At 38.9% G+C, this 55,194-nt stretch overlaps 2 protein-coding genes across 5 annotated transcripts in view; both read left to right on the plus strand.

Annotated features, from left to right (window-relative positions):
* The first annotated feature begins 523 nt into the window (after positions 1–523).
* Positions 524–40,190, plus strand: mfge8 (milk fat globule-EGF factor 8 protein). 4 transcript variants are annotated; one of them, XM_015386525.1, is made up of 11 exons: positions 524–686; positions 17,448–17,570; positions 17,710–17,841; positions 19,672–19,704; positions 28,796–28,909; positions 30,583–30,764; positions 30,919–31,074; positions 31,510–31,654; positions 33,677–33,879; positions 33,958–34,113; positions 37,970–40,190. In XM_015386525.1, exons 1-11 carry the CDS (start codon positions 626–628, stop codon positions 38,111–38,113), a joined length of 1,449 nt encoding a protein of 482 aa, XP_015242011.1. In that variant the 5' UTR covers positions 524–625; the 3' UTR covers positions 38,114–40,190. The 4 variants fall into 4 exon arrangements, with proteins under 4 accessions (XP_015242011.1, XP_015242012.1, XP_015242013.1 ...); XM_015386526.1 differs by having other exon boundaries at positions 33,695–33,879; XM_015386527.1 differs by lacking the exon at positions 19,672–19,704.
* Positions 40,191–53,374: 13,184 nt separating this feature from the next.
* Positions 53,375–55,194, plus strand: part of hapln3 (hyaluronan and proteoglycan link protein 3) — an 11,977-nt gene continuing 10,157 nt past the window's right edge. Inside the window, exons 1-2 of the mRNA XM_015386511.1 lie at positions 53,375–53,494; positions 54,116–54,263. Of these exons, the coding sequence (XP_015241997.1) occupies positions 54,131–54,263 (133 nt within the window). The 5' untranslated portion in view covers positions 53,375–53,494; positions 54,116–54,130. The remainder of the gene's footprint in view (positions 53,495–54,115; positions 54,264–55,194) is intronic.

Genomic DNA, 55,194 nt, shown 5'->3' on the forward strand with positions numbered 1-55,194 from the left:
GTGCCCTATTTGTCGGTACTGGCTGATACCGATACCACCATTTTAGAACCAATTTTGAAAGGCTACTACTTTAACAAAAATATTAAATGAAATATACTTTATAGGAGTTTTCCATTAAACTAAACAATTTTTGTTTTTTAATAAACCTAAATGGTTTAAGGTAATAGTTTCCACCCCATGTAATTGTACAGTTTATGAAGTGACCAAAGATTTAAAAGTCTATACTGTGATTAAATTACACACAGAAGAACCTTATGTACTGAATTGGGTGACTTTCAAATGTAAAAGCAAATCGCTAAAGCCACCATTATTATTATTGTCATTAAATGGTAAAACTGAAACAGCTCATTTCGCCTGAAAGCCTTGGCTTCAAGGTTAATTCAGTTTGTATTGATTTTTGTTTATCCCTACTGAAGAAATGGGCGGGGCTATGATGAACAAGGGATCGCTATTGGCTGAGCACTGATGCGCACGTGCTCCTTCCCTCCGCCTGTTACTGGGAGCTTAGTAGCGCTCAAGCCCCTCAGTAGCAGCAGCTTTCAAACCGCCGCGGAGCTTCAGCAGAGCTGTGGTTTCTGCTCACCGACACACAACAGCCTCTCTACGAGCGACAGAACCAGCGGCCATGGCGCCTCTCTTCCTCTGGGTGCTTCTTCTCTCAGGCGGTCTGCTGTTTGGAGCGAAAGGTGAGCAGCTTCTCCTGTTTGTTCTCAGCGGAGTGATGGACGCCGCTCTGCCTCTAAACTTCTTCCAGCTGTTCGTCCTGTCGGTAAAGTTTACTCCAAACTCTATTCAACACCGGATGAGATCCTTTTTTTAATAATAAAAAAAGTATGTTCGGTTTTTTTATTTATTTATTTTTTGTTAAGCAAACAATTCGTTAATTTAGGGAACAAAAATCAAGGAATGGCGAGCAAATAAAGTTTTTACCACACTTTTACAGAACATAAACAATTTATTTCTAATACAATCCGCTTAAGTTCTCCACATGCTTTAGAAACAATTTTAAAACATGCATAAGCCTTACAAAAAAACAAAATAAAAAAACCCAAAACATATATCACTCATTTCTGGGTTAAAAACAAATGCCTTCAGGTGATTTTTCTGCATGACCCCCTTTTTTTTATTTTTATTCAGGCTAATCTGCGGGTCCTTCTCTAACCTCTGGGCTTGGTTTGAGTTTCTGTGCATTGAAGTGATTTAGGCCAGAGAACAGAAAGGCCTGACCCCCCCTGCCTCCATTTCTGCTCACCAACATACCAGAGAACAGGAAGTGGTCCCCCATGATGATGGATGAATGTTATGCTGTCAAAACAGAAATTAAATGATGCTTCTGTGTTTCCTGCCAGATGTCATTTTATAAAATCTTCTTGTTTAACAGTAGGGATGGTAAAACATCAGTAAATCCCATCTTTGATAAAGTTTAGAGTAAAGGAAGTGTCTGTGGAGGCTAGTGGGGTTTTCTCAGAGGGGGGCTAGAAATTCAAAATAGATGTGATCAAGTACTGAGTTATCACGCCAGTATGTTTATATGAATGCCAATAACAAAACACTTTATAAAATCAAAACATAATTTCATGTACAGGTTTACTTTTTGTCCATAAATGTTGCCCTTCTGAGGCTTTGTGAAGGTAAATCTGTGTTTTGCATGGTACAATATTAAGTCACAAGCCTAAGAAAATAATGTACCAGTTTAATAATGCAGAAGCTATTAGTCAGCTTTAGATTTTTTTAATATATAAGAGCTATTTATTTTTTGAGAAAGTGTTTATTTAAGAGCAACTATGCAAATTAACAAACATCAAAATAACAAACGGGGGCGGCCAGTGGCGTTGGATGTAGGAGTTTGCCCTGAAATCAAAGGATTGATGGTTCAAGCCCCGGCTCTGACTTTCAGTGTCGGTGTGTCCTTGGGCAAGACACTTCACCTGCATTGTCTACTGATGGTGGTCAGAGGGCCCGGTGGTGCCTGTGTACGGCAGCCCTGCTTCTGTCAGTAAACCCCAGGGCAGCTGTGGCTACAATGTAGCTTGCCACCATCAGTGTGTGAGTGTGTGCGTGAATGACTGAATGTAGAGTAAAGCGCTTTTTCAACTCAGGAGACTTGACCAAAGTCGGCAAAGTCTTAAGTACAGGCCATTTACCATCTAGAAAAAGTAGACTATATTCTATTATTTTCCATGTGATTCCTAGATTGTTTATTCCTCTTTGCCTTTTCTAAAAAGTGCTTTAAATCGGTCCTAGCTGTCTTTATCCATGCTGGCGCAGATCCTGACGTCTGAAAAAGGAGGCAGGGAAACAGAATACAGCGTTAGCCTCGCTGCATGCAGCTATCCTAGTCTTGTAGCTAAACCAGTTCCTGGAAAAGGACGTTTCTTCTGCCATTTCTTTCTTTCTCTTTCATGGGTCTCCAACTCCTGCAATTCACCCTGTCAATCACCCGCCAAACGTCTGCGATGTGGCGGGAGGTGGTGAGCAAATACGCTTCCTGTCACCTCAGGTCGCAGCTCAGCTGCGCCCAGAGCTCTCCTGTCCTTCTCTATTGCAGAAAAGCTACTGCACATGTACAACTTGTAACGAGAATATATGGGCTAAGGGTTTTGTGCTCTAGGGCGGAAATACGTCACCAATCTGACAAAAATGAAAACAGCTTTACTTGTCATTAAAGATTAAGTATTTATCTTGCACATCTAGAAATATATATGAATATATTTTGAAATATTTTAAAATTAGAATTAAATTATATATATATAAAAAAAGTTTGTCTTAATCATGGTCATTGGGTCAGTGGGTGGGAGCCCTAGCGCCATCTATTGGCCTGCCGCCTCTGCGTCTGGTTGTTTTTTTCCAAGACTTAATACTTATCCTGATCTGCTTCGGGAATCCTTTCCTGACGTGATGATGCCTTCTGTGTCTCCTGAGGTGTCTTTAAAAAAAAAAAAATTGACAAAAACAGAAAACTTATAATAAGGAAAATGTCTCAGCATCTTTTGTTTTTCACTTTTTCAAATTTAGGGATTAGGTGTGGTGATGATTAATCATGTTTCGTTAATGCAGAAGGAAGCTTCCAACCCTAAAAGTTTGCTGAATTGCCAGGAAGGGCGAGAAATCTCAGAGATGTGTTCCTTTTTTGTCGAAAAACAAACAACCTGACAGCAGGGTTTACAGGATTCAATCCATTCAGCAGGTTGTGGGTTGCTGGTGTAGCTGCTGAATGGGGATAAGTGGTTTTGTGCTTAGGCGTTTTTCCCCTCAAATGAAGCACTTATGTTGGCTAAGAGAACCAGGGCTAAAAATAGCCCCACATTGAACCAATAAGGATGCTGGAAAATGTGTTTGTTTTTTAATTCTTTGTCTGAAAACTAATCTGTGCTAAATCTGGCTCAAATTCACTGGGAGATTAAAGATACATGTTATCAGCCAGATAATGGCTCTCTCTGTGTCTCTGGGGTTGAATGTAATTTCCTGCTAATATGATAAAGTCTTTGCTACACAGATAAACATGCATTGGTGTGGATATATGTTAAATTTTAGGTTCTTTAATGGCTCATTCCAGGAAGGAGATGTTGCTTGGTGCAAGTTTAGTTTCTTTAACGCTGTAACGCTCTTTATCTTGCCATGGATGTTGATGTTTTTGAAAACAAATGATATGAAGGTCTAAAAGATAAGAACATTTATAAGCTTTATTAGAACCCTAAATCCCTGCCATGGTTATCAAGGGTATTTATTTTTGCTGCCCTTGTGTTTGGCTGTGCATGTTTCCCTGGGTTGGGATGAAGTGTTTATAACATTTCCAGCGTGTTTCTGTGTTTAGCCATATTATCATCCCCCATCGATGCTCAACGATTAAACAGAAAATTCTGTGCTAAATTCAGAGTCTTGGATGAGTTTTTCCTTTTCTTTAAAGTGAGCTGCCACATTTTTACACTTCTTTTTTCTATTTTATTTCAAAAAAGCTTTAAATGTTCAGATTGCCTTTTATATAAAGCAGATAACAATTGTTCTACATGCTGCTAAAGTGATGTAATGAAGTCCGCTCATATTCAGAATTCAAACATCTGAAGATACTTTAAATATGAAATTATTACATACTGTTCAATAAATGATAAGTGTTTTCAGTTAAGAGTAATTGCCACTTAGTCAGATATCCCTTTTAATTTAAACCTGACTGGCTTTAGGTATCTCGGTATCAACATTACTAGAACATTAAATTCTCCCTTTTCTGCTAATTTCTCACCTTTATCGTCTAAAGTTAAAATAGACCTACAAAGATGGAGAAGTTTACCACTCTCTTTAGTAGGAAGAATTAACGCAGTTAAAATGAATGTTTCGCACAAATTTCCTTGCTTTTCCTACCAAAAAAGTTTTTTTATAAACAATTGATCAGACTGTCTCTAAATTCCTATGATGTGGAAAGGCTCCCAGGATCCGCAAATCTATTATTGGTCAGCTCACATTCATAAGATCTCATTCTGTTTTAATCCAACCTCTCTGGTTTTACAGACAATCAAGTGGTCCTTTCCACACTAAAAATTTGGTATCAATTTAGGAGGCACTTCAAATTTAAGTCAGTATCTGCTTTAACCCCTACACTAAAAAATCATTTATTTCAGCCTTCATTTACAGATCCAACCTTCCTAACATGGCACAATAAAGGTCTAAAGTGTTTTAAAGACTTTTACAAAGATGATATTTTTTGCAGCTTTGCAGATACATGTATCTCAGAAGAGTTTGATCTCCCACCTTCTCATCTTTTCCGATACTTTCAAGTTAGACATTGTGCTAAAAGTTTTTTTTTTTTTTTTCTGTTCCCCCTCTTACGGCCAACTCAACAGCGGGATGAGCTATTAAATCATGACCCACTTAGAAAGTCACTCATTTCTAACATGTATAATGAAGTTCTGTCTTTTGACTGCTCGCCAACTACTAAAGTTAGGGATTCCTGGGTCAAGGAATTGGACGTAAACTTAGAGGATGATTGGTGGGACGCTGCTTTTAAGACAATTAATTCTGCGCCTGTCTTACACTTGTTCAGTTTAAAGTACTGTTTAGTCAAATTTTCTAAAACTCAAATGTATCCCAGCATCACTGACAAATGCAACAAATGTCATGCCTCACCCTGCAACTTATCCCATATGTTCTATTCTTGTCAACTACTTTCTTGCTTTTGGTTGAATTACTTGATGAAAAATACTTTCTGTGGTTATAAAAGTCTCCCCCCAACATTGCCATATTTGGGCTTCCAGAGGAGCATAAGCGGTTTACTTCTAACCAATTAGATATCTTAGCATTTACTTCATTACTGGCAAGACGCTGCATTTTTTTTTTTTTTACACTGGAAGTCGACTAAATCCCTCCCAAAACCCAGTGGCTCAATGACACCATGTCTTTTCTGAAGATGGAAAAGATCCGATATTCATTGAAAGGTAATCCTGATCAATTTTATGACAAATGGCTTCCCTTTCTTACATTCTACCGCTCTCTTCAGTCCCTTCCCTCTGATTGACCCCTCCCTTCCCCTGTTTTTTCTTCTCTTATTTATTTTTTTTATTGATTTCTTTGGTGGCTTTATTTATACTAATTATAGCTTAATTAGATCCTCAGCTATTTAGCTCTAACTATTACGATTTTTATTATTTTGCTCTATAATTGTTTTTTATTTAAGTTTTCAATTTTTTTTCCAGTTGTTTGGTGTACAGTTCGTACCATTTAATTAAAACACCCTAGGAGGTTGATTGTATGCCTTGTTCTCAACTCTTCAAGTTGCATAATATTTTTAAGATGCCAATTTGTACATATTGTTAATTACCATTACCCAATGTGCAAAGGATGTGCACATGGACACATCTCTACTGTAAGGTGCATTGCTTCCTAATAAAAAAAAAAAATGATTTGAGTAATTGCCACTACCCAATCCGTTGTGAACAGATATACATCCCGGTGTCCATAAATAATGCAGTTATGGTACTAAAATTACTTATTTATAATTTCTATCCTTAACTCACTAAAGAACGTAATACACATCTTTAAAAAATATTTTAGGACTTTTCTGAGACAATTTTGATGCTTTTTACATTTTCCTCAATAAACTGCTTCTCTGACTTCATCATGGGACATGCTCAGAGCAGTGTGGCAAAATAGGATTAAACCACGTTTATCTGCATTTTAGTTGTTATTTAGCATTAAATAAACAAACATTATGATATAAAGTGTGGTGTTACGCCCTATATAGCATAATGTTAACATGAAAGGAAAACATGAAACTCAAAAAGACTACATTTAGGTTGGTGATGGTGGTCAGGACGACAGCTGTGGCTACAATGTAGCTCGCCACCATCGGTGTGTGCGTGAATGAATGTAGTGTAAAGCACTTCAAAAAAAGGCGCTATAGAAGTACAGGCCATTTACCATCCTTTCTGACCGGCAATCTATCCCTATAGCTCCTCTCTGCCCTTTTGGATATGGTGATAATGGATGGAAGATGGTGTTCTACATACTCATCCCAATAGCGTGGACACAATCTGCACCATAACTAGTCATATCTTTCACCTGTTAGCAATACCTCAATTAATGGATTAATAAATAAATTGATTAATAAATGGAATAATATCAATTAATCGATTTTGATAAGAATGCAGTCAATTCTTAACTGGTTATCCAGACTCTAAACCTGCTATTTGCTGAAACATCCCACTTAGAGAATTATTTAAGCTAAAATTTGTAAAAAAAAAAAGAAATAGATTTTGGTTTTAAAGAATTACTAAGTAGTAGCCTAATAAAGATTGCGTTAGTAAGAGGATTGAGGGGTCTCTCATTGCTACCTGACGATGCCTACACCTTCAACTTTCAGTGCCACCAGTCCGGTGTCAGTCTGAGACCTCTTTCCTACTGCAAACATTGGGCTAAAATGGGTCGACCTGCTGGCAATCGGCATTTGGCTCCCTTCCTACAGGCAAAACAAGCTGGGTCTAACCCCTCGCTGGCAGCTGAGTGGCCTCTGTTCCCCTGTGGCTGCGTGTCTGACACCATCCGGCTGTGTTAGTGTTGATGATGTCACCAGTGCGACAGAAATCAAGGAAGTAAACAATGGAGAGCAACATGTAAGGAAGCCAGAGTATAGTCGGTGTGCTTTATTGTTTCTCTCTATCATCTGTCTTAATCCCTCTCACCAGAGCTGCTCCATGTTTATTGAATGTAAACAGGTGTTTCTGCTTGTTAGGTCAGAAGTGACTGACGCGGTGTGATGATGTCTGTATGTTGTGCTAAATGGTGTCACATAATTTATCAGGTCAACCTGGCTCTGGTGTTCCCACAGCATGCCGATCAGAGCCAAGGTTATTTTAACGCGGGTTGCTTGCCGCACCGTTTAATCAGAGTAGACGCGTGTCAGTGAGCTTTTCCCGCTGCCACTAACAGCCGGTTGTGGGTTTTATCGGGACAGGGCTCAAACATGAGAGAATTTGGGCAAGGCACTTACTCTGGGGTAAGACATCAAACAAGGATCAAAAACCTATGCAGACATGGAAATGTTATTGGACTTGTACCGTATGTGCTAACCTCTGTTAGTGCTACTACTTTGGCATTAAAATTATCTTTTTTTTTTTTACTGTGCTGCTATAAAACATGCAGACGCTGATTGATTTTATGAGAGGAATAAAACTGTTTACTGGGTATAAAGACTGGCACATATCTCAAAAGCGCAAGCTGCAGCAAAAAATGCTGATGTGCACTAGTTTACATTATTTATAAATTTGATATTGTGCATTACTACCCAGATATTTCACCACAATCTGCATTTTTCTAGCTGCTTTGAGAGCAATGGTGCCGTAGCCTTATGTGGGTGAATGGGGGCAGTGTTTACAACAGTGCTGTTTTCACAATGCCCTGTAGGGGGAGCACTATTTCAAAATGTTTCAGAAGATTGAGAAAAAATGAAATCGCTCTGAAACTCCTAAAGGGTCATTTCTAATTATTTTTAATTAGTCCTACATGTTTATTATTTAAAAACATGTTTATTAACCTCTCAATCCACCTGTTCGCCAGCGACTGTTTTTATAGCGTTTACAACTAACGACTCAGAACGCATAAAAAATTAAAATGGTAAATTTTTTACCAATAAAGACATGTTAGACATCGATAGAAAACTCCACAATTCAACCACCAAGTTGATTTTATGGACACAGCGAGCACCAAAGCACATTAAACAGCAGCAACGACAACATAGCTTTGAAGGCGTCCAGAAGCCATTTCATAAATCCAATCTTCAATTGTTTGTGCTCCATTCATCCATAAGGGTCTTCAGAATAAAAGCAATCCAGCGTATTAGTAATAAAATATTCCATGATGAGAAAATTGCCACATAAAGCCATTTTTTTGGCATATTTAGCATATTAGCAGACTGTAGAGACTGTAGAGTTAGCATATTTCTAAGAAGACATGCTTCCTCAAATGTTTAAGTCTGAACTGATGCAGCTTAGGCTGTCTTTTAGTTAGACTATTTTCAGCACCTAGAAGGTGTTAGCTTACAATTAATGTATCAAGTATGTAATTAGGGCTTACAGTTCCTCAGTTATTTGCTTTTCCATTTGGGTATGCAAAATAAGCGAGGATTACTTAAAGAGGTTAATGTTTGCTTTTAGATTAATTAGGACAGAAACATATTGCTAGATAACTCTGTCTATAAAATAATCAGACGCCCCCTCTTTACTGTCAAGTTTAACCGTGTGTTTACGATCAGTGTGGTCCTCTCTCAGTGCCTGTAATGAATGCATCCTGATGTACGATGGCTTGGATCTTTAAAGCGCATGGAGAACGGTGGGTGTCAGTGAATGGTGCATAGGCTCCCGGCTTTGGGAATCAAATATGAATGTTCCAGTAACAAAGCTGACTCATCCCATCTGCTTGTGTTGGGATTTCCCTCCAGGCTTCTACCCTCCTCACCACCAATGTTTGTATGTTTCCTAACTTCTGGGGATAATATATATTTTAGCTTTAAGCTCCCCGGATCAACATTTGATCTCATTATGGAATATGGTCTAATTTTAGATGATTATTAGTATCCGTCGCCCCACTTTCCAATCTGCCGTCTTGAATATTTTACATGCTGCTGTGTGAATGTCATCACTGAGCCGGAAAGGAGCTTGAATCAAAGATCACAAACTGTTCCTTCAAACCAACTTTATTTATTCAGAAAGCCGTGAAAAAATGACGAATCCAACATTGGCTTTTTTATTTGAATAAATCTTTTTGTTGTGAGCGCTATGATCCCAGATCTGATTCAGCTCTGGTTCTATGGAGGAAAGTGTGTTGTTGTTTTGCCAGTGCGTGACTCTGGTGTGTATTTATAGACTTTTAGAGCAGGAGCAGATGGCTGTGCTCTGGAGTCGCAATCACAGATTATAGAAAGCTCACCTGCAGCTGGAGCCCTGCTGATCTCAATATTTAGAAATGTATATAAAACAACACTTAACTCTTCAATGCTCAATAAACTCATATCCTGTTGCACTTCCTTTTTCAACCCTCCTGCTGTTCTCCAGCTCATTTTAAGACTAACCAACAACCACAGGCTGCTTTAATGCCCGTCAACACAGCCCCTGACTCGTGACAGGGCATCAGAAACGGGGGGTGTATCTTGGTGACACCACCCTCACTCCTTGGCTTCCTGGAACACAGAGTCCTGTTAGTTTACACGCCCCAGGATACTAGTGTGTGCATGGCGATGCAGGGAGCAGAGTGTGTTTGGTCTTTTATTTTTTTTATTTTTGTTTTATATAATACGAACACTGACCTACTAATGCATGGTAAATGGTTTTACATTAATTCCGCTGCCTTAACGCAGCCTCTGTTCTTGCTCCTCCAGCTGAAATCTCAGCCTGCGAGCATCACATGTTTTACCGGCTGGGTCACATGTTGGGTAACTTGTTCAGGTTAGGATGCAGGTGCTGCTTCAGAGGACGGCTTACTTTCATGGGACCTGCGGTCTACCCAAATAAATGAACTTGATAAAATTATTTATTTTAATGATTATGTTTCATATTTGAACTATTATGCATTTCATCTTAAAGGTCTTTTTATTTTACAAATGTTTAACACCGGGCAAAAGTAACAGTTTCTGTTTTGCAGTGGTATGATCTTGTAATTTTACAACATATTGCTAATCAGTTGTTTCTAAGAAAAACAACTGATCATGCAGTGGCATGTGAACTTGGGTCTTGTTCCAGCAGGTCCAGATCTTAACTGGAAATAGTTGCTATATTACGTCAGCTGAGCATACCCCGAGTCAATACTTGTTTATCCCTTTCATTTTGTATGAAAAATAAACTTAAACTACCTCAACAGGCGTGTATCCCTTTAGTCATGTGCAAAAAACTAATTACTTATTGATGTTTTTTGAAGCATATGGCGATCTGTCCTTAAATTGTATTTTTTGTTTGTACATGAATAAAGTGAGACACGTCTGTTGAGGTAGTTTAAAGTATATTTTTGTACAAAATTAAAGGGATAAATGCAAATCTGATGTCATGTGTATTGAATAAATTTATGCTAGTCTGACTCCAGAAGCAGCTTTGCACCTCATTATCCATCCATTTTCTGTCACGCTTAATCCCAGTTGGTTCATGAGGGGTGCTGGTGCCTACCTACAGCTGTCATGGTACAACCTGGACAGGGCAACACGGAGACAAACAACTATTAACGCACACTCACACCTAAGGAGAATTTAGACAAACCAATTAACCTAACAGTCCTGTTTTTGGACTGTGGGAGGAAGCCGGAGTACACAGAGAGAACCCATGAACCCAGAACCCGGAACCTTCTGGCTGCAAGGCAGCAGTGCTACCCACTGCTCCACTTAGCCGCCCTCATTAGTGTTATGTAAAAAAAAAAACAACCCACCAGTGCTTTTATGATCTTTGGTTCAGCAGGTAAAGAGGAGGTTTCATTCCATCCAGGATTAAAAAGAAGAGGAAGTGGGCAAAGATTGCTTACTTGGCTGGATAATATCCATATCCAATCCAGCTAATGGGGCACTTCTTTTTTTTTTTCTTTTTTCTAATCACTTTTATCATTTTTCAAATGTTTAAAAAAAATTGTTTTAGCTCTAAAATATAAAAGCTTCATTGGCGTTAATATGGCAAGTTGAACAGATGTAACTTCAATGCACACTATTGTTACATTCTTGTCAAAATTATCATGTTAAATTTACATTTGTGTAAACTTTTAGACTATAAAGGAAGAACATAAATAAGACTGATACAAGCAAATGTCGTTATGTCTCCTTGAACCCCAGTGGGCCTCAGCAGATGGCCGCTCACACCAAGCCTGTTTCTGCTGGAGGTTTCTTCCTGTTAAAAGGGAGTTTTTCCTCTCCACTGTCGCTACAAGCGTACTTAGTGTGAGGGATTGCTGAAGAGTCAATGAGTCGATGCAATCAACTGGTTTTCCTTAGATAGAAAACTTTGAATCAATCTGACTGGATGATCTGGTTGAACTGTATAGTGTCTTGAAATATGTTGTGAATTGGCGCTATAGAAATAAAACTTCCATGACTATATTGTGGCATCTGCCCTCCTCTACGCTGTCGTCTGCTGGGCTGCTTGCAGCGTAGAGCGGGACAGAAAGAGACTGAACAAGCTAGTGAGAAAGGCCACTTCTGTCCTGGGCTGGACTCAATAGAGCTGAGGTCTTCAACAGGGGTCGGCGACCCAGAGAGGGTCCACAGAGGTACTGCATGGGAGTCGTGAAAGTTTTGGTTGATTAAACTATTTTGTTATATTCCCCCCCTACAATTTTTTCCAATAATTGAAATATCTTTAAATCCACATTAACATGAATTCAACAGACTGTAGTAAACAGATAAATGGAGGCAGAAGATGTCTTTCAGTCATCAATGCACACATTCAGCGACACACAGGAGCTCTTTCAAGCTGGACACCGTTTCATTCACAACACCTGTCCCATCAACCAGGAATCAGAAATATTTTAATAATCTTAGGGAGAAATTACTTTCATTACATTGCTATCTGTTATAGAGTGACTTTGGGACCAGTTTAATATAACACAGTTTTATAAAATATATATAATTAGGGGGTCCCCGCTCCATCTTGCCATAAGTTTGGGCGTCCTTGGCCTGGAAAACATTGAAGCCCCCTGCAATAGAGGAAGTAGCTGAGAGGACGGTGCTGTCCAAGCTTCCATCCACCATGGACAACACCTTCCACCCTCTGCACCAGACTGTAGAGACCCTGAGCAACTCCTTTAGTCAAAGACTTTTACACCCTGTTTGTAAAAATTAATCCCTGCTGCCATCAGACTTATAACAGCGGCACTATATCAACAACTTATGCAATCACTATTTTAATACCCTGTACATTAACCTGTTTTTTATGTTTAATACCCAGTGCAATAACTATATACATAAATACCTATTCATTATGACTATGACCTGGATGACTGAGAATCTTCATCAGCATAAATACCTATTATGTGACCTACATTTATTAACCTGTGCAATAACTCTGAGTAATAATCCTGTTAAATTAGAGACTACAGCTGTTATATATATTTATATGTGGACACCCTGTATATACTGTGTATATCCCCCATGCACCTATTTCCTCCTTTTGGCACCTTTCTTTTTGACTAGTGAGCCGATAAGTGAATTTCTCCACTGTAAGATCAATAAAGTCAATCAATCACTTTGTTCAGCTTGTGCAAATGTGTTCTAATACAAGCTAGGTACGTCAAAAGAAAATAATTAAATAATTGAGTTATAATGAATCGCATGACAAATGAATCTCATGACAAATTTAAAAGAAATTTATTATTTGCTTGCTTGTTGTCGTTAAGGCGACAGGCCTAGTAACAGCAGTCTTTGCTTTGTGTCTTACACTGCAAAAAGCCACTTTGATTTTGAGTACATAATATCCAATTATCAGAAACAAATAAAAGCCTTGATAATGCTGCTCCTGTGGAACGCCTTTTACAGGTATAATATCTCTATTTCTGGTGTCATTTTTAGTCTGGTTTTGTGGGATTTATATATTTAATTATTGCTCCGACTGTCGACGTCTGTGAATTTGGGAGACTCTTGTGGGCGTGTCCTGACAGATGTGCTGTTATAGTTCTCTAGCATTCAGATCCTGATTAACTTTAGCAGTTATCCAAATAAAGTTGGATTGAATTGGAACTGCACAAATTGGGGCTTTAAGGTGGTGTCTTTATAGTCTCTTATATCTGGCTCCTACAGTCACTTTTACGTTTCTGTATACAAACTAAACGCAACATAAAACAATGTCCCTCAGACACATGCCGCTTGGTGAGTCAGGCATTAAAATTTCAGATTTGTGTTTTATTACCAGTTAGCATAGCATTTTACTTGGTTTAATTAATCATATAAAATTCATTCATTTCCATCATCCTGACCACCTTAACCACCTCCGCTCATCCCGACACTTCTGTGTCTCTTGATGCTGCCCAGGCTGGCAGTCTGATATTTGTTATGCTTTTACTTTGGGGTTTGTCGCATTGAAGACCAACTACGAGAAATGCCTGACTTTATTGCATAATTTAAATGAGTATTGCTTCTGTTAGAATTGCTTTAGATTAATTGACTGTAAATTCCTAGTGAATAATGTTTTTATAATGTTTAAATAAGTTGGATTTTTCAGGGTTTAAGTGTGAGATTAATTCAACACATGACTTCCTATAAACTGAGGTCACTATTAACTCTTTAACTTTTACCATCACCATGTTTCTAAATAATCAGAGTTTAACAGATGTTCCTGGTTGCTGATGACTTTTTAGACTTTTCCACATTTTTGGAGATGTTTTTTATTTCACAAATTTCTTCTTAATGTAAAAGGAGTTTAGACTTTGCTCATGTTCTCATTAAAATGTCTTTGAATGAAAAGGCACTGCATGGGTTAAAATCTTTTGTTGAGTAACTTGTAATGACATCTTCTGCGTTTTTTACATAAAACGCCCTCCACTCTGTGCTTCATTCAGAAAAGAATTATCTTGAGTATTTCAGCCAAGAATAACTCCACCACAAAGCAAACTGCCAACATTATGTCTAGCCCATTTTCCTCGAACTTAATAAACAATGTTGTAGCTTCTAACACTATGTATTGGGTTTGGATCTAAATCAGCATTTCCAAATGCTCCATTTGTGACTTCCTTATGGAGTAACACCCCCTCCTTCATTTGCTTTGTTTCTGTGAGGGCTGCATTGTCTACATTTACAGCCAGCTCTCTTTTGGATGGTGTTTAAATCTTTATCTTGGTTTGAGGCAAACTAGGAAAGGCCCAGACCATGACTCATGCTAATTGGGAATAACACAATGCTCTCTGGAAATGGCCTTTCCTGCCAAGTATAACGCTGCATACCTTCCTAATGGCGGTCAGGGCATAGCTGGCACCACGCTGGGTACCTTTAACTCTGAGCTTTCCTCTTTTTTGTGTGTGTGTGTGTTAGGACATACCCACAGGTAATGGAAAAAGCCAACATGCTTTGTTTTTTGCAGTTGTGGAATAGAACAATGGATTTATGACTAATGTTATCTAAATGATTGTCGTTCCGGCCTTCTTTTTTGTGTAGAGAATTTGTTTTTTCTTTCAAATCCAATCTATAAGAAATGTAGAGTTCCCCTGAAGTATAAACCACCCTTTGTTACAAACTGAAACATGTTGATTATGAGACAGAGCAAAGTTCTGGTTTCCTGGGAAATGGGAACGAGGCGTAATCAACAATCTAGGTTACTGCAGAACACAGCAGCTTATTTTCCAATCAACCGAGAGTCAAACTTCAGTATTTGTGGCTTCTGCAGGTTTTTCTATTCCTGGTTTTATTCGTTGTGTTTCTTACAGACAGTCTGATTATTTCGGGGAATTTCAAAGAGGTTTTTGTGGTTTGATCCCGGCCGACGACTTTTTCAGTGTCATCAGTAATTTCATTTCCTCAGTGAGGCAGCCTCGCAGCTGAATTATCCTTCTTTTGGTGCAGAATGCAAACTTTACAGAGGTTGTTTAATAAGATATGCAAACTGTCCAGTTTTTCTTTAACTGGGCGGTTTTCTAACAGCATCTAATCGATTCTTCTGGAAATGTGTTTGGGATATGCAGGCTTCCTGAAGGGAGCTGCCTGTGGGCATAGGAAGGGAGGTTTCATTCCTTCCCAAAGATAAACAAGCAGTGACTTCCAGATAAAGACGTGTTATTGGTGCCAGTTAGACCAGTGGCTGAGATGTGTACGATCTCCAAGGCCGTGACATTGAACACATCACTGATAGCTCACCATATGCAAAGGAGCTGCATGTCTTGAATAAAAAGCTAAACTGGACTTTTTCAGTGAATTTCTTCTCTGTGATTTACTCCATAATATAAAATCTGAAACACTAACTTGGTTCTAAATGTTGCTCAACATGAGGGTAATTAAAAGGTCCCCGTTATTGTACCTTCTCTGGCACTCTTCATAATTTAAATTGCAGATTTTTAAAATACTTCATTTGCTAGTGGATAATTATCAAGTACACTTTTACTCATATTTGCAAGTTGAAGTTTAAATTCATACCAGTTTAGTTAGAAATAGACTGAAACTTTGTGGCTTCTCCAGAAAGACGAACCAAAGAGCTTCCCTTTAGAAAGAACAAAAAGGGGAAATATATTTTACAATATTGCATTTCATAAAATTGTACCAGTTAACCTGGGTGTTTGACAAAGGTGAGTATTTTATGCTCAGTGCTTAAAAGTCCCTAAAGTCTAATGTTTTGGACTGTTGCCATGAAACCATTAATGAAAGCTGAACAAATGTATAACTGCGGGGCAAAGGTCGGTACAAGTACTCTTAAGTACTTTTCAAAGCGGATGACCAGCGGCTGCAGCACCACACCTGTTAGTGTTTTATTTGGAATCCCAAAAATTGTGAAGACCAGCCAAGTTTGTTGTTTCATTTCAGAAACTTGAGGGAAATCACAGTATGATGGTATTATTATTATTAATATTATTACAAGCACAAAGGGCTAATATTTGTTGAGAATTAGTGGAGGGTTGATTTTTATTCTGTATTATTTTGCCTTGTTTCAATCCTGAACAGCTGTCAGATAGCTTAAAATTCTCTGAATTGTAGTGGTAGTGATGAGGAGGCCATCTGTTAAACTGCTCAAGCTTGATTACACTACAAAGCTGTGATTCCTAAGAGGAGCATCAAATCTAGAACAAGATGGTCCAAAAGAATCCAATCTGTGTTTAACACGGGTCCATCCAATGACAGGCCGTGGCCTCCCTTCTGCCCAGTGAAGAAAATTTATCAGAGCTATGAAAGAACTGGGTTAACTAAAAGCCCTTTTCTCTGATTTATTGTATTTTCTCTGATATTAATATACTGTAAGGTTCAAACCCCTGATTGAGAAAGTTTACAGTTTCTGGTCTTCATTGATTGGGTCATTTCTAAAGATGCAAATTCTAAAACATCCTTTCAAAATTAAACCATTTGCCTTTTATTTACTTTATCTGAGTCTCTGCTTTTCCACGTGAAGCTGGGCTCCCATATGGCCATGGAGCAGCTGCATGACGGTGGAAGGATCCAGTGTTTGTCTTGTTTACACGGCAATGATGGCTTACTCAGCTGTTCACGCCATTACACCAAACCTGCAGTTGGCAGTTTGTCATTCAGCCTTAGAACAATGCAGTATTATGAAAAACAGCTGGACAGAAACAGAGAGAATGTTTCTTCTTTTCATGAACTCCTCCTGATATGATTTGAAAAATAAGTTTGTTGCTTAGCCTAAACTCTATAAATGCTAAATTCACTCTTAGTCTACTGACAGTCTCATTATGATATGCTGAAGATTCTCAGTCTTCCAGGTCATAGTAATTCCCAAAAAGTAAAAACTGGACTGGAAGACCTTTTGCTTCCAATCCAGGAAGCTGTTTTTATTCAAAATGTCAGAAATGGCATTTTTGGTCCACTCTATAAAACCGCGAACTCAACGCTAAATCTGACATTTTGAATTGAAAAAGCTTCCTTAATGGGAAGAGAAATGTCTTCAAACTTGGAAACAAAGTCCATTGGATTGTTTTTTAACTTTTTTTGAAGTCTCATTATGATCATTTAAAAAAAAAAAAGTGGTTCCTTAAAGTTAAATTCTGTTTGTTTATATAGCTTCAATTCACAACACATGTCATCTCAAGGCACTTTAGAGAGACAGTTCAGTCTCAGTCAAACAGGATAAGACCATATGAAGCTACTATGAGAGAAAGCAGAAAGAGCAAAACAGTTTGAACTAACAAATACTGCAGAATGAGAGAATAGAGATAGAATGATGAAAATGGGTCCCTATGTCCTCCAGCAGTCTAAGCCTATAGCAGCACAAATGCAAAAAATAGCCCAGGATAACCGAAGTATTTTGGATAAGGTATAAGAACAGTGTTGCTCTTCCATCTGTCTGCAGGTGATCTCTGTCCCGTGAATGTTTGTGAAAATGGGGGAACCTGTGTGACCGGTACAGGGACTCCGTTCATGTGCATCTGCCCTGATGGCTTTTCTGGAGACACCTGCAATGAGACTGAAACAGGTACGTTAACTTCTGACACCTAAACTCCTAGCTTAGACTACGTTTGAATGGGAATCTTTAGTTTGTTTTTTTATCATTATGAATTACCCTCAGCTTATTTCACTTAATGCTTAAAGTTTGTTTTGTTCTCATCCAAAAGGGCCATGTAGCCCCAACCCCTGTGAGAACGATGGCGTCTGCGAGGTGACTGGTCAGTCCCGCCGAGGCGACGTTTTCACAGAGTATATCTGCAAATGTCAGCCCGGCTTCGAAGGAGTTCACTGTCAGACCAGTAAGTGTCTGCTCTGTTTGAAACGGTGAAATCAGATCAATCAGGTTTTATTTAGGAACAACCTGATTTAATGAACCTGCTATAAAAATAGATAAATAATTAAATTTCAACAGGAAAAAAGATGATTAAAAAACGGTACATCTAGAATTTAAGTTTTAGCATTAATATAATGTTTTTCTAAAGTTCTTCCCTAATAAAAAAGTTGAACTTAATTTTTTTTTATGAAAGGTTTTATGTTTCTGTGTTATGATGAAAAAAAAAATCTAATAGCAGTATGCTACTGCTTGTTAAGTTGGTTATTAAAGCTGATGATAAATAACATGAGCAGCTAATAATGTTTTTAAGAAAAATACATTATTTGTGATTTTTCACAGTATGTATTGAAGAAAGGGTTTTTGATTTCCCTGGTAAAAAAAATCCCAAAACGTTCTCAACAGCCTCACATGGAAAATCCAACATGGCGTCTACTGTTGGAAATATTTAAGACTTGTAGTTTTTTACCTTTCAGGAAATCACAGACGGCGATGAACAGTTTCTATTTATGAACCTAATGTTCAAAAGACATTATTGGCTTTTATTGTGGATGGCAAAACGAGGACTGGATTTCGCTGGTTTTCTGACTTTCAAGTGAAACATTAACTGAGGTTTGCCGTCTTCATCAAATCAGAGCTCTGGGGTAAATGAAACGTAGCGTAGCGTCTAGATGCAGTTCAAGAACTAGTCAGAGAGTTGTTTTCTAGAACAGAGCTTTCCAAAAATAACAGCAATAAAGACCAGTGGTCCCATAAAAGTACAAATAGTTATCACGGTGTGTATCTATATATAAATATAGTTTGATGGAACTCTAAAATGATTACTTAAATACTTAAATATCATGAAATTGTACATCTCTAACGAATGATGAATTAATAAATTGATATTGTTTATTTATTAGGAAATATACTAATTTTAATCATGCATTATTTATGCATTTATTTTGTTATGTTAAATTTAGTTAAATACTAAAATAAACAGTTTAACTTCAAATTATTACACTTGAAAAGTTTTGTGATTTTAATGAGATTGTACTTTATTCTACTGCTTTAAGGTCTGGGTGGCTCGAAGTAGTTGAGAGCGGTGTGAAAGGTTTCGTTGTAAAGCGAATTTCGATCCAGCCTGGGATTCACTGATCTATTAGAAAAATTAATGAATATGTCCATTCTTTTAAGAATAGTTTCATCTCCACTGCTCTAGAGAGTGGGGCTGAAACTTTTTATAGAATTAATTGATTTAAATAATCGTTGACTAATTTAGTAATCGATTAATCGTTAACTGGAGAATAGCGTCTCGAAAACATACTTTTAGCTGATAGATAAACCTACTTAGAGCAGGAATTATACCAAAATTGCAAAACTATATATTATGATTATATTATGATTTTGCATTTGAGATAAAAAAAAAAAAAATGTTTTCGCTTGTCAGTATGCTCCATCTAGAAGTCCTCGAGTGAAAACGTTTTAGTTTCACCTGGTTTGATTCTGTAAAAAGTGTTCTTATAAAACCTCTTAATATTAAGTGAATAATCAAAAACATAATCAAGAGATTAATTGGTTATCAATATAATGGTTAGTGGCAGCCTAACAGAGAGGCGACAGTGAAAACATGCTGCGCTCCTCCTGTCATGCGCTCAGAGACAGATGGCTACTGTTTGCTTAAAACGTAGCAGCCAGATGTGAACCAAGAACACATTTGTCAATCACTAGATCAGACCTGTTTTCTGTTTTTGTCTGTTTGTTTTCCTATATGCTGAAGTGCACTATGTATTTGATTATGAATGCATTTCCCTCCTAGGTGTCCTGGGAGCAAATTTAAGTTCTGCAAAAGGTAACAGTGGAAATGAAGCTGTAGAAAAAAACTAACTTGTGCGTGTGTGTGTGTGTGTGTGTGTTTGTCTCTTTTCCACCTTTTAGATCTAGATGCCCTTTGTTTTTTTTATGTTTTTTCTTGGCTGCATGTAGTGTAGTGGAATTCAACATCATACAGCAAGGATAATCACTGAGCTTAGCTTTATCCCTCAGAATGAGGCATTGTTTGAGGCTATGGACATAAAAATTAAAATGATATTTCTAAATTAGAAGCACCACATTTTTTATCTCTTCACCCAGCCTGACAGCGGGGACCCTATTTTACAGAAATCATTTATCATTCTTACCTCAAACCATTAGTTAAAGTGTAGACCAGGCGCCTGGGTTGTCTGTTTTGAACCAGAATCCCCAGAGTGAAACTTGGATTCCAGTGTTTTTCTTTTTTTTTTAACTTTGATTATAACCAAAGCACCCGTTTACATTTCTGCTCAACCACAAAAGCCAGAAATCACAGCTCATTCAAATGTGTTCATCCCCAAGTCATTCAGCAGTTCAATTGACTTGGGTGTTAGATTAACAGCCCTCTGCAGAGAACTCTGCTATGATAATTGAATAAAACCTTCCTGTCTAATATATGGGGAGTCATGTGGCTGTGATGAGTAACAGAAACTGTCATGTGGACTGCGAGGTCAGGGAGGGCCTGGCGTTTGTGTCACTATCACACTCTTGGCTTATTGTCGGCTTCAGTCTTAACACCATGGCAGGGTTGTATTCACACAAATGAGAAAAAGCAGCAGTTATTCATATTTTAGACAAAAAATAAAACAACGAATTATTATTGGTAGCTTCTACAATATTAGCTTATTATTTGGGTGCATTGAAAAAATAAAAACAATGCGGTTTTATATGACAGCATGCGCTAACCAGCTAACGTTAGCTGGTTTTGTAGTTGGGCCATCTGCTCAGGGACCCAGTTTGTATGAGATACTTCACACCTCGTTAATTATTTCAATTGAATGTTTAAAACATTCACTTAATAAGATTGATGCCAGCAAAACCCTTTTGCAACTGAAAATTTGATCTTGACTAGCTCGGGTTTTATTTAAAGGAAAAGTCCAGTCATATTCAGAATACAAACTTCTGAAAGTACTTTAAATATGAAATTATTACATACTGTTCAATAAATGATAAGTGTTTTTAATTGAAAAGGGAACTTAAAGGGAACTTTTAAAAATGCTCTTAATGTTTTCAAATTTCTTATACATGGATGCCCTAAAATTGAGAGTTTTGGTGGACAGATAAATGCCGAAAAATACCTGCCTGCCTTAACACCAGAGCATCGTTTAGTGTTTTTACAGCAGTATGCTTGAAAATAACACCAGTTAAACTTTTTAGACATGTAAGGCATCATTAGAAAGCTTAGATTCTCCACAATTTAACCGGCCAGTTCATTTTATGGACACCATGAGCACCAAAGCACAATAAAGATATAGCAGCATGTTAAATCCATAATTTCTAAAATAAAGTTCTGACTTAAACTGAAGTTCTTGACATAAAGCCGATCTTAGATAGTTTATAGTCCATTTGTTTTTGCAACAATCTCTCCTTCTTAATATATACGCCATGTGCGAATCCAAACTGAGTCTCTCTGACTCCAAACTGAGATTTCTTTTTGTATTTTGCCCCAAAGCAGATGTGTTTACTTTGCAACTGCGTCTCTCTTCCTTTCAGACCCATGAAATTGCTGGGCAGTCAAATGAAAACAGTCCTGGGCTCTGTCTCAGTCAGAGTTACACTGCCCCCTGCAGGAAATCATCCCCATTGACTTTCAATGAGCGCTAAACGCCACAACCTCGTCCGACACGATTTTCTGTGGGATCGGACGGAAAATCTGTTGTAACATCAGATTCTGTGTGTTCTGGCACTTAAGGTCCAAATCTTACACTGCCGTTTAGAGCCGTTACTCTGAAGTTCTGCTGCAGTTCTACATCCCAAATGCTGCTGATAATCCTGCTTTTCATGCAGTGGTAGTTGGAGAATCACCCAGTTATTTTTTGTATTATCTATATGAGCTGCTTTACAGTTATTTTGGTTATGGTCTGTGTTAGGTTGTCATTAGTCTTATTCTTCGATTATATTTTACATGATACCTTTTCACAGAGCTGTATAAAATGGATCCATTTACGGTAGATGGTGAGAAGTGGCCCTAATGGGTTCCTTCAGATATTCATGTCAGATGGGAAATTAAAGCTCAAAATGTTTTAGATTCTTTTTTTTTTTCTTTTTAGTTTTTTGTTGATTTCTTTTAGAAACAGATCAAAGGAAACCACTCTGTGAGAGGAAAAACTGAAATCATTCCCTTCCCACATGAACCAGCTCTCATAACCAGAACGTTTACCGCACACATCCACACACGCATGGTTCGTCCCTCACATTAGTCCAGCCAACAGAAAGTGCGGGTCCACAATGGATGTCTGAAGCGTCAGCTCTGCCGCTGTTGCCGGGCGAAAGAAAACGAGCATGGAGGCGGAACGGTGAATTAAGGCTGCCCTCTTTACAATGTCACACTAACTGCTCAGGTCTGACTGCGGCATTTTGGAGCGCCCTGTCAAACGGGGCTAAGTGCCTCAACGGGTGGCAGAGGGAAGGAGGTGGGTTAAAGTGCATCTCCAAATAAGAGATTCAGGGCAAAAGAGGGAGAGAGATGTCAATAGCTGCTGACTTCAGGGCATAGCAGATGGATGGAAACTGTGAGGAAAATAGTCCTTTTCCTGTTTATAAAGCCAGCTTTTTCAAAGCAGCTTCAGGCAGTTATTTTTACTTTTCCAAAGTCACCAAATGGTATGTGTATGGGGGAGCTAATCCCTCAGTAGTTTTAGGAGAGTTTTTCACTCCTCCCAGGATGTGGCTGTGTGGACAGACTGGGCTCCGCTAATGAATACATCCAGGCTTTGCCCCATCATGGTTTAGATTGAGAGGGATGAGCATTTCCTGCTTGATTTTGTCTGAGCTAAGAACGCTCTTATCGCAAGATAGCATGACTCGTGTTTTGGTTAGATTGTTTGCTCTTAGATGAATCGTTTTGCAGTTAAACTATGGTAACTGCTTATTTATAAATAGACCATGATATCTTCAAACAAGCTGCAATTAACAACATTTCAGCATCAGATGGCATATTCATGTGGGCGCTTCAGGTTTAAGAAAAATAACTGTCATAAAAGGTCAGGCTTTTACTATTCCTCCACAGGGAGAGCATAATCTGAGCTACTATAGGCTCTACTACTCCATGTCCAGCCCCTCCAAAAAATGAAAATGGCTTATCTGGAAACTTTTTCAGGTTTTTGGCTTTGATGATCTGGTCAGTACATTTACTTTTTTAGATATGTTAGCTCTATTAAATAAACTAAAGTTGCATGATCCTTGTGTTATTAGTGTGCTGAATCAGACAAAAGAGTCTAGCTGCAGACCTGCACTGTGAGTTTCTCCTGCGCTGTCAGAGCCGGAAGTTTGACAGTCTTTCAAAGTAAAAGTGAAATAAAATGAAAGCTATTATATAGGAAATATTTTACATTCCCATGTTTATTTCCTGGGCCTTCGCAAAAGAAAAATGTTTGTCTATTAATGTGTTTGATTTATTTATAATCTCTTTCCAGTTCAACTCGATAAGGTTAAAAAAAAAAAAACAAGAAAATGCCAAAATTCACTCAGTTCTCTTATAAAGACATCTCTGATGTGTGTCTGCAAGTTTTCTATATTCTAATAATTTTCTTTTAGTATTGTTTATGCTGTTATTGGACCACATAGATTTCCCAACGGATAGTGTGATTTCAAATGAACTTAGCTTTGTGTTCTCACAGTAGATTACTGAATAGATACATGACCAAAATAGGGAATAACTTAGACACAGAAAAACATTCAAATGTCTACTTATTTTTATTTTATTGGAAGTGTGTTTATTGTCTAAAACAGCAGATTTCACAGCATGACACAGCGTTTAACTTTAGGCGAAGTTCCAGAGGGAGTCACATTGAAATGTACGTCTGTAATAGACGGATAATGTTGGAATAAGTTAAAGAAAATCACCCAAAAATTATTATAAAACCCTGTTTTGTTGGCCTCTAAGTGGATACAAGTAGGGAAAAGGCACAGTTAAGTGAGCGCTCACCGGGCAATTTGTCTTCTTCTAATAAAATCCGGCAGCTCATACGTGCTACCCGGTATTCCAAAAGGCTTCGAATAAAACGTCCGGATTAAACTTCCGGTCCCGATAGTGCAGGAGTCCGCACTGTGCAGATCTGCAGCCAGAATCTTGAATCATTGTAACAGGTATAGAATAAACTTCTCTAATACATTCGGATAGAGAATAATCAGGATAGCAACAAAATGTGAAATATTTTCTCAATATCAGTATTGCAAAAAAAACCAAACTGTATATTTTTAGTATGGCAACATATAAAGGAACTGAATGCTGTAGGCTATAGAGGGTCTACATACATTCACTGCTCAGCCAGTTTATACCCCCATTTCACATCAGTGGTAGGGGTGTAAATCACATCCATCATGGCGATTCCATTCAGTATCGATTTCCTGATCCAACGATTTGATTATTTTCGATACGCAAGAATACACCACGATTCGATTGGATTCGATTAATTGGTTCTTTTTTTTTTTTCTTTTTTTTTTACACCTTACAGGCTAGACAATGTTTCAAATTTAAAATAAATCAATGAAAGCTGTAATATCGTTCTGTTATTTTCTGTTGTTTCTAAAAAAAAAAAATGCATAAGTACAAAAGTTGCATCAAAAAATACAGCAGAAAATCAGTGCAATGAGTGCAATGCAATACCTCGGCTCCAGACGTCCCCGCCCCCTCCACAGACACTCCGCTGCAACTCCCAGATTGTAGCTGACCGCAGACAGTGCAGCAGACGGGAGGCCGGCTTGCTTTATTTTTATGACCGAAATTGCGGAAAACAACTCGTGAAGTTTGACCCGCTAGAAGAGCGAGGTGCAGGAGAAAGCTGGGACCCTTTTTCCACCTGGATCTCTGTTCTTTTTGGCCCTCATGTCTCTCCGTTGTCGGACTAAACTCGCCCCCACTTCCTCACCGCGTCAGCCAAATCTAGACCCACAGCGTGTAGCACAGACCACGCTTCATACATCAAAAATGTTTGTGTCAAGCTCACTGCGACACACTGCTGTAAGAGTATAACCAGGAAGCGAGGTAGAAGGGCAAAATAGGTTTAGCGCCACCGCAGCACGGGAGGGAGAATTATGCCCAGGAGCAAATGGATAAAAATAGACCGGAGAAAAAAAAAAAACATGAATCGATTCTCTTGCAGACGTATCGATGCATCGGCTCGTCGGCTGTTGGATTGATGCATCGATACAAAACCATTATTATTTTAACCCCTAATCAGTGCTGCCGTTTTTCCGTCCTGCTCTAAACAAACCAGTGCTTACTGGTTGTTCTTTTTTTTCTGCATAAATATTTTCCTCAAAGTTTTGGATAAGCCTAAACTGTCCGAATAGTGGTATATGTTTTCCTTTAAAGTTCTGTTTCTGTCATTGACCCAGATTTGGTTCAGTCTGAAACATGACAGATCAATTAGATCTGATCTTTAGACTGATGGGATTATTATGGCCAGATTCCTGTAGTATAATAAAGAAAATATCTGTAAAAAAAGAGTCTGCTGAGATGGCAAAAACTAAAATGACAGATATGAAACGTTCTTCAACACAGGTTGTATTTTTATACCATCAAAGACAGAAAAAAAGTGCAAGGAATAAAGCCCCTCGTCATGCCTTGCAGGTTTATCCATCACATTTGAGGTACTAAGAATCTAAAACAATACATATCATGATAATATGGTATTGTGACCCAAGTAATGTGACTCGCATTGTATCGCAACACCTTTGGCAATACTCGCCTTGTAGTGTCCGGTTTCCTGAATGTCATCATATTTGTTAACTGTATTCAGAAATTAATCTTGTTTTTTTACTACATATTTAGGTAGTAACCCTGTTTTAGGTGATGTTGTTCATCCATGTGATGGACTGATTTAGATGTTGAACTTGAACAATGATGATTGTTATTGGGCTGTCTGTCCTTCATGCCCCTCTGGTTGCTACCTTAGCCTACAGCTGAGGTTGGTGGACTAATCTCCACACCTCAGTCCCATTCGTCTCATTTTACCCCCTCTTGTTAAAAAGCAGGAGCATTCATGAGGATCATTATGGTAGATTTGCATGAATTAAACTCACTGAGCAGTTCCCACTAACCAGACTTCTTCAAAGCAGCTTCCAGTTTAGGATGAGGACATCCTGTTCAGGGTTTCTGCGCATCATTGCAAATGTTTTTAAGTGTTCCCTAAAGACAGAAGCTGCATTTAGGGATTCATTTTAGTTTTAGCTTTCTTTCAAAGGAAGCTGGAATCTCTGTATCAGAAACTCCAGTGAACCCAATTATTCAGAGCTTGCGGCTACGCTTTTCAAAATTACTATATTCCTTCTATGATGAGTGAAAATAACTGTTTGGACACAGAGCTATTTATAGAGGGAGCGTGTGGGCGGTAAGATGAAGCCATGTGTGTATTCACTGGGTAGAAACACTACATCTGTGCTTCTGTTGGCTTTTCCACTTTTACTCTGTAGAGATGGAGACCAATAAAGACTGAAGGTATAGAAATATGTTGTAAAGTCCGCTTATTTGCCGGATTTTGTTGTAAACAAATAAATCTGAGCCTTGAGCTTGAAATAAATGTTTTATTCAAAGCAGTTTTATCAACACTGAAAGGTTTTTATGGGTGAGATGTAAAAGCTGTCTCTTATACTGCTCAGGTGCTTTGATCCCAGAATAATCTGAGGAATTCTTAAATGGAACTAATAGAGTTCAGGGGCGCCACCCTCTGTTGACAGAATGAACTGCAGGGAAAATATGAGCAAACGCTTCCCTGCACTAAGATTTTCCTTAATGCTTTAGAAGGATTTTTTTTTCCCTCTTGAGTTTTTTTTATGTTACAAGCTTCTCAACACCACATGATCCCCTGGTTCTGCTGGACTTTCACCCACATCACTTTTTCAGGATTACGTGAAGTCACTAAGAAGTAATAATCTTCCTTCACTAACCACCATTTGTGTTTTTCTTTTTTCAAATCTAGTGACGTCAAAGCGACAAACTTCAATGGATTGATTAGATTTTTACTGTAAGAGTTTAAATGGTGGGGCATTACAGTTTTAGTTTTGAATTCAACCAATCTTTGCATTTTGGGGGAGAAAAAACTGTATGGAGCTAAACCAGCGACAGATATATCAAAAAGGAGAGATCTAAAATAAAACATTGAAAAAATAAACACAGGAAAATTAAACAAAAAACATTTCTACTGAAAATTAAAAACTTAAGATGATACTCTCATTTTATGGTGCACCTTGTTATTTTTAAGAGCATGGCTTCAGTGTCACTTAGGGAAGCACTGATTACAGATTTCTGGCCTTTCACCAATTCCTGATCTTTAAAAAGCCTGATATGACAATTCTGATTTTGAACAATAAAATTTTCTTTTTATAACTGACACTGTTACTGTTTTAAGATTACAACACACACAATATTTTTAAGTAAAGGTCCAGGCCTTCCACCTCTCTGGTATTCTGTGTCATCGACCCACAGTGAACTTATTGGAGGCTGCTGTTCAAGTACTGCTGCTCAATATAGGTACACTTATTATTTTTTTAATGTTATCTTCATTGTCTTAAAAAAGAGCAAAGGGATTAAGTTTAATTTAAAAAAAAAAAAGCTAAGGACTTGTTTTTTTCAAGATGTAAACAGCTCACTTTCGCCAATAACTAAGTTGAAGTTCTCAAGACTACAGTTATGTTTAATAAAGCAACCCGTATAACTCATTGTTTATGCTACTGTGTGTCCCTGCTGCAGCACATGGTCTTATAAAGGCACTAAAATAACATTTATGAAGAAATTCTGCAACACACACACAAATTTTAAAAGGAATTTACTGGATCAATTATTAGTTTGTGCAGCTAATGAAGATGATCATAATAAAGATATGAGTGGGACAGAAAGAGACTGAACAAACTGGTGAGAAAGGCTGTTTCTGTCCTAGGCTGCACTCTGGACTCAGCTTAGGAAGTGGCTGAGAGGAGGCTGCTGTCCAAGCTTCCATCCATCATGGACACCACCTTCCACCCTCTGCAATAGACTGTAGAGGAGCTGAGCAGTTCCTTTAGTCAAAGACTTTTACACCCTGTTTGGAAAAAGGAGCGCTACTGCAATTACTATTACCTGTTTCTCTATATTTGACACTGCAATAACTATATAAATATAAATATCCATCTATATAAACACCCATGTAATATAAAAAAAATAAAACATCACATGAGGACGCACTGTATATACTTTATATATCCCATGCAACTTTTTCTTCCTTTGGCACCTCCTCCTTCTTCTTCTTTGACTATTTGAGCTGAAGGAACAAGTACATTTCTCCACTGTTAGATCAATAAAGACAATCAATAAAAATCTTGCCCTTACTTGTTGTTGAGGAGTAGAAACCTGTGATAGCACTCAAACCACCTGCAGTATACAATATCCTAAGTTTATACCTTTTCAGTAGCAATGTTTGAATTTCAAAGTGTTTTTTTTTTTTTAACAATGCTCCAGAAAATTGAAGCATTTGGCAGCATCATGCTGCGGGATATCGAGTTCAGGCCAGACCTATAACAGTGAGAGGAGCTTTTCTACACAACCATGCCAAACCGTTCAGATTGATTTCATCCAAAAATGTTCTTGTATGGGTTCCTAAACCTGGTTTTAATTTTGGAGTTTTAGCTTAAATTAAGACCAGTACAGGTGCATGCCGGACCTTTAAGATTTATACAAATGATTTTCCTTTCCTATTACCTCATGTGGGGCTGTCACTTAAAGTTGTTGAGGTTTGTGGCTTTAATGGGACAGATGTGGCTGCAGGTGCAGGAAGGTTTTTGTGAGGTGCTGGAATGACATCTAACTCCTTTCCTTTTTCTAACTTTATTTCTGAAATTAACCATGGCGTTCGTCCTTCGACTTCAGGTGTTAACGATGCGATTCATCTCTGCAGATGTAAACGACTGTGCTGCCCAGCCGTGTGAGAATGGCGGCACCTGCAGAGACTTGGAAGGAGACTTTAAATGCCACTGCCCTTCACCGTATGTGGGCAAACAGTGCCAGCAGCGTAAGTGCCATTAACCTGCACACAGGGGCGGATTTAGGAGATTGGGGGCCCTGGACAAAGACAGGCTGGAGGGCCTCTAAATTTAGAAGAAAATGCATAAAACAGACCCATTATACAGATAGAGGAATGTTAATAGAATAGACATCTATTATTTGTTCTGTTATGTCCCACTCTACTTCTTGTTTTCCTCTCTATGTTTTGTACTCAGCTGACTTTTCATGCTGTCTCTAAAGGAATGAAAGATTTTTTCCAAGCACTAAGCTCACTTCGCTGATTGCTCCTTCCTGTGTTTCCAAAAAGGCAAAAGTAAATAACCCAGTCCTTCTTTTCACTGTAGACAAGCCATGATTCTGCTTATCTGGGTCCATTTTTCATTTGGATGAAATAATAGCTGCATGAATCATGACAGCAGACAAGATAGAGGAGAGCAGGAGGCGGGGTTACCAATCTACTTGCTCTGGAGAGCAGAGTTCGCTGCTTTTAGATGTTGTCTCCAATGTCTCCAGTAGCAGAAAAAAGTCGCTAGATTTGGTGCTAGTAGCTTTTTTGAAATCAAAGTGCTAGAGGGGTCTGAAAAGTGGCTAAATATAGCGGCTAAAGCGCTAAGTTAGCAACACTGCTCTTTGCACCGTTTGTTTTCAAATGGTTTGCTGCTCCCTGTTTGGACCTTTCTGAACATGTGCAGCAAATGGACTGAACCAATATGGTGGACTCTTAATCTTATAATATTATCTGATGGCATTTTAGCCAAAGGATTTGTATCTAAAACATAATTAATGTGCACAAATAAGTGATAGTTGTATTAACTATACATGTAAACAGAGTTTTATGGGACCTCCAGGAACCTAATATTGCCTAATGGTAAACCCCCTGCTGCCTCCACATCAAAATACTTCTGCTTGATAGCAGATATGCTTGAAAAGTGATCAATGATGTAACAGAAGAGTTTTAAAAGAAAGAAGAGAAGTTAAAGAAGAAAAACATTTCTTTAACAAGAAATTGAGATGCCGGGTTCTTCATTCAGCCAGCATTTTAATTTCAACTGGCAAGATTTAGTGTTGCCAATGTTCCAGCCTGTTCTGGTCACAAAGGATAAAGGTTAAATAAATAAGGATTTACCAAACCACTTGAAGCCTGCAAAAAGCTGCAAGGATTTTTCCATACAGGTTTAAAAACAAATTGGATACAGTAGAAGATAGAACATTAAGAGGAAGGACTGTGAACTGTGATGGGAATGAAGAAGTGTTTAAAACAACCCCTCTAACCCAGGTACAGTAGCTTTGCTGGTGTCAGACAGCCTGAGTGAATACTTTTATAAGTAATTGAAATTGAGCACAAATATTTCGAAGGGATTGAATAGGAAATTGATTGAAAGCTGCAGCTGGAAGGAGTTTGTGCGTTTTATTAAAATCAGCATTTTTTGCTAGTTTTTGTTGTGAGCTGCATCTTAACCTGTAGGTCCAAAAATTATACAAGTTCTCTGATTGAGGGCTGAGTCTCTTTATTTTAGGGTCAATTAAAAGACAAAAGAAAAAGAAAAACTTTTGTTCTCTGTGAATGTTTTTTTGTTTGTTTTCAGATGCATAACTTTTTCTTTTTGTTGTTTGGAGAAATTTGACTGTATCACTGTTGTATGCAGCAGGCTGAGCATTCAAACCATCTCTCTTCTGCAGGCTGCATTTCTCTCCTGGGAATGGAGGGAGGGGGCATCGCAGAGTCCCAGATCAGAGCCTCGTCGGTGCGCTACACCGTGCTGGGCCTCCAGCGCTGGGGCCCGGAGCTGGCCCGTCTCCACAATAAGGGACTGGTCAACGCATGGAGTTCAGCTGCTCATGACAAGAACCCATGGATAGAGGTCATTACTGCGATTGGTTTCAGTTTAACACGAGGCGGTGGGATGTATAGCGTCGATTAGTGGTTTTTTAGTTCGGTTTAGACTTCATCTTAGTTTCTGCTTCTCTTCTATCCTTCTAAACTCTCATGATCAAACTGACTTGGTTCATCTCCAGATCAACGTGAAGAGAAAGATGCGCTTCACAGGCATCGTGACGCAGGGCGCCAGTCGCATCGGCACAGCGGAATTCATCAAGGCCTTCAAAGTGGCGTCCAGCATGGATGGAAAGACGTACACCATGTACAGGACTGAAGGGCAGAGCAGGGACCAGGTAAGGACATGGGTGGGGTTCTGAGCTAGCGTCTTTACTAATGGTTTAAATGATAGGATCAGATCAGTTCTCTGAGCCATAAAACAGATCACTTTGTAGAATTCATTAAATGATGTGTCCTGGAATGGAGAGCGTTTAAAAACAGGGGAAAAATATATAGAAATATATATATAAAATATAGAAGTTAAATATCTTCTAAATGTGGCATGCATTCGTTAACATATCTACACTGAAGTTTCCACCATGGTGATGGCAGCATCATGCTGCCATCCTTCACTCAGCGGGACCAGGGAAGAGAGGTTTCTTTTAATTCAATTAGAAATCTATTGCTAAACATGAAAGTCAAAGTTTGTGCTTTTGTAATGAAAACTGTTGAAATGTTTTATCTTCACTGCTGATCCACTGACAGGATCCTCCACATCCCTTTTCTCGTAGCTCTTTGTGGGGAACGTGGACAATGACGGCACTAAGACCAACCTGTTTGACCCTCCAATCATTGCGCAGTACATCCGCATCATTCCTGTTTTGTGTCGCAGGGCCTGCACCCTGCGCATGGAGCTGGTGGGCTGTGAACTCGACGGTAAACGCACACAGACACAACTGAATTTAGCAAATTAGCTGTTGGTTGCTCTCAGACATGTTTTAGATTTCCTACTAACTTTGTTGGTCCAGTCCAAGACTCTTTCATCCAAACCAATTTACTCTATATCCATCCATCCTAATCCCACCATTCATACTCTAACCCCTAATGCTATGTTCACACCAAATGCGCAATGAGCAGCAGAAGCAGCCGGTTTACATGCAAAGTCTACGGTTGAGCAGCAGGAGTAGCAGATATGTGGGAGATAATCTTTGAAGGCAGGATGGTAATCTGGATGAACTGACTGCACAGACCATGTTTTCAGGACTTTCTCAAAAAAAAATTATTAACTTGACTTTTTACCCACTGATCACAGCAAATATAGCAAAGCTGCTCTCTGCAATTGAACACAGGAGCAGCAGAAGCATCAGACGCATCTGAACACACTTTACTTGACACCTGACCTTAATGTGGACAAACACCAGAAATGAAGCAGCAGAAGCTTTTTTGCTGCTGAAATCGCCTGCGGGGTAAACGTAGCATAAAGGCCAATTAACCTGACAGTCATCCTTTAGTCTGAGGGAGGAAGATGGATTCTCCTTCGTCCTACAGGCATCGACAGTGAAAAAGCCTGATATGTTCCTGTCTATTGCTGTTCTGTCAAGCCTTTGGTTTGCCTTATTGTTCCTCATGTGCCACCGTACTTCCTTTGAACTCGCTGGCTTTGCTCTGTTTGATGTCTTTCGTTAAAAGTCGTCTTGTCACATCAGGGTCTCGTCTCCCGTCTTACATTTCTTTAGCATTAACATGGATTATTTCCCAGTTGTTGCTTTTTGTGTTTTAGTTTAAATGTCTCTCATTGTTTCAAACACAAAAAATAAGGAGAGCTATTTTAAATATATTTTTTTTATTTGAAGACCAAAGTTTCCTCAAACTGTAGTGGTGTGAAAGAAAGTACTCCCTCAAGAAGTTACTCAGTTAAAGAAAAGCTACTCAAAACAAAGTACCTAAGTAAATGTACTGCATTTCCAGCATGAACCAGCACTGCAGTTTGTTCTGTTAAAAGAAAGATGTGTTGAGAAAGGTTCATGAGATGAAAGATGAATAAATTTCACACTGTGTAGTTTAAAAAAAAAAAGCTTTTTTATTGTTTGCTCCAGCAGTCTACCTCAGCAGTGAGATACTTCAAGCACTTAGCCACTACAATCTAACCATTCCAGGAACTCAAAAAATCTGATTCTAGTCTTTTCAGCGAAGGCATCTCGACCAAAAACTACAATCCTGAACCTCAAAGCCAATCAGTGAGACATTTTCTTACTGTCAGAAGGTGAATAGGTGATTTTAATTTAGGCAAACAAGCAAAATAAGTTATTTTGCTGATTAGGATCAGAGCTGAACCCAGTCAACCCCAGGAAGGCTGCAGTTACAGCAAAGATGCTCTGTTGTTGGTGTCGCTAGCTTAACCTGGCCAAGACAGTTTAAAAGGGCTTCAGATTAATTTGTCTAAATTTAATTTGTCTTTGTATGTTTTCTAACCGGGTAAAGCTGATGGCATTGAGGATTTCTAGAGCAGTTACAGTTTGCTGGATCTTCGACTCAAAGAATGCCCCATCATATAATAGGAGGATCCTTTAACCGCTGATTCAATCAGAACCAGGGTTAGAGTTTTCTCTTCTCTCTGATATTACATATCTAACCACTAGATGGCAGCAGAGCTAAAGTCTGAGTCTAAAGCTCTTATTTTGGAACCTGTTTGAGTTTGTAGGATCTGAAAGGTTGACCTCTGTCACTGTGTGACGTTTCCTTTGCTCCGAAGCCTAGAAATAAATATTTTCAATGTTACGTCTTCAGCGCTCTGATTGTTGCATCTCCAGTCCTGCTGTGTTTATCTGGTCACCAAAACATCTGATGTCTGCTGCTTCACATCAGCGGTTGGCCTGAGCTGCTTCTTCTCCATCCTCTGTCACGCTCCTCCCTCGTTTCCTCTGCTCCTTTTTCCTCTTCCTGCTCTCACCTCCGCAGTGTATTCAAACACTTCAGGTTGTTCGGAGCCCATGGGCATGAAGTCCCGACTGCTGTCGGACCGGCAGATCACAGCTTCCAGCACTTTCCGCACCTGGGGCCTGGAGGCGTTCAAGTGGCTGCCGCACTACGCCCGATTGGACAAGCAGGGCAAGACCAACGCCTGGAGTCCCGCCACCAACAGCCGCTCTCAATGGCTGCAGGTAGGAGAGTTCGCACTGGAACAGCGTCTGCTTTTTAAACATGCCCTGCTGTGTATTGTAAAGTTGTGGTGTTTTTAGGTGGACCTGTTGTCACCCAAGAAGATAACGGGGATCATCACTCAGGGGGCCAAAGACTTTGGCTCTGTCCAGTTTGTTTCGTCTTTTAAAGTAGCCTACAGCAACGACGGGAGGTCCTGGACTATCCTGAAGGATGGAACCACAGGCAAAGACAAGGTTGGTCCAAGAATACAGACCCAACGAATAACAGGGATTCATTAAAGAGGGGGTAAAGATTTGAAAAAAAAAATAGATTAGTTAAATAAACTAATGAAACCTCGAAGGGAATATTACCTGCTGGTTTCTAAGCAACGCCAGTTTGTTTATATAGTACAATTGAGGACAATTCAAAGTGCTTTAGATGAATAGAACGATAGAATGGGCATACACTGTACATTTTTTTTGCCCTTTCCGGGTCGATTTTCCAGTCGTGGGAGAATTTTTTCAATTGGGGCGTGTTTCAGCCTCATGGTGCATCCTGCATTGTGTAGCAGGGGGTAACGACCACCTCCCGATCAGGAATTGTAAGGTGGGGAGAAAATCAAACGTATTTGAAATTCAGTCGGCCCTCCTGAGGTGGTGGTGGACAAATCCTGCTGTTGAAGCAGAGTGACGAGCCGATTTACCAGAAACTTGATTACTGCACATGTTCAAACAGTGGAGTTCTTCTTCTTCCAGATAGATGAGTCTGACCAGCTTCATCTCTCGGCACTAATTCCGACGGGTGGTTTTTAAAAGTGTAGTGTGAGCAGGTAGATCGCATCAGAGCGTCTGGTTGCACAGTGTGAGAACAAAAATGGTGAGCTGTAAAGCTTTAAACCCTGCAGTTTGGTCGTACAGTGTGAGCTGTAGCTGCATGCAGCGATTGAAAATATCACAGTGCAGGGGTTGACGTTAAGGATTTTTACCACTTGCCCAGAAACAATTTTTACTTGCCCAGTATAATGTTTGATAAATATAGTTCCTAATATAAATTTTTGTATATATATCAATGAAACATGCTTGTTGTTTCAATTTTTTTTTAAATTCAGTATTTTTTAAGTTTACAAGTTCCTGGTGTGTACAGGTAAAAGCCAGTAGATTAAAATATTTTGAAAAACTTATTTCAGTAATTGCATTCAAAAGGTGTAACTTGTACATTGTATTTATTTATTGCACACAGACTGATGCATTCAAATGTTTATTTCATTTAATTTTGATGATTTGAAGTAGCAACAAATGAAAATCCAAAATTCCGTGTGTCACAAAATTAGAGAATTTCTTAAGGCTAATACAAAAAAGGGATTTATTAGAAATGTTGGCCAACTGAAAAGTATGAAAATGAAAAATATGAGCATGTACAATACTCAATACTTGGTTGGAGCTCCTTTTGCCTCAATTACTGCATTAATGCGGCGTGGCATGGAGTCGATGAGTTTCTGGCACTGCTCAGGTGTTATGAGAGCCCAGGTTGCTCTGATAGTGGCCTTCAACTCTTCTGCGTTTTTGGGTCTGGCATTCTGCATCTTCCTTTTCACAATACCCCACAGATTTTCTACGGGGCTAAGGTCAGGGGAGTTGGCTGGCCAATTTAGAACAGAAATACCATGGTCCGTAAACCAGGCACGGGTAGATTTGGCGCTGTGTGCAGGAGCCAAGTCCTGTTGAACCTGAAATCTCCATCTCCATAGAGCAGGTCAGCAGCAGGAAGCATGAAGTGCTCTAAAACTTGCTGGTAGACGGCTGCGTTGACCCTGGATCTCAGGAAACAGAGTGGACCGACACCAGCAGATGACATGGCACCCCAAACCATCACTGATGGTGGAAACTTTACACTAGACTTCAGGCAACGTGGATCCTGTGCCTCTCCTGTCTTCCTCCAAACTCTGGGACCTCGATTTCCAAAGGAAATGCAAAATTTGCTTTGGTCAGAAAACATGACTTTGGACCACTCAGCAGCAGTCCAGCTCTTTTTTCCTTAGCCCAGGTGAGACGCTTTTCGCGCTGTTTCTTGGTCAACAGTGGCTTGACACGAGGTATGCGGCAGTTGAAACCCATGTCTTTCAAGCGTCTCTTGGTGGTGGATCTTGAAACACTGACTCCAGCAGCTGTCCACTCCTTGTGAATCTCCCCCACATTTTTAAATGGGTTTTTTTTTTCACAATCTTGACTAGGGCGCGGTGATCCCTATCGCTTGTACACTTTTTCTGACCACAGTTTTTCCTTCCCTTTGCCTCTCTATTAATGTGTTTGGACACAGAGCTCTGAGAACAGCCAGCCTCTTCAGCAATAACCTTTTGTGTCTTTCCCTCCTTGTGCAATGTGTCGATGGACGCCTTTTGGACAGCTGTCAAATCTGAAGTCTTCCCCATGTTTGTGTCGGCTTCAGAACTGGACTGAGAGACCATTTAAAGCCCTTTGCAGGTGTTTTGAGTTAATCAGCTGATTAGTTTGTGGCACCAGGTGTCTTCAAAATTTAACCCTTACACAATATTCTAATTTTGTGACACACGGAATTTTGGATTTTCATTTGTTGCCACTTCAAATCATCAAAATTAAATGAAATAAACATTTGAATGCATCAGTCTGTGTGCAATGAAAACATATAATGTACAAGTTACACCTTTTGAATGCAATTACTGAAATAAATCAAGTTTTTCAAAATATTCTAATTTACTGGCTTTTACCTGTATATGCATGCGTCAGATAATGAACTCAAGCCTACATTACGTGTTAATATGCTTTTCAAGCCTTCCTGCACATTCTTTTCAAACTAAACTTTGCTTTAAACTGTTGTGTGTTTGGAAAAATCTAAATTGTAATGTTAAAAATCTAAAAAGACAGAAGTCCATGTGACAAATGAATCACTTTTATTTTAGAGTCACGGTATGTTTATACAAGATAATACTATTAATATAATGTGACTTTTCTAGAGAATCATTATACATAATTATTTTATACAGGGTTTTCATAACATAACAGGTAACCAATTTAACATATTTAGCTCTATAACATTTAAATGCAACTCTCCAATGTCTAAGAGAAAAAAAATTTAAAGAACATTTTTTAATGTATGTCTGCATCACTGTACAGAAGACTGCCATATGATAGCCATATTTACACTGTGCGCATGGCATACAATTATGCCAATTCTCCTAATCCCTGACCGATAATTTTTAATCTAGGGTTATCTGGGTGGTGGGTGAAATGGGTGGAGGGTAAAATAGGTGGTGGGTGTGTTACTGTACTTACATTTTTTTTGCCTTGTGGTTGTTTTTTAGCCTGCTAAGTCAAAAATCACGCCATCTGGTGGAAAATCACGCAGCTTTTTCAAATCACGCGACAATGTGTACAAAACAATAAAAATGGCGCCTGCAACGCTTCTGTGTAATTTTCATCGAATGTCGGTCATTTTAAAGTAATTTTGAGTGATGAATAAAATTTTTTTTTGCGATCATTGCACTTGCCCGGCGGGCAAATGCAATGAAATGTGTACTCTCCCAACAATAAAAACTACTTGCCCCGGGAGATTAGGCAATGGTTATCATCGAGCCCTGCAGTGTACGCCCGGCTTAAGACCCGACAGGTCATCTCTATGTCATGTATTTGTTCTGTTCAGCCACTGAACCAGGTCATCTAATCTGCTACAGATTGGACTCATCTGCTAAAACACTAGCATCTAGAAGTGCAGATGGAGAGCTCCACAGGGTAATAGCTAAGGTTGTGGAATACAAATTATGTTGATGTTTTTAGTTTGATGTATTTTGTCTTCGCCTTAATTTCCAGATTATGAACTTTACTGCGGTCGCATTTAACAGCAGGGACTTTCATCAGAGCCCTTCATCAGTGAATCGTATTCAGCTGCAGATTTTTAATGAATCAGGATAAATTTAATTGTTAATTAAAAGATGACCATAAAAGCAGAGTTTTCCGGTAGGAGTCACCGGTTAAGCTTTGGGTCCCAATCAATTCATAAAACTGCTTCAGGTTTGCCTGTAGGCCTGCTGTGGTTGGAGGCTTTGGTTTATTTCTTTTTCTGTGTTCTGCTCCTCAGATCTTTCCTGGTAACAGTGACAACAACGTTCACAAGAGGAACATGTTTGAGCCAGCCGTCTACAGCCGATATGTCCGCGTCCTGCCCTGGGAATGGCACCAGCGCATCACCCTGCGAATGGAGCTTCTGGGCTGTGATGAGTAGCACAGTACAGAGCCCGCCTCCCCCCCCCTCCTCTCATTTCTTTCCTCCTGAGCCGTTCCTGCACTGCCTCGCTCTCAGCCCAAGAGGGCAGCAAACGATAGTGTAGCACACCACCAAAACCCTGGCTGGTCCGAGGTGGAAGTTGTTACCCCTAACCGCTGTGAGCAGGATCTCCATTCAGCTAAACTTTCCTTTTCTCTTTTCTTTTCCATCCAATCTGATGTCGTCCACAAGTAGAGCGGCTCCACTCTTCATCATTCCCTCCTTCCTGTGTCAGAAGTCAGGGGTAACAAAACTGCTGATGTATCCGACGGTGCTGCTAGAAATACCGTGAACCTCTGAGACCCACAGCTGGTGATGTAAATAACCCAGCATGAAGCAGCCTTTATGCCCAGACTCCAGTCCAGACAGCATGTAGCTCGTCTTTCTGGAGCCGTTTCGCTTTTTATTCTATTCTACCGAGCAAAGATAAAAGTCTTATCAAAATGTTTGCTGTAACTCTATTTAGAAAACAGATTGTATATGAAAAAAAGGTTTATATTGGGGGGAAAAAATCAACCAGCGACAATAAAAACCATATTTCGAGGTGTCTGGAGGTTTGCTTTAAGTATTCTTGACATTTCTCTGCTGTTATTGAGACGGTAACCAGGTCATTTTCCTTTGTTTTATGAGGATTAGCATCCAGACAGTAACTCAGCATGCAGTAACCACCCTCAGGGAGAGGAAACATGAAAGGATATCAATATTGATTTCTGTTATTACCTTCTAGTCCCCCTACTTTAGTTTTATTGGTTCAGGAAATGAGTTAAAGCTGAAGTTTTGACACATTGTTTGTTTCTACATCATCAGTCCGGCAGTTTGGCTGCTTTCAAGAGACAAAACAGACTCTGGTCCAGAACCTGCAGCAGACAAAGAGAGAATACAGTAAACTAACGATGCTCCTGTCCTATTCTCTCTGACGACCTTCTACACTGTTCATAAAATAAAAAACTAGATTGGATTGTGTTGTGATCTCTAAATGAAGAGAATCTTCGCTGTTAGATTTGATGCAATTCATGCAGTTGAAGCATATTTAATTCTTTTTCTCCCTGGTTTTACAGAATCTTATCAGATCCGTTTTACTTCTTTAATTTCCTGCCAACAAACTGCTTTAAGGAGCCGCGTTAAAGCAGACGGTCAGTGTAGAGGAGGAAGGCTGGATGTTCTTTCAGGGCTAAGCTGCTTTGCCTCCTCACGTCCCCCTAAATATTACCTTTACTCACTCCTTGTTTTTGTGGTTGTGTTCGCTCGGTTTCACTTTTCATGGCACTTTTTTATGTTTTATATTTGTATTATTAAGAATGGAACAGAAAGGTGTGTACGGAGTGTCTAAATGTAGACGGTAAACTGGCCCTAGTTCAGAAAGACTGAGGGAAGGCTTTCCATTGGACGCTGATATTTGTTACATGCATTGATAATAATCCAGGACCTTTTGGTGTTTTGTTGTGCAGCAGTGGTGGTTGTTCATGTTTGCTTTATAATTCAGCTCCAGGATTATTCCAGAAGTTCAAAGCTGCATCCCTGCTGAGGCCACGTTAAAATAAACCAAATTAGAGCAGATTTTTCCGCCTTCGCTGTTCCTGACGGGACCTCAGTCATCACCATCCGCAGCCCCCCACCCCCCCACTGCATTCAATCCCTTTTCATCCCATGAATTATGAATTTTGGGCTCGTGCAATATTATACAGTGTTGATTTTCATAGCAATGAATATAAATTGAAGGTGTTTAAAAATGCATGAGGGGGCGGCGAGCCGCCGGGATGCTGATGTCAGACACTGTATAATATTTATTACAGTCACCTGGTTCATGTCTGCATGTGTTTTTATTGATGAGGTGATTTCATTTAATCTGCGTTTAGCTCACTGATCCCTTTAGAGTTTAATCCCTGTTAGTTTTCTATGAAGGATCTTTGTGAAATATTCTAACTGTATTTCTCCCTAATTAGAGTAGATTTGATGTTTTTTATTCTGTTGTTTACTAAATGACCTCCTGTTTGACCTTTGTATATCCAGATAAAGTTTAAATAAAGAATTTAAAAAGGGAGATTGTGGATGTTTCTTCTTTGCTGCTGTTAAATGTGTCCATGTCGAATGTTTGGATCATGTGACTCATAATGATGCTCGATTGGCGAGGGCTGCTTTCCATTTAAAAGGTGAAAGATTCAAAGACCTGCAGCACTGAGGACCGTTCCCCCTGCTTTGCATTTCATGGCCCCCCAGGGGCCTAATCCCTCTCCATCCGTGCAGGGCTCCTGTCCTCTTCTCATTGCAGTGTGTGAAGGTCACCCTTTGGAAATGGAAAACCTCTGTAGGGTTTGAATCGTATGATCGATATGGAAATGGATTCAGATCGAGACGCTGAAGGTTAAATTCACTCTCTTAAAACAATATTTAATTTCGCTATTCTGAGGGAAATTGCTCTGCTTCCAGCAGTCGGTCCCGTTTTTTGTCTCAGAAAAGTAGATTTGTTTGAACTGTTGAAAAGAAGGCAACAGTTTCTCCTCTCTTGTCTTTCATTATATCAAGGACATGATGGTGGCCTCCTTCTTTTCCTCAACTTTTAATCTGGATTTCCAATCCCTAATCTCCTCGAAATATAGCAGATTGATTCCGTTTTCTGTGCTTAAAGCTCAGTAATTAAAATTTCTTTTTTGACAACCTTTTTTTTGGTCCAATTTTTTTATTTTTCCCAAATATATTTTATTACATTTTAACATTTTTATAAACACACACTGAAGGATAGTTGAGCACAGTATTTAAAATAAATCCAAACATACATCAAATAAAATTACAACAATATAACAGAATGAAACTATAAATAATAAAACTTAAAAATAAAATGCTTCTCAGATGGTATCAGTATCGCTTAAACTTGACATCTCATTACCTCCACCCTCTTCCAGAAAGGATAAGAATGGGAACCATATCTCTGCTAATTTGTTACATTTACCTTTCACTATACAAGGTATTTTTCCATGATCATGTCAGTTGCCATTTCTTACAGCCACTCATTTACATGTGGTACTTGGATTATTTTCCAAAACAAAGCTATAAAACGCATGTCAAGGAAATGTATTCCCTTCTTCTCAAAGGTTTAAGTGCAAAACAAATATTTTTGCTGATCAATTTTTTTATTTTAGTTTTTTGAGAGCATAATGAAATTAAATCAAGGTTAACAAAATTAAGCTAAACTTTAAAATGGTTCAAATTGACATCTGTTTAAAAAAAAAAATCTGAAATTGCTTTGCAAAGGTTTGAACGCCTAAAGAAACGGAGTACATTAAAAAAAACAAAAAAGGAGGTTTGAAACAAACGTGATGCCGCCAGCCAATCAAAATCCTGCTGAGGGATCCAAAGATGGCGGCCAGCATGTCCAGTAAGACGGTTGAGCTCCTTATTTACAGATATTAGCGTCGAAGATATAAAATGTAGCTTTTCTAAACCAATTTTTTTTTAAAAACAAGACTTTAAATATTCATTTTTAAGACCACACCAACCGAGACCTTGTATCCTCTTTATCTTGTCTCAGTTTTGTTTAATGTGGTTTTGACTACAACTCTATGAAATATTAATTAGGTTTAAGCTCAAGGAAGTGATTCTGTGACGCTCCAGAGGTGATTTTTCATTCTTCACTGATTGTTTTGCTTAATGAACCACAATTTTATCCACCTTTAGCATCATTAAGCCACAGTTTCCTGCTATTATCTCACTCTTCATGGGGACTAGATACCCCATGTATGATGCTCTCACCACCGTGCTTCATTGGGATGATTTTAACTAGATGCCCGTTTCATCTGACCAAATCATTTAGTTTTTCTAAGGCCCCCTCACCACGAAGTCAAGCCCTGGCCTAAACGCACAAATTTTTCACCAAACCAGCCTCTCATCCATACGAAGCCGACGTTTCGGGGGTCTGTAAACGATCTTTTTTTTAATAAGCCTTCAGAGTGGGAAGATTTTGAAATGCCGTTTTCGCATTTCCATCTTTAAGCTCTAACCGCATTTTTTTTCTTACACGCATGCGTCATAGCATTGCCTCTAAACACGCATGCGCGACACAGTATCACAACAACAATGGCGCCGTACTGTGTTGAATGGTTGCTGCTCATGCTACTCATCCTGCTGAACAGAATCTTCTTCTTCTGGAATATCTCCAGGAAGAACAGAGCAATATAGACGACATAGTTCAGCACCTGAATTTGACTGAACCACGAAAATGGACCCGCAGGGCAACCATGTATAAATATTAGTGTGCATGCCCAACATTTCGTCGCCTATTTTTGCTTTGGCACCACAGCGCCACTTACAGGCCTGGCATACACTTTGCAGCGTTTTCATGCATTCGTTTGGTTGATCACATTTATTTTACGTCTCCGTCTTTAAGACAAACGTTCTGGAAAATATTAGCGTTTCGTGTTCGTTTTGACTTCGTGTGGACGGGGCCATCATCTTTGAAGCTCAATTTCTGTCCCCAACCATTAAGGCCTTAGTGGTGGATGACCTGCTGAACGCTTCTTGGAAACCAAAGGAATAAACGGAGATCTACAGTATTCCAGCAAAATCGCCTCCATCTTCCAGCCACTGGGGTGACCCCCTCTTGGATATTTATTTTACTCTGACTCCACCCTTTTACTGAATTACAGGATCTGACCAGGAGATGAAGCTTCTCTTTAGATCTTAAAGTTCACAAAACAGGACAGAACATGTTAGAACACATATTGATGTTTAAAAAGGAACTAAAGAGGGACCAGCCAAGGACCCATCAAGAAAAATTGGGAAATTTTGAACGGGTACTCCTGTACCTCATTGGTTGCCTGCAAATCCTTCCATTTTTTTATGTTTGCACAAAATTAAAACTCCCACTTTGTCTAAACGCTGTCCTGTTTGACCAGGACAGGGGGGAGGGGGGTTCATCCATTTGCATCAGCCGTGTTTTAAAAGGGACTAATCCAGTGCATGCAGGACCCTGGAACTCTTAGAAATGAGGCTGAGACATAAAAAAAAAACACTTTCCAGATGAGAAAGCAGGTTTTAGGAAGTGGGGACAGCGGATGCCTGCGTCTGCATCAGCTGTGCTTCCTGTCAAAGCTGTCAGGAAACAGTCTGCACCACATCTGGATGGAACAGGATGGATCCAGTCCTGGATAATGGTTGCTATTTTAGTACCGATCTAAACATCTCCTGGAGGGACGTCACCTGAACCCTGTGCTATTTCTGCTCACATAAATGTTTGAAGGCTGGTTTCCTTGGCAGGTGATGAGAGACTCTAACAGGGATGATCAAAACCAGTTTGTCTTTCTAGTTGGTTCCAAAGGAACATTTGAGAGTTGGAGAAAGGGAGAAATTGCAGTGCTTTCTTGCTATTACAGTTCATTACACCTTCTATCTTTTAATCAGGCTGGAAACTGTCTCTCCTGGCTCTGCACTTCAGGCTCCTGATGACCTTTGATTCAAACCTTGCTCTCTAATCACTACAGTGACTCTGAAACCGCACCGTCTTTCTCCCTCACACACACACACTCACTATCTTTTTATGACTAAAAGCCCTTTTCTGTGAGAAGTCTGTGCTAATGACAGCGTGCCATTGCTCAGCCACACAATCAGCTCCTTGTCTCCCCGATCAAACACACATGCAGACTCATTCTCCTTGGTGTTGTCTCTCAGGGATCCAGGTCGCAGCTTGTCTAACCTCTCAGGGCGCTGAATGCGGCTGACTGTCGCTGAAATTACACCCCTCTGCAGCCCCAGTCAGCCAGCAGTTCACATGGGCTGCTGGTATTTAGGGCCCCAGGCTACAGTCTTTTATCTGGGGGTTTTGAGAAGAGGGTTGGTCTGGTCTCTTCAAACACAGAGAGATAATGGCTTTAGGGACACACTGGGAGGGGAAGGGGCTGTCAGTGGCTGAGGGAGCGGTGGGGGGGGGCTGGAATAGAAGGAGCTTTCTGTTGGCTATTGACTACACCTTCTTCAATGTTGTGAGATTGGATTTGGAAATAAAATAATTATGCAAATAAGATGCTCAATGTGAAGCTATATTCAGAAGCATTTTGTTCACAGACTGCCAGAGACGTCACTTTAAATACATTAAAAGAAAATCATTGTTTTAGCAACATTTATGAGTGTTTGAACATGAAGCTCGAAGTTTAATGGTTTGTTGTCTGCAGAGAGCCGTGAACCAAACATATATGCAAAACGACACAGAGCGTGGAGCGCATCAACTGTACGGTAAACCACGGTGGTGGTAGTATCACGGTGGGGGTATGCATCGTTTAAGACTGGAACTAAATACTGGAAGAAATCGTGCAAAAGAATGCAGCCGTAAGCATGCAGCCAGAGCTACGCTGCGTTTGGCTTTTTGGGTGACCTAGTTAAAGTCCAGAACCAAGTCCAAGGTATGATTTTTCTTTTCTTTAGTGATGGTTTACATATAAAACACATTAAGACAGTTTGTATTTGAAAGGTGAAACATTTTGGGTTAATGATGGATAATAACTTTTTTAAGCCTTGTCTAACAGGACGAAAACATGTCTGCATTTTGAACAGAGGTGGAAAGAGTACTAAAAAATTGTAATTGAGTAAAAGTATCTTTACTTTGCCTAAATTCTTCTCAGAGTAAAAGTAAAATTACCCATCTCAAACTTTACTCAAGTAAAAGTACAAAATTACTTCATTTAAAATGTAATTTGAGTAAACGTTACTTAGTTACTTTGAGTTATTTAATGCAAAAAAAGGAAACGAATTGAGCACAAGGTGTTTTAATCAATTTCAAGGCGTATTTCAGTGGACGTCCACACTTGCAAAAGATCAGCTGGGCTAAAGAACATACTTCCTCACAGCACAAGGACAGTCACAACCTGAACCATAAAGTGCAAACAATTTTCAATCCTACTGTCCAACAGACAACACCATGATAACTAACTTACCGCCACATTTTTTCGTAAATTGGATGTTGATGTTTTAAAAGCCGAAAGCTCCGTTTTGCTGGGCAGGCACATGTTGCACTGTATTATCACATTGTTCCCTTTTGTGCATTTGAAAACAAATAATCCTTCCAAATATGGCCAAGAGTTTTGCTGGCTTTCGACTCCAGAATATGTTTCCTCTTCAGGCCTTTCCTCATCCATACTCCCTAAGTTGTGATTAGCAACTACCACCTTCCGAAGCGCAGCACTGGATTATGAGACAATACAAAGGGTAAATGCAAGGCAGGGCCAAATTTAATTTTTTTACCATCAGTATTTTTTTTTTTTAAATGTAGCAAAGTAAAACTACTTAGGTTAAAATTTACTCGAGTAGATGTAAAAATTACATATTTCAAAAACTACTCAGAAAATTACAAATTACTCATAAAAAGTACTCAATTACAGTAATTTGAGTAAATGTAATTCATTACTTTCCACCCCTGATTTTGAAAGTAGCAAAGATTTGAGATATAAGTAAAACTTTCTTAAATTAAGTTTATTTACCCTTAAAGGTAAATGATGGAATTAGTATTTTTACTCTTACATTAAAATAATGGGGATTATATGCACTTGAAATAAGACAATGCAATTATTTTTCCTATTTTAAACGTAAATTCTCCTGTTCCATTGGCAAACTGTCTCATTTCCTCAATGAAACAAAAAATGCACCTTTTTTAAGAAAAAAATACTTAATTAGATTTTAGTTTGATCATGTGTCAAACCCGAGGCCCAATATGGCCTACCACAGTAATTTATTCGGCCCTGATGAGACTAAACAGCTCAACATGTCACAAAGTAAAGACTTAGATTAGGCCTAGGTGATTAGATTAGCTTTAGGTTATATCTGTCAGACTAAACTGTCTTTCATCTGTAAACTTAGCTGATTTTCAATCCTCATCAAATCCTTTTCGATCATGCCCCTTTTATTGTGCATTAAAACATTAAAGCATGAGTGGGTTTAAACTATTTTACTCTAAACAAATAGGAAACGGAGGCTCTGATGCTCTTATATAACTAAAATCATGAAATTAGATGTTTTATTGAAAGAGCTGCAGATTTTTCCAATACAGAGACCAGTTTGATGCGCCTAAATTGTTTTCTTCCAATCGCAAAAAGTCTCTTTTATCTCCTCAATTCCGAACAAATGAGCTTATTTTAAGAAAAAAATTGTGTATCTAGATTTAGATTTTTTCCAGTGTGAGACACAGATGACTGGAGAAACTCAGGGATCCTAAAACTGAAGTCTACTGCCTTTGAGATCTGGAGAATGTCAAGAATGTTTGTGGGAGGAGGAGGGTTTCTTTGTTCTGAAGGCATCTTCAGACAATTCACAGCGTATGTGAACATCTTAGTCTCAGGAGCTCCTCTTTTGAGGATTTAGATAAAAATGATTTAGAAAAAAAGATTTTTATAAAAATGCTTCCAGAATGGAAAGTTTTGATTATCCGTAACCGTGGAGACGAGATGTGTGTGGTTTCTGACCAGATGAGTGTGACCTGTGGATGCTTATTTCACATCACAGCTTGGCGTGCTGTTGTGCGTGGATGAAACTGTCGCCTTAAATGGTTCTGAAAAACCGCAGGATGAAGCTTGTAACCCGTCAAAATAATTCTTATAGTTTAATGCTAAAAATCTCTGGTTTGATGCCTGAAAGAAAAACAGATTCTCTTAAAAAAGTTGTAGACTATTTAAAGTAGCTTCTGTCATTTTATAAGGTACCTGGCAAACAGACGCGATGGCTGCACAGGTGAGCTAATCCATAAGCAGAATGTCCTAGAAAGTTTCCCTGGATTCTTGGAGCATTAGTGGAGCATTAACGGCAGCCTATGGAAGCAAAGAGGCTCAGGATGGCGGAGGTTTTTCTTCTTTTTGAAGCTTCTGTAGCTTTTAGGATTTTTATTATCTCGTCGTTTTTGCAACAAACTCAGTTTCAATTGGCTTCATGTTCAGTGCTTCATATTCATTTAAATACATATTTGACTGAAAATCCTGTATAATTTAAATTCCTGTTGTATGTTTTATTTACAGCTTTATTTAACCTTTAACATTTATCTAAATAGATACACTTGATCCAATATTGACCTCCAGTCTGTACTGAGGGGCTGAATAAACAAAGCCAGTAATCCCTGCTTGTTTCTTTTAACAGGTCAAATAATAGAACATCAGTTCTGTGATTGCCAGACTTTCTGTGGGGTTAGCAAAAGGTCAAGAAAGGGGTCAGCTAGGTGGAACAGACCGCCATAAATTACACAAAGATGTAAACAGTTGCTTACGATGGAGACAGGGGGCAGGAAATGCTCCATGAGTTTAAGCATTTGTATGGATCTCAGGATTAATCGTATGTCCAGAAAAGTTAAAAAACAATTCACTGGACTTTGTCTCCAAGTTTGAAGACGTTTCCCTTCCCATCACGGAAGCTTTTTCAATTCAAAAATCTTCCTGGATGGGAAGCAAAACGTCTTCAAACTTGGAAACAAAGAAATGAGTCGATCCGATGAGATCTGAGTCTGCCTCACCATCTGATCCCTGTGGAAAAAACCCTTCAGCTCCAAGCTGTCATCATTCCTGAGCATGCACCCAAGGTGTCCCCCCCCCCCCCAAAACACATAATAGGCAATTTACATGTCTCCAGAGGAGAAGCCTGAAGATGGCTCTCATCCGGGGCCACTTGGCCCCTGGCTTGAACCCCCACCACTGAATGTTTAGGCTTATTTCTGGTCGGCAGCATCTTTAAGTTTCCCAACCATACATTCTCCTCCACCGTGCCTTCAGACCCTGTTCAGACATAATCTGTCACAAAGGATCAACTACAACAACATGAAAGCCCTTAAGAAAAATGGCCCCTGCACAAAGTGCCTAAGGGGAGATGGTTGTTAGTTTGCTCCAAATCCAACAGAGGAGGATTAAGGAGATCCTAAAAGTGCTTCTTTCACTGCCTGATAACATCAGCGGCCTTTGTCAGCAGACTCCGCCCAAACTGAACACACCCAAGCAATCTCCTTTTCTTCACTGTTCAAATGGTAAATGGACTTTATCTATATAGTTCTCTATAGAGTCAGAGGACTTTACCAAGGCACCCTCTGACCACCATCAGTGGTTGAAGGGTTTCCAAGAGCCAACTGATAATCCACCTTTCCTCTCCAACAGGCACGTCTGTCAGACGTTCCCTGCAGAGGCGTAGGCAGAAAAGTTTTATAAGGGCGCCAGGCAATAACCAGTGTACACTGAGGGGGGGCCGAAAGTGGATCGGCGCCAGAGCCTCACGGTCAGTCTACACTGTTTCAACAGGAAAAATAACGAGCAAAACATCCATGTTTTCTAAATAAAGACAAACTGTACTTTCCCACACCTTTACTAAATAAAAGATGCACATATCCAAACATCCGTGCTTTTTAGATAAACGGTACAGTGAATAAAATTGTTTCAGGTTTGAGTTCTGGGGCGAACATCTTTTCCATTGTCATTACTTACCTACTTTTATCAATAATCATTCTGCATAAACTTGATATTTACAAGTACTGATATCTACATAAATTGATTATTTAATAAGTTTTGATTAAAATAGTTATTTATCTATGATTTCACTGAAGACTCCTAGATAACTTGCAGAGACACATCATTTGTTCTTTACCCTATAAAAAACTAAATCTAGTTCTGAAAATAGCATGAATTCTGTATTTATCATCTTTAATGTATATTGATGGGCATAATTAAGCAGTGTTTTTGTTGTCAAGTAATTGTTAATATATGAAAAATGTAAATGTTTTGAATATTCCACTTGAGAGCATTACTTCTGCCACTGTCTGATCTAGAGGGGAAAGAATGGTAGGGGTGGCCAATGATTGGCTAAGGGTGGCCATGGCCACCTCTGGCCCCCCATCTAGCTCCGCCCCTGGTTCCCAGGTCTGCCTGACTCCAGCTCGCTACCTGATGGGGATTAGTTCCCAGCTCTGTTCATCCGTCTGTCCAAAAAACAAGACACCAGGTCTGATCAGCGGTCTTTGGCTCGATGTTTCACCGTCTGACCAAATGAACATACTGTCTATGAGCCTCTGATACCTAGAGCAGAAATCCATGGTAGCACATACAGCAGGGGCAGTGATGGCCCCCAGGAGCACAGCTAAGTCCCTGGTTGCATCCTATCAAAAATAAACCTGTAGAGGCTCTGAGAAGGATGTTAATCTGAGCTGCTGCTGTTTGCAAAAGCATAAATGATATCCTAGAGCTCATAATTCACATTTAGATGTTGATAATAACTGTTCATGTTGTTTTCCACTGATTATAGTAAAAGAATCATAAAAATAGTGAGTGAATAAAAAGTGAATAAATTTACATTACTTACCTGTTTTAGACTTAATTGAAATGTTATACTAAATAGAAAAGATGTTTTTTGTGCATTTTTTTATATTATTTTTATTATGTTCCTCTCTGAAGGACCGACTGATCATATTTAAACAGGCTCATCCAGTTCTTCATGGGGTTTGCTCAGGTGGGAAATGACCCCACTCTCTTCACCCCCTGGTTATTCTGAAATCTGCAAAGCAGCAAAATTTTAATTTTATTTTTATTACATTTTATTAAATTTTATTTTTATTTATTTTGAACTCACTTAATTTATTTAGATCATTCCACAATTTAATGGCTGCTTTGGTTCCTGAACCAAATCCAAATAATTTCCTAGAAGATGTTCTGGAACGGAACTGATTGAGTGAATGAAAAGCAAAGCAGCCCCAGAGCATCAAACTGTTTGACTTCTCTAAAACATTTTTTAGTTTAGTTTAGTTTTTTTTTAACCCCAAGTGATATTTTTTGGCAAATGTGTTTTTTTTTTTTTTTTTTTTTTTTTTTTTTTTTTTTTTTTTTTTTTTGTAATCAGGGGTTTTTTTTTTTTTTTTTTTAGTTTATTTATTATTCTGGAATCAGCAGGTTTTTTTTTTGTTTTTTTTTTTGCCATGTTTCGTTTACTGAATCATAAACACTGTAGAGTGATTTCTGGAACTTGGTTACTTCTGGGAAGGATCACCAAGCTTTGGCTCTTTTAGCCTTTAAAAACAGCTTTTTCACTGACTCTCATTCTTATTCATCCTTAAATTTCTTTTACTTAGGGCATAACGTGCCCTTAGTTTTATTTTAGCCTACTTTGTGCGGTCAATAACTTAAACTCTGCAAGTCATGCAATAATCAAATCAGGGGTTTAGTGAGGTGAAACCTGAATATATGGTAGCAGGGCTGCACGGTGGAGCAGGTTGCAGCACGGTTACAGATCCTGGGTTTGGACCAGAGGCAGTAATAAATGCTTACATTTACTCAGCTGCAGCTCATTTAGTAACTTTTTTACACCACCTTATTTTTATTAGTGTAATATCTTAGCATAATATTTTACTCTTAGTTGAGTAAAATGTTTTGCTGAGTTACTTCTCTAAATAACAAGCAGGTGTGTTTTCTTTGTTTTGTTTTCTAAAGTGCTTCTTGCAGTTCATGAGCTTCACAGTTTATGTTTGTGTTAAAATAAGAGCTTCTGTTTTTTACAAACATGCTCATGTTAAAAAGTTAAAATTAACACTGGAGATACTGGCTTCATAAGTTTTAGAATGAAAAAAAAAAATGAATACGAAAACAGTGTTTTTTCTACCTAGAATTATTTTTAATTACGTTATTGGTTTTGGATTATTTCATTATAGATTTGCACAAAATTTTACATCTTGGTCTCATTTTCTTACATAATTTAATACATTAAGATGAGTTTCTCAGTACGTGAGAAGCCTTTTTACCAAATATGTTTTTACTTTTACTTTAGTAAAATCCTGGTGGGTTTGTTCCAGGTACTCTGACTTCCTCCCAGAGTCCAAAAACATGCTTGTTTAGGTTGATTAATGGCTCTAAATTGCCCTTACGTGTGAGCGTCCATGGCTGTCTGCTGGACACAGGGACCATAAATCTACTACTCTTAAAGAATTGAATTACTCACTTTTTTTTACTTCACTATTTTTGATGTACTTAAGTATTCAAGTACTTAAGTATTAAAAAGTAAAAATCAAATGTTCTAACATCAGTACCAACATCAGTAGTAATTTTTAAGAACCTGTAACTTTCAGAAAACACTTGATGTATTGATGCGTAGAACTACCTGCTATAGATTCTGCACCACCTGGAAAGAATTTCTGCACAGAAGATGGCACAAGAAAGGCAAGCTCAATTATTTCTTATGTTAAAAGAAACCCAACAAAAACAAAATAGAAAAGCCCCAGAGTGTCCTGATTCTCCTCACATTTTCACTGTGGAATAGAGGTCTAGTACCACAAACAAACTGCAGCTCTGCTTTGAGAACTCATCTTACTGAACAACTTGGTCACATGGCAACAACTAACGCCTTAAAAATCTTATAAACCATTAATAATATCTACCCTGAGTTAATCATTTGTGGAATGTCATCAGATCTCTAAATCAGTGGCATTCAAATATACTCCTAGTAGCTGCATTTTGAATAATAATAATAATGATAATTGGAGAAATCACATTGGAGAAATTTACCTCTGCATGTAACTAGTGTTGCGTCGATGCCATTTTTTGGCCCTGATACCGATACCGATACCTGGTGCTGTTGCCACATCTATACCCAGTTCCTCCCTCCTCTCATTCCTACGGAGCTATGGCACAGCTTACCAACCTGGGTTCTTAAATCTCCAAACCTATTAGGTATTACCTCCGATAGGGACCATGTGAGATCCACCTGGCTGGGCGAACAGAATTCGTTAACCTGCTAGCTGTCTTCCTCCCAAAGCCACATCCTTTTGCATCGAACGGGTCAGTAGTATTAGCAGCCAGGATACAACCCTACCTGACCGACTCTCCAGTTCATGACAACCTCCTGTTCTCCTACAACATCACTTGGAAGTTGGTCAATAAATTATTTAGCAACTGAAAAGTTACAGGGATGTTGTTTTATTAGATTTTTTTATTTACATTTCTGTGCAGTATCGACCAATACCAATTCCATAACAATACCATCTGTTTGAAATTGATGTGTGTGTATATATGAAGAACTGCATACTACTTGGATGTAAAATCATTGCCATCATGGCTTTATTAAGCTGCTGTCTACCTTTGTGAAGCAGGAAAAAGACTAATACAAAGTGAATCCAGTAGAACTTTTTATTGCCTACTTGAAATGGATGACAATAGATTTTGGAGATTGGCCTGTTTTTCAGTGTAGTCCTGTTTCTCTGACTGTGACTAACTGGATGTGCTCTCTCCATCCTCTGACATAGGAGCTGGCTCGGAGCTCGTCTGCCTGGCTGTGTGTTTCCTGGACGGGGCCTCCGCTTTTTAATCTATGATTCTTTTTCTACTGTATGTCTGCCTCTGTCTCCAGATGGCCGCTCACACTGAGCCTGGTTCTGCTGGAGGTTTCTTCCTGTTCAAAGGGAGTTTTTCCTCTCCACTGTCGCTACAAGCTTGCTTAGTGTGAGGGATTGCTGAAGAGTCAATGAGTCAATGCACTCAACTGGTTTTTCATTAGATAGAAAACTTTGAATCAATCTGACTGGATGATCTGGTGAACTGGAAAGTGCCTTGAGATGACATGTTGTGAATTGGAACTAAAGAAATAAACTGAACTGAATTCAATAATAGAATAAACTTCTGGCTCTCAAAATGGTATCGGTTTCCTACTTGTTGGTACTTGCGGGTTACGATACCACCAGTTTGGTGCAGTATCCGGGCCGCGTCCGATACTGGTATCGGTGCAACACTAATTGTAGTGCTAGATTGGGGCTTAATACTGGTATTGGCATCAGTGCAACACTACATGTAAACCATCTCAAAATTGCATTTAAGAAAGAAAAACAGCAGTGGTGGATTACAAAGCTAAACTGAGCCAAAAGGAACAAGTAGCTGCAGCTTCCTGGAAAGTACAGTGACTTTGAAATGTAGTGGAGTGAAAGTTATAAATACCCCCACACCCCTTAACCCCTTTTAACAGATACTAATTGCTAGATAATTTAATGTGCTCCACAGAAAGTTCTACACTGAACCTTATCTATGTAAAATGTGAAACTTTACATCCATTCTCTGAGAAGCTGAATTGGGTCAAAGTTTAATATATTATTTCTATTCAGAGTCCCTAAATAAAAAGCTTATTTATGTCAGTATTTAGATTCATGCAGTAAAGTTTTTACTAACAGCTTGTGTTCAGCTCCAAAGGTCGGTGAACGCGCATGAGCGCGTGAAAGATGAGGTGTCCGTCCTCACCACAGAGGGGATGCCCGTCTGGGCTCGTGACGTCAGCGCGCGCGCTCCTGCGGATGGATGGCAGCGGAGACACAGCAGAGGATGAGGAGGAGATGAGCTGAAGTCAGAGAGGAAGAACAGCTTCTTATCTGTGAGTGACCTTTTCCCTACCGAGGGAATTTTATTCTTTTGTTAATTTTCTTTTTTAATCACGTTTTAAATGTTAAACTAGTTTTGATCTAAGTTTATATCAGAGCGCAGGTTGAACCTAAAAGCTGCGGCTGCGCTGCGGGTGTTTTTAGTTTCATTACTGGCTTCTTCATTCGCGCTATAGTCTTAATAATCTGCGTTAATCCCACTTTAAAAACTTTCACTTTAAAGCTTTCAATTAATCCAATTTCCACTCAAGTCCAGCCTCTTGTTTTCAGTTTTTGCAAAATTTTGTCATTTAATAAACAACAAACATCCCAGAAAAAAGTATAAATAAACGATTGTTTTCTAACATTACTTAATTTGATAATATTTTTATTTATTTACTCACTCAAATCATAATATTTTTTTCACAAAAATAAAATGAAACACCAGGGAATATAAGAAAGTGCGTATTTCATGTTTTAATATTTTAATTGTTTAACAAACAATTTTCTTTCTTTTTTTTTTTTTGCATCTTTATTTCCTTCCACTTAGAATTCATGCTTATGTCATAAAAACAGTGAAAAACGGATCGGAGTGGAATAAAACAGGAGTTTATTTTTGCCTATCTTGTCCTCAGCGCGCAGACGGCGTCATGCTGGATCTTTCACGCCCCCTACTGGCCGTTTGCCTGTACCTGCTGCTGCCCAGGGGCCACAGCGGGACCCTCGGCTACGACAACGGCTTTTACTACCAGGACCTCAGAAACGGGAACGGAAACGGAGAAAGTAGGTGCCTTTTGGTGAAATGAAAGACTTTGCAGGGTTTTTTTTTCTTCTTGGAGAGTCAGGTGAGCCAAAACCTTTGATGAAATAATAAGACATGTGTCTGGAAATAACCTGGATGTTTTGAAGAAGAGATCTCTGTAATTTATGGTGCTAAGGCTCTCAGGCACTGTTATCAAAACAGTGAAGTGGATCTGCTGCAGGTTAGTGTGTGTTTAGGATGTTTTCTTTTATCCTTCCTTCCCCATAATTAGTGCCTCCATGTTTCTCCAGCTTTTCTGAAACCATTAAAGCATTTATATTGTTATTATTGCTTGGTGTGGGGCAGCAGCAGTATTATAGAGTCAATAAACAACCATCAAAAAGAGTTGCACTGAGCCTACAAATAGCAGATTATTTGAACAATCTCCAAATCCCTGGGGAAAATGGCCTCTCTGTTAATCTGTCATTTAGAAGATGAACGTTGCTTTGAGACTCTAAGGCCGACCAGGCTTCTCATCATGGAGTTTGTCTTGTCAAAACAAAAGAATATGCAGAAAAGGTTCTGATTACCAGATCAGAATAATCCTACTACTTTACTGCTATGTTGTTGTTTTATGACAACATACGTATAATTTAATAAAAAGAGATCGTTAAAGGCTGCCTGGGGGAGGAAGTCTAGGTCCATATAAAGTTCACTGCCCCTGAAGGCTAATTTATTTTTTTTTAGTTTTTGTAGCCAGCAAAGAACACATGCAAAGATCAATTTGATTAATAAATTGAAGTGAGGAATTTATTAACAATTTGTTGATAAAATGCAAAGAACAAAATATTAATACTACCCTTCAATACATATTTACCTTTTTTGAGAGTTTCACCCACCGTTTTTAAAAAAAAACCTTATATCTCATACCTATGACTAAGCTATAGTCATAGGTATGAGAAAGTATGTCTT

The sequence above is a fragment of the Cyprinodon variegatus genome, unplaced genomic scaffold, assembly GCF_000732505.1.
Source record: "Cyprinodon variegatus isolate N-32 unplaced genomic scaffold, C_variegatus-1.0 Scaffold370, whole genome shotgun sequence".
Lineage (NCBI taxonomy): Eukaryota > Metazoa > Chordata > Actinopteri > Cyprinodontiformes > Cyprinodontidae > Cyprinodon > Cyprinodon variegatus.

Bases quoted from the DNA above. Each gene is read 5' to 3' on its own strand.
- mfge8 (XM_015386525.1), top strand. From the start codon at position 626: ATGGCGCCTCTCTTCCTCTGGGTGCTTCTTCTCTCAGGCGGTCTGCTG. The intron at 28,910-30,582 runs GTAAGTGCCATT...TCTCTTCTGCAG, and splicing joins GGGCAAACAGTGCCAGCAGC to GCTGCATTTCTCTCCTGGGA. The intron at 31,655-33,676 runs GTAAACGCACAC...TCACCTCCGCAG, and splicing joins GGTGGGCTGTGAACTCGACG to TGTATTCAAACACTTCAGGT.